At 38.7% G+C, this 72,089-nt stretch overlaps 1 protein-coding gene and 1 pseudogene across 3 annotated transcripts; one reads left to right on the forward strand and one right to left on the reverse strand.

The window, feature by feature from the left end:
• The first annotated feature begins 351 nt into the window (after positions 1-351).
• Positions 352-29,859, forward strand: ZNF217 (zinc finger protein 217). Of its 3 annotated transcripts, none has more exons than XM_036750654.1 (6): positions 352-850; positions 15,308-17,071; positions 20,212-20,337; positions 21,121-22,692; positions 26,281-26,409; positions 27,571-29,859. In XM_036750654.1, the coding sequence occupies exons 2-5, from the start codon at positions 15,673-15,675 to the stop codon at positions 26,388-26,390; spliced, it is 3,207 nt and encodes a 1,068-aa protein (XP_036606549.1). In that variant the 5' UTR covers positions 352-850; positions 15,308-15,672; the 3' UTR covers positions 26,391-26,409; positions 27,571-29,859. The 3 variants fall into 3 exon arrangements, with proteins under 3 accessions (XP_036606549.1, XP_036606548.1, XP_036606550.1); XM_036750653.1 differs by lacking the exon at positions 352-850 and adding an exon at positions 1,244-1,329; XM_036750655.1 differs by lacking the exon at positions 352-850 and adding an exon at positions 2,203-2,274.
• Positions 29,860-65,431: 35,572 nt separating this feature from the next.
• On the reverse strand, positions 65,432-65,857 carry LOC118845021 (annotated as a pseudogene).
• Between the last annotated feature and the right edge of the window lie 6,232 nt (positions 65,858-72,089).

Consider the following 72,089-nt stretch of genomic DNA (forward strand, 5'->3'; position numbering starts at 1 on the left):
AGAGAAAGGGTCAGGTCCCTTCCGAGTCTGCGCACTCCTCACTTTCCGTACCCCCTTCCCGCTTTCTCTGTTTCCCCCATCCCCCTCCCCCCCGCCCCTATTTCTACCTGTCACTTGAACTGCCGGGGCGCGCGCCGGGTCTTGTTGGCGCGCGCGCTCCGACTCCCTCCTCCCCCATCCCCCTTCCTGTCCTCTCCTCCCTTAGAAGGTACGAAGTCGAGGATGTGTGCGCTACGCAGTCCAAGCCAGCCCTCGGGGCTCTAGGGCGAGCGGGTGTGGAGGGAACGCGCGGGGGTGGAGGGGGTCGCGCGCTGCCCATCACGTGGTGGCTGTGGGCGGGGCAGATAAGGTGGGGAGGAGAAAAGGGAGGGGAGGGGGGACTCGGGGAGACTCGGAGGAGGAGGAGGGCCTTAAGGGAGACTGAGGGGGCGGAGCCTCGGCTAGCCCGTGCTGGTCCGGAGGAGGGGGAGAAGAGGCGGAGTATCGGGGTTTGGCGATCCAGAGCGAGGAGGGAGCGAGGAGGGAGCAACAGCTGCACCGTAACAATTTACAAACAATCCCCAACTGCAATGGAGAAGCCCGTTCTCCTCCTCCTCAGCAGCAGCCTCCACAGCAGCAGCAGCAGCTCCAGCAGCCTCAATAGCTCCTCCTCCTCCTCCACCACCTCGGTCTCCTCCTTCTCCTCCTCCTCCTGCCCCCGGCCCCCGAGCCCCGCTGCCCCCAGGCAGTAGTTTCGTGTGGAGGGATTAGGGGGCGCCCTTCTCCCTGCCCTGTGCACCCCTCTCACACTTGTCCCCAGGCGTCCCCCACCTCCTCCGCCCAGCCCACCTTCGCCCTCCTCCCGCTTGAGGTGAGACTACCCCAGAGGGGAGGACGGGAGGGGGGGAGGTGCGTGTGTGTGCAGGGGACCCCCACTCTTACCCCCCAGATTTCAGCCTCCCTCTTCTGGCCATCTGGGGAGGGGGCGTTGGAGTCCGGGGTTTCGAGATTGGGGTAAGGGTATTCCGCCTGCCCCCCTCCCGTCTTGTGAGAAGTTGCGTGTGTAATATGGGGGGGGTCTCTTGAGGAGGGGGGCTGTCAAGGGATGAGTCCGAGGCTGCCTAGGGGAGGAAGGTGGCACCGGGGGCAGGGCTCTCCATGAGGTGTTCGCACAAAAGGCAGAGAAACTCCCTGTCTTCCCTCCCCTCCCTCCCTCCTTCCTTCCTTCCCCTTCCACCTCCTCTCCGCCCCCCACCCCCTGGCTCCTCATTCAAACCCTCAACTCGTGTGGTGTCAGTTTAATCCTGGCCGCCGCTGAGGGAGGAAATGGCAGAGGGGCAGGAGCGGCAGGTAAAGGGGGGCCGGCCAGGAGGGGGAGGGGTGGGCAAGCTTCCTGAGGGGGGAGAGGTGGCCCGGAGGGGGGAGGAGAGGGAGAAGAGAAGAAATGGGGAAGAGAAGAAAACATTTCCTCTGAAGTTCGGTGTCTCTGATTTTTTTTTCCTCCCCCCCCACCCCCGCCATTGCCTTCTGGCCCTGGCATCCCCCCCACTCAGTTTCATCCCCACGCTCCCTCGGGTTGTACTTCTCGGGTCTCCCACCCAACCCCCCCCATTTGATAACATCTCTCCACTCTCCCCATTTTTTGTCCCTTTGGTGCCCCCAACCCCCCAGCTTCTAATAACCAGGAAAATAACACTGTCTAAATGAATGTGTGCATTAATGGTGTTTGGATAGCTATGTGTAAATACATTTTTACACACGCACTATTTTAAATATTCAAAATGGCTTTTGGGGGGGGTTAGTGAGGGGCAGTTAACATTTCTTTGTAAGGGAGATGCTGATCTAAGGAAGGGTTAGTTGTGTGGCTCGTGGGGGGGGGGAGCTATTAATGAAAAGTTTATCGATCCGTTGTCAGTTTTTTTTTCTTTTCTTTTTTGTTTCACTGGGGTGCTTTTATTTATTTTGATGAGGTAGTGGGGAGTGTGTTTTGGGAGTTCACCCACCTTCTGATCGTCTGTGTGGCAGCGTTTTAATTGTGGATGGGTAGGAAGTTAGGAAAGCAAAACAATAAGCCCTAACAAGGCGTTAGCAACAACAATAGAGAGCTCTTTAAACAAGGAAAAATGAAGTGCCCAACTGATTCCAGATACATCTCGGTCATCTTTTAATCTATAGAAAACCTCATTAGGTTATGTTTTCTCTTGCTGTTTGGGGTGCTTGTTTCTGAAGATACCGCAATCTTCCTGCGTGTACTTTAATGAGCCTCTGTATAATCTCGTCTGTGTGTGACTCCTTGTAAGTATTTGAATTGAAGTAATAGTTTTGAAGTGGTCTTCCAGTACATAGCTATGCGGGTTATTGATTTACTGATGAAAGGCGTTTTGAAAAGGTTTCGTTCACTGTATGTGTGTAAGCAGGTTTTTAAGGAATCGCATGCTTTCTTTTTAAATGACCTTGAAAGCTTAAAGAATAACTTTATAACCCCAGTTCTAGTGGAAAGAAGAGGCAAAACAAGCAGAGTGAGAGAGAGTAAGCTGAAAATAGAAATAGGAACCTAGGGGGTCGAAACAGTGAAATGTTAGCATAAAAGTGTACAAAAAGGGAAGTGTCTTTGAGGAGGTGAAGGGTAGATGGAATAACCTAACTTCAAGTAAAAGATAAAATAGACTTTATTTCATACTTTACTGAACCTTAAAATGCAAGTGTGATATGATCTGGTAGATTCAGAAGAGGAAAGCGTTTAACTACAAGTTGAATAGCAGGCAGTGACTTGCTGCCCAATGATTGCATACTGTTGTTTGTTAAAGGTTTAGTTTTGTGTTTATCAAAAGTAGTGATAGAGGGCTCGGACAATCCTCAGAAGTGTTTTCACCTCACTTTTGGGAAAGTTTCAACTTTGGGGAAATCTGGTATATAAGCCAAATAAATTCTCGAGTTTGAACCAATATTTTACGATTAGAGGGTAGGGCCAATGAAGTAGGGTAAACTGCATTCTTCCGCGGGTAGAAGGAGGGGTGAGGGTGGGGCTGGGGTTGGGAAAGCGGGGGAGTTTTTCCTAAAAGTTTAGTTACATGAGTAAGAAAGACCTGCCAAGTGTGATGTGCCAGTTCTTATTACTTTATCAATAGATTGTTTACCACAGTTCTAGCAACTAAAAAACACTTGAGGATAGTTATATTTAGACTCAATATTTTGACCTGCAGTTACATTGTAAAATTATAAGACTCAAAATTTGTCTTTTGGAAGTCAGCCTGTAAGGATTGAAGCTTTCCTTCTTAGTATGTATTAAATAAATGGCAATCATATTGGATTGACTGACTAGTTTGGGGTCATTAAATGGTTTCTTACATGTACTAAATCAGCTCATTTAATATATTCCTAGGTATTTTGGAATCATTAAACTGTATATAGCTATTTAAGAACCATAGATCTGATTTAGTTCAGGTTGATTCAATTATGTCTTCATCGCTTTTGAGTTGGTTGAATGACTTGACATGAGATTAAGCACAACAAAAGAAAAGGCAGGGTAACAACAGCTGCCTTCCAGTACTGGAACACTAGTGGTCTTTGCAAGAAGGCCCTTTACCTTTTCTTTTGTCTGGTGTCAAGTAGTAAGTTTAAATGTTCACATTATACTGTACTTTGTCATGTAAGACTATGCTATGTTGAGCTCATATATTAAGATATTATACTTTATAAAATATTTAAAACAAGTGAGCTGTTTATCATTTAAATTTTTTTAAGCTATATATATGAAAAGACAAGTGCACAGTAGTAATATCTGACTGCTTTTTAGTCAAAAAGTTAGACAAAGTCACCACTAGTTTGTACTTGCATAGTTAATGTGTACTAAGTACATTTAAGGTGTGTCCACCTCATGGCAGCTTAAGTTTTTTTTCTCTTCTTCAGAGTAGTCGTGCTTATTCTAGGTTCTGTTTTATTTAGTATTTAAGACAATTTTTTTGATTTGATTGTAATGGAAAAGTCTCTTCAAAGTCTTGAAGAAAGAAATTCACTGCCTTTTTATCAGGTACATGTGCTACTAGAGTTTCTAAAAGGCAATGACTTGCTTAAAATAAGTTCAGTTGTTGATAATAACATGCAAAAAACAAGTTCATTATTTATGTGAAATGACTGAAAAAACAAGTTTAATGGCCTTCTGTGTGTTTGGATTTTGAATATTGGTTTGAAGAGGAAGACAGTCTTTTGAAAAGAATTGCATGTCTATTTGCATGTAGGAGGAGGAAGTAAAAAAAAAAAAGACTGACTTTATAGGTAAAGTACATACTTTCCCCTTAGTTTCCAACTTCATTTAATCATCTTATCTTCATAACACCTTTCCTACCCTGAACCTTGCTTGTCTTTTAATATCTTTCAAGAAAGAATTTGAGAGCTTCTTGTATTTTCTGTAATTGCTTTTCACTTCTATTCAAAAAGGAGGCGGGGGGGGGGGGGGGGGGGGGAAGCATCCAGAAATTCTGTTTAGAAGAATAGTTTTTTTTCTTTTTCAAGAAATCTATTTAGATACACTTATACTTTTTCAGTTATTAAGGGGATGGGGAGGGCAAAAGAGAGGTGGAGGGAGGGGGTTATTAGTTTAATAGACTCGTAGTCCCTTTAGCACATAGTATTCCATATTTGCCTCCCTGGATATCTTAAGTTTGATTTTCCTTTTTAAAAAGTAGGCCTGTTAAATAATTGAGGATTATAGTAATCTATCAAATCTTTTAATAGAATTTCTTCATTTTCAGATATATGCTTCCTCCTCTCTTTAAAACAAAAGAAATCAACAACAACAAATCCTTTCTGCATTGAAAAGGATATTTATTATAAAGTGATATAGTGACTCAGCAGGGCTGCTCTTACTCAGCCTTGAAGCTGTATTAATTCTAAGATGCTTGATTAGAACATCAGGGGAGCTTATAAAATGAACTATTTTTTCCACTTTATAAAATTGTTATCTATAAATTGTAAAAAAAATTGGTTGAAAATGAACTTTTGAACAATTTTGATGGTACTTGAATCTTTAAAACAATTCGGGGGGGGGGGAAGGAATCTACTTATCTGGCTTGCTTCCTAAAGCAGATAATTTTATGTTCTGAGTAAAGCTTCTAACATTGTTTCTCCTTATTCACATTTCTGGTATTTAAACTTCCTAGTTAAAGTTGTCACACCCACTTGAATGATAGATGCCAGGGCACACTCTAAATTGTGATTTTTTTTTTAAGAGTTTTTAGGCATAGCTTGATTAAATGTGTTAATACCAACTATTTAGCATATTCCTGCCTTCCAGTTTAAGGTTAATCCTTTAACGGTATATTTTACAAGTAGACTGGAAAGATGGTGAGACAAGGTGAAGAGTACTAAATTTATTTTTGGAACTAGATAGTAAGCACCTTGTTGAGGGTTGGAAAAAAGTTACTTTAATTTGCCTTTTCCCCAATTTTTAACAAGGCACTTTTCTTTTAGTAACTTAAGTCCTGCTTAAGCTTTCTTTACCATTTCATCAAGTGAATATGGGAACTGGATGTAGGCAAGCAGTTATTTAAACCTATGGTGATTTCAATCATAGGAAAATATGAACTGACTTATCTTAGTTTTCAAATTACTGTAAGATAGCCTTCTCCCTTCCTCATTCCCTCTCCTCCCCTCAGAAAAAAAAAAGCCCCAAATCTGGAAAGTGAAGTTTGTTTTTTTTGTTCTGAAAACAAAATATTTTTATACTTTTAGCACAACTAGAGCTAGTGAACACGTGGCTACTAATGGCAGTTAATTTACACGTCTTTGCTTATCTCAAAAGACAATCTTTAGTAACTAGGGTAAATGTAAATTGCCATATAGCTGGAATTTTTACATTTTGCCTATGGCAGCAAACATGTATTGCACATAAAAATGACATTTTCTGAATTTAGGCATGGGACAGTAAAATATTTGTATGTTATACGATTCTATTTGGATTATATGTGAGACTTCAGTGTTAGAACTGATTAATGAAATAAAAATACAAACTTGTAACAGTTGAATAATTTTGAGAATTTTTCCCATCTTAGTGAAAACATCTTTTTAATGGGCAACTTAATCTGGTTATGCAGGGGAAAGAAACTTAAAAATCAGACTTCTGGAGTATATAGAAAATTTATTTTAAAGAAGTTTTAAAAAAAGCCATTCTTTCATTTCATAAAGCCACCAATCCATCATGAACAGGTTGACTTCCTCTGCAGTAGCACTGAATTGTTACTAAGTAGGGGAAGTCCCATGTATCCAGTTACCATCAGAAGTTTCTCTGCTTAGCACTATTAGGGTGTTCATCAGATAACTTCATATTAGGTAACTTTTATTAGCTTAATATTCAAAACATTCCCATTACTTCCTTCCAAGGGGAATAAGAAAAAATAAAGGTTCCTGGAAATTTTGGTCCAACAGTTTGGTCATTTTATGATAAAGTGGTGCAATAAGACTACTGTTACTTAGAGTTAAGCCATACAAAGAAGTAGACATTTTTGTTTAATTTATTTTCCTTATTTTTCTTTATGTCTTTGGAGGCAAATCTATATATATTTCTGAGTGGTAATGTAGAGGCAGATGTCTAGATTAATGTATTGGCATTCACATTCATTGGTTCTCCATTTTGCTTTTTATTTTTTTTAAGGGGTGTCTTACAGATACAAATGTTGGAGAGAGAACCCATATCAGTGTTTCTATTTATTCAATTATTCACTAATAATTACTAATAATGATACACTTGATTCTACTTAATATAACCACCCCATATTACAGTTTCACTTCAAGGAAAACAGACTAGTCTAAAATTAATTGTGGCAACTAAGGGTTGGGTGACTTATGCCATTTATATAATTGATGTATAAATGTGCATAGGAGTGTTTCTACATATTTGAAAGAACTTTTAAAACCAGATTTCTATGCTTTCTGGTTTAAATACATGTTATTTTTGAAATTCTGATACAATACATTTTTAATTCCCATTTGAGGCTACTTGGGTGATTGATACTAAATTTTTCTAAATTTCTATGAGCAAAATTTCAGTTCTAGTTAGTAGACATAGTAATGATTTTGATGAATGGGAGAGTGGTGATATTTTGTAATCTGGATATTTTTCTAAATAGTTCACTTTCAGTATTGTATACTAACCTTACACAAAATGCTAATCGTTACCTTCAATCATTCACATGAAAGGTGACTCATTTATTTCTTGTTTTTCAAAATGAGCTAGTTAGTTGAAAAGGGGTCAGGAAACTTAGTTTTCATATTATTGCTTACTCTCCCACCAAGTGGAGGAACTTTTGGGACTAACAAGACAAAATGAAATAATCTACCTTTGTGGTGTTGATGGGTATGTCTAAATATTAAATAAAGCTGAAATACTTGTTTAAATCAGTTCTGTTGCAGTCATCATATTGTTTCCTGAAAAGGAATAGAGCCAGCCATCTTATGAAAATGTGAGGTTCATGAGTGGCAGTTTATAAAATTTTACATCTTGTGGTTTGCTTATCATATGTATTTTAATTTTGGTGGAGAGAGAAGAAATAAGTGTAGGTAGAACCACTGCACCATGTTAAAGCAACTCTTAGGCTTTACTTCACTTTAATCCCATCCAGCCTTCTTAATTCTTAGAGTAAACAGGTTAAATAATGGAATAAAGGTTATTCCCAGAAATGGTTATTTTCTTTGTTTCTAAATATGCTTGACTTTTCAGTAACTTTTATAGTTTCTTTTTTGCTTAGAGATTTGTGTTTTGAAGGAGAGTTTAAAATAGTAATTCCTTCCAAATTAAGAAATTTGCAATGTAGTTATAGGAAGTAAAATTAATGTTTAAAAATGATTCAGTTAAGGTCAGATGTAAGTTGACAGTGAACTTCATTTACAGTCTAGATATGTAACAATTCTGACAGCTTCTAATCTTATCGCTAAATTTCGTTAGCATGATGACAGTAAAAGAATACTTTATATCACCAAATAACTTTTTATAACCAACTTATTTGCATGTAATTTCAAGAAAACATGCATGTTTTCTGTAGAATCTCACTAGTTCTCCATTAGATCTGGTAGAATAAATTATAATTTGAACTTCTGCATTCTCTTCTTTTAATCTTAAGTATTTTGCTTTAGCTGGGTACATTGGGAATGTGAGTTTGCCCATTTGGCCCATGGGTTATGACCTTGGTGGTTTCCTTGAAATAGTGATGAATGATTTAAAGTTACAAGTTTACTGATTGCCACTGTAGATTATGTGGGTGTTTCTCCACTCATCAGATTGAAAAACTAGGGACAGCATATTCTAATGTCATTCAAAGTAGGGGACTACATTGGAGAATCTTCAAACTTCATAACTAGAACTTGTAGGTATTTTTACACTCTGAGGCTGAAAATGAGATGGGCTGACTGACAATTTGTTCAAATTCTAAGGTCTTTAAGTCTAATCTGAAATGTATGCGAAAGGAAGAAGTTTGATAAGTTTGATATATAAAGTCTCTAATGTCCTAAGTGGTAATATTGAGTCTTAACCTAATTTTGGTACATAAAAGTTTTGAGTTGGTTTTGTGATTTTTTTTTTCTTTTGACATGCATTTTTAGCCAGTGCTTTTAACAATACAGGTTGTATTTTCTTATTTCTAACAGGAGACCAAATTTGGGACATTGTTTATGGATAGCAATTTTAAAAATACATCTTAAAGTTTAAAAAAAATGAGCATGTTTAATACAAATGATCTCTGGAATAAAATTGCAGCGGTAATCACATGAGAAAAAAGTACGTTTGGAAAAAGTTTATTTTTAAAACAAACTTGTAGAAAGATAATATTCTTAAACATTCTTCTGAAAAAAAACTTGTTTTTATTAATTATGCTCTATATCAAGATAGCTAAACAAATTCTCTGCATCATGGAAACTGAAGATAGCCTTGTAACTGGTTCTTGAATTTAAAGTTTGGTAATTTTCATAGAAGTTTTATTCTTTGAATTGGAGCAAATTGGAACATGTTTCAAATGTAAGGAATTTAATTGTCTAGTGCTACTTTTAATTAAAAGTAGATGGAATGCAATAGGAAGTGTTCTTTAGGTTAAAAAATGAGCAAATCTTAGACATATCCTTGTCATTTTTGAAAATCAACCTCTTTGAGCCTATTCACAAGGCTTCTTAAAAGAAGTCAATTTTAGTCTTAATTGTATAAAAGATTTTCATTTATTTAAGGACAAAGTACAGTAAGGGAAAGAGCACTCACTGGCTTTGGAGTTAGAGGACTAGGTTTCATACCCTACCTCTGACACTACTTTTGTGACTTTGGGCAAGTCACTTCATGTTCTTGGGCCTTAGCTTTCTCTACTTCCAGCTCTAGAAATTCTGGATTCCCGGATCTAGATTCTATGAACTTGAAAATAATGGTATTCCAGATAGCAATTTGTATTAAAGTCAAAGATGAGAATTTGTCATGATCCATTTGTTTTCTGATGAAAAGGGACAGATGAGGTTTGCTTCCAAATATATAGAAAATATTTTTAAAATTATATTTAATAGTTCATAAATCAACAACTCTGGTACATTTTGAATAATGGAAGCTAATATGTATACAGGGTGGTCCCAAAAGTCTTAGTCAAGATTTACACTAAGATTTTTGGGACACTCTTTTATAGTGTTTTTGCAGCAGCATTTTACATACTCTCATCAGTGTCACCACAGCCTGGTAAGATAGGTATTAGAAGTGGTGGTATCCCGTTTTACAGATTAAAGAATTTAAGGCCCAGAGAAATTAAACAAATTGCCCAAACACCTCATAACTAGCAGTTGGCAGAGGTGATTGGAACCCAAGGTTCCCTGATAGCAGTTGCATGACTCCTTCCATTTCCCCATGTTCTACTCACCTTTTTTTTTTCCATCCTTTTCATTACATCTGTTTAGCTGTACTTCAGAAATACAGCAGGTGTCAGCAATGTGGCAATCAGATTAATTTGTTATACTAAGACCTGCCCAAATTGTGCTTTTCATCAAACATTGTGCAATCTTGCATTTGTTGGTTTTAAGATCTACAGATTCAGAATTACTGGTTGTTATATTTAGTAATGCCCCAGTTTATAAAGAATTAATCTAAAAGAAGCAAATATATTTTTGAAATACTTTTTATTAATATAAGATTTCAAAGAGTATATTGTAATGAGTACAAAATTTTGTCTCCTTTTGTTTATGTTAGGATTATTTAAGTACACTATTATGTGTCACAGTACGCAGTTATATTGGTTAACCACATACCTTAGGTGTCATAAGGTATAAAGGCTGAAGGTCATATGTCTTCGTTTACTTGAACCTTATTTAGAATCTTGTATAATTGGGGAAGTTTTTTCTTACGTTCATTTTATTACTTCAGTAAACATTCATTAAGCACCTACTATGTGCAAGGAACTATGGTGATAGTTTTACTTGTCTGTAATCCTAAACTCTAACGTACAGAATATTTTACCTTGTGTTTTCCTTTCTCCCGATTATTTAATTATCCAGAAGGGTCATTTGGTTTATCATGAAAGACTTGTGCAATTTAAGTTATATATTACACATGTGGAAAATCTAATGAATCCGGAAAGAGGTGATTTGGGAACATGTCACCATTTAGTAGACCATTAGTTGTATTTACTTAGAATTTGCATATTATTTTTTAAGCCATTAAGCTTTTTTCTTGAAGCTCTGATATATTTGTATTGTTAAAGGTATTTATTGGTCTGTTTGGCACACATCAGTGGTATGGAATTTAAAGTATACAACAATTTTACAATTCAAAGACTTGACCTAGTATATATGTATAATTATACTGACTAGAAGTGTGTGTGTGTGTGTGTGTGTGTGTGTATTTGTGTATTTCATGAGATTGGGAGAAAGAAGAGTTGTCCTTATGAATTGGATAGAGGGCTGATGGTAAACTATTTTATAGCAGCTTTAGAGTATGATTTACTTTTTATTATACTCTAGGAATAGCAAGTGTCATCTGGCAGCCGCAAATAGCAAAGTAGAGAAATACTGATGTGTTTTAACCTATTGAAATTTGATTTTAGGTCTATAAACTTTAAAATTCTGCCACCAATATAAAAACAAGGCCAAAATATCAGCAAAATAGATGAGTCTGACCATTGACTAACACTGCCGTCCCCACTCCCTTCCAAAAAGAGGCTTATGTAAAAGAAAAAAATATATAGGTACATATAAGGGCTCAGAAGTACCATTCAAGGATTTTTTCCACCTTGTTTATAGGTTTTAGGTTGGCCTTTTCTTAGTGTTTGTGGAGGGGGGCGGGGTGTGGAACATTGGAAGAGCATTGATTACAGCAATTACAGTTATCTAGATGGTATGAAATTAACAGAGGTGACCAGTTTATTTAGAATTTTATAGTATGTTAAAGGTGACTTTAAAGATCATTCTGTGCAACTCTCTCTCCTCTCTCTCCTCCCCTTTATTTTTCAGATGAGCGAAATGAGGCCCAGAGGATAGAAGTTACTCTTGCCCAAGATCATATTACTAGTTAATTAAGGAGTTTGGGTTGGGGGAGCTTGCAACTCAGGTCCCACAGTCCAATGTTCTTCTTTTTATAGCCTCTCCTCCCCCTCCCCCAATTTATGATGTGGGACAACCAAGATTTTTATAAAGCAAGGCATTTTCTACCTGTTCAAGGTCTGACATCTGAATACTCTTTCAACTACTTTTATGTAAGTGATATTATAATAACACGTTTTGGAAAATACTCCTTATGGCTTGAGTATGCCCAAATTACACTTGGGGATAGGGACCATATTTGTGATTTCATTAGTATAGAGAAGTCCTGGCTGAAGAGATTTCTTGCCAATGCAGGCCCCTTAGTCCAGAGCAGAGGTAACAAACACTCAGGGATACAACATCCCTTGTAATCCTGAATCAAATTAAAATGTAATTGGGAGACAGTTAACAAAATAAAAATACAGTAGGACATAGATAAATGTTTTTATGTGGTTTTATGAATCGTTATGCAGCCAGGGATTCTCATGTATGATTTAGTGGCTCCTGTTTCTATCTGGGTTCAATACAACTGACCTAGAGCACTGAGAGATTGTCTTGTTCAGGGTTTTAAACCTATTATGTGTCAGCGGTTGAACTTGAACCCAAGTCTTGTGGTCCTTCTAGCCCTCTATCCATTACACCAAATTGCCTCTTGTAAACAGAAATACCCATGTCGTAATAATTGTCCTTTTAAAAGGGATTGTATCTGAAGTATGGTCTGTCAACTCTTTAAGTAATTGTTAGGATGGAAAGAGCAATGGGCTAGGACCCTCAAGATCTTGGGTTCAAGTTCTAGTTCTGCTAATACTATAGATAAATCACTTAATCCTTCCAGTTTCTCTGTCTTTAAATTAGGTAGTAATACTTGTACACCTTACCTCTTTCAAGGTTATTGTGGGTATAGCTCACTGTAAACCTTAAGATACTACATAATTAATGATTTGTTTAGGGTTTGCTCTAGGGAACTACATCAACATGGGATTTTCAGATTTAAGGAACATCAGAAAATGTCTGCTCCAAACTGAGGCATATGATACGACTTTCCAAGGGTCGTGACAAAGCAAGAACTAGAACCCAGGTGTCTTGTATATTAAGTATTGAATATTATGAGCACAGATGCCCTGTATATTAAGTACTGGATACTAATATACATACAAAGTATTCTCCATTATACTGGGACCTTCCACCATATATCACATGCTTATTTTGGGGATTACTACAAAGTAAAATTTGAGGCATTGAGATAGGCATTTTAAGTTTAGTTAAGCATTTAAGGGTTGTAGAGTGCACTGGTCAAGGCACTAGGGCAATAAAGAATAAACATGACATAATTCTTGCTGTCTAGGAGTTTACAGTTTAGTAACTTGTTAAGGTACTTATTACAACATTACAAGTTAGCTTGTGATGAATGTGAAAGAGAGGTCAAACATGGGTAAGAGATTGGGGAGGAGAGGGATCACTTCGAGCTGAGAAAAGTTAGGATGTATTTCCTCATGGAGGTTACATTGGACCTGGAACTTGAAGAAGGAGGATTCACCAGACGGGATTTGAGGAGGGCTTCTATTGCATGAAGTGTGGGGAGTATTGGGCTTCTGCTACATTGTGTGGAAAGGCAAATTCTGTGAAATAAGTCTGGAGAGGTAGATGAGAGTCACACTGTGAAGGACCTTAAATGCCAGGATAAAAGCTTCATATTTTGTCTTGTGTGTAGGCCATGGAGAGCTGCTAAAGGTCTTTGTGTAAGGGGAATGACTGGATTAGATTTACTCTCTAGGACTAATACTTTTGTTATGTGAAGGATGAATTGGAGAGGGGGAAAGATTGGAAGCAGGGAAGTGAGAGTTGAAGAGGGACTTCTGAGTCACAATGGGGGAAATAGAAAGGTCTGGACATAACTGCTAAAGGAGAGTTGAAAAGACTTAGCAACTGTTGTATGTGAGGAGGAGGGAAGAATAAACTGATTCTATGGTTTTCTGCTTGGATGAATAAGAAAATAGTGATGCTTTAGTTTGAGAAGGGGAAGATAGACTGGACACACTTAGATGGGAAAGGGGTAGGTTTAGTTTAGGGCATTAGACATTCGGGTGAAGGTGTCAGGCACTTGAGAATATGGGAATATAGATCAGGAGTTAAAAATGCAGATTGGGAGTTAGTTGTATAATAAAATCATGGGAGTCTACCAGAGGGTCTAGAGGAAGGGGCAAGAAGACCAGTCCAAGTAGAGAGGGGAGGGGAGGGGAGAAAAGAGGAAGGGAAGTAGAAAAGGAATGAATGGAGTAATCTGTGGAGGAGAAAGAGATTCAAGATAGAATCAAAATCAAAGGAAGAAAGAGGGGTGTGGTCCTCAGTGTCAAGGAGAGATATAGGCTAACAGAATTACTGCTTGAAAAACAAAAACAATGTGCACTACTTTACTAAAATGCTAACATCTGAGTGGACTCTTGGTTTAGAAGTCATAGAAGAAAGTAGAGTAGACTAGGAGCCAGACAGGAAAGCTTTTCTTGTGGAATGGCTGTTCTAGTAATCTAAAAAATTTGGAGAGAATTTTAAAAGTTTTAATGTCTATAATAAATGTACAGATTTAATCAATTAGAATCGAATTTATGCAGTGACAATTAGCTTAAGACAAAAGTTTGAGATCCAAGGGCAGTAATACCTTTAAAAATAACTATTTCCCCTAGCTGGTGCGTAATACAAATTGAAGGGGAGGTATAGCTTTTTTAACTAGTAGAGGAGAATGGAACAAAATTTGGTATTATATGAATTACCATATGCCATTTTATTTTAAACATAATTTTACAAAGTAACTTATCTGTAGTTTAGCTAAAGAATCTGACACTTCTTCAACAAGAAAAGTTAGTTGTCATTTTCCAAAAGTGGTATGTCACTCTAGTTGCTGCTTATCTCTGACAAATTGTTCAGTGCCTAAAACTTGGAGTATTACAGTAAAGTTACCTAGTAACATCAGAATCAACCATAGGTTCCAACTCAGTTTTTCCCCTTCACTTGAGTGGAACCTTTGAGAAAAGGTGATTTTTATATGGAAACAGATAGATATTATTGATGTTTGGTATTGATCAGCCACTCTACTCTACAGGCAATTAGCTGTTTACTGTGTGGTAGGTATAGGGCTAGGGTAAGTTTTGGGTCTAGATTTCCTCCACTCTGCTGCACCTCAAGAGTGGCTGGGAGGGGACAGGGTGACAGTAGGAGTGGGCTCCATCTCTTATCACAATGCTGAACACAGGGATTCCTGGGCAAGGTCTGGATCTGGATCTCATCCATAAAGTATAGTAAAACTAAGCATCTGAATTTCTAGATGGCTTTATAGGACATTATTAAGGATTAAGGTAAACATTATGGTCCAGTTTTATATTGAGAAGTATACTTTTCTTGATTTGAACACTGAGCGGTTCAAAACACCTATCTGATTTTCCTTCGCTTTTATCTAAAGCAGTATGTGCAAACATTTTAATATGTTGCATCATATAAAAGTAATTTATTAGAATCTAGATTTAATAACTTCCTTATAATGAAAGTCTATGAAAGGCTGTAGTCAGAAAGATAGTACTAAATGTTTGAATAAAAAGAATTATGAATCCACTAACATTTCACTTATGCATGTATGTATGACCATATATTATGTCTTGCTAATGTGTTAGGGAGGGAAGACCAAATGGAAAAACCCTTTCTCACAGGACAGAATGTGTAAGCTTCTATAGTAGTTTTGAGTTTTCTATCTGCTTTTAAAAAATGATTTACCCTCAATTAATGTTTCTGTTTGTTTTCTTCTTAATAGGTATTAGAAATCCTTTATCAGTCTTGCTGGGATTGACTCCTTCCTGCTCAACTGGATCATTCAAATTACATGAAGACATAAAGAGAACTAATTTTCATGCTGATTTGATACAAAGCAAGTTTGAAACAGTCTTAGCAATCTTTATACCTTGTTTATGGAGATAACTTGACTTCACCTACATCAGTGATTCCTTTGGCTTATAAAAATAAGCATAAAATTGATTGTGGACATTTGTAACATTTGCCATAATATTGACACCTAGTTTAGGTTATACATCGTAAAAGTGTCCTTATTATAACCTCAGAAATTCTCTGAGGGAATCTTGACATTATTCTTCTTAAATAAAACTTAAAAGTGGCAGAAACATGCCAACTCAGCCTCTCTTAGCCTACATTGATGGGCCAGATGTTATAGCCAGTACAGTTGATTCCCGTATGGAAATTAATGATGCATCAATATCAATAAAAGGGACCAACACAATTTCTTACAAAAACCTTCAGGATAAATTTTTGATACAAGCAGAAGGATGTATGCCTTTGGACTGTATGTTTTGTGAACAGACTTTTAAACATCCAGAAGATCTTAGTAAACATGTCTTAATGCAACATCGACCCACACTTTGTGAACCAGCAGTTCTCCGTGTTGAAGCAGAGTATCTTAGTCCTCTTGACAAAAGTCAAGTGAGAACAGAGTCTCTGAAAGAGAATGGCAAAGAAAATGAAGAATTTAGCTGTGAAGTCTGTGGGCAAACATTTGGTGGAGCCTTTGATGTTGAGACCCACATGAAAAAACATAAGGACTCTTTCACTTACTGGTGTAGTGTATGTGGAAGAAGATTCAAAGAACCTTGGTTCCTTAAAAATCATATGAGAACACATACTGGCAAACCTGGGTCCAGAAACAAACTACAGCAAGGCTTAGATAGTCCAATGACAATAAATGAGGTTGTACAGGAACAAGTAGCTGAAATTATCACATCGCCTTACAAAATCTGCATGGTTTGTGGCTTCCTATTTCCAAATAAAGAAAGCCTAATTGAGCACAGTAAAGTACACACCAAAGAGTCTGTTTCTACTAGTGAAACACAAACTGTTGACTCTAGTGAAGGAGGAATGTCATCTCAGAGGAAAGAATTTCTTCAATTTCTAAACTTGAGACCAAACCCAACACCTGAAAAAAGTAAGAAACCTGCAAAATGGATAGCTGAGTTAGATCCATTTAATACATATCAAGCATGGCAGTTGGCTACCAAAGGCAAAGTTGCTATTGGCCGTGGAGAAGTGAAAGAACCAGGACAAGAAGGAAGTACAGACAATGATGATTCATGTTCAGATAAAGAAGAACTTGGAGAGATTTGGAATGCCAATAAAAGCCATGCTGAAAGTACTGGGAAGTCCAAAACAAATAAAAACAATTGTGCAGGAATTGGTCTTTCACAGGACAAAGAAAAGATTAAACACACTAGTGGTGAAGTGCCTTCAATGGATGTGGATCCCAAATCAACACATAATAAAGAGAAGCCAACACATTGCTCTGAGTGTGGCAAGGTTTTTAGAACATACCATCAGCTAGTCCTTCATTCAAGAGTTCATAAAAGAGAAAGGAGAACTGATGCTGAATCTCCAACTTCTATTGAGGGAAGGCAACACAGAACATATTCTCCAGATTTAGCCACAGCTCTAGATGAAAATGGAACAATGGATCGGGTGGAAGGTGGTTCTGAAGATGGATCAGAAGATGGACTTTCTGAAGTGCTTCATTTAGGTAAGTGGTAGTTTTTAATATTTCCCCACTCAAAATTATTTTTTTATTACCTTCGTGTTTTTGAGAATTAACAGAATACTATAGCATAATGAAAAATATACTGGAGACCTCTCTCTTAGCTGCTCGTCACTTGGCCTTCTGAGGCCTAAATTCATTTGCAAAATGAACCATTTAGAATGAATGTGTTTAATTCCTTCCAGCTCTGAAATTGTTTTTCTTATTTTGTTGGTATACATAAAGGATTAAAAGCATAGGTATGATCAGTGTCAAGTGGGGATGGTGCTGTTAACTTGCATTTTCCAGAATTTGTGATTTTTGTCTTTTTAAAAGAAATTATCTTTATTTGGTTCTTTAACAGATTATACACACTCCTAATTCCACCCACCTGTCCAACAAATATGTGTGACAGTTATCACAATGAGAATTGACAAAAATGACAGTACAAATATAGCACTTTTGTTGGAAAAACAACTTAAGCACTAGCACCATCTTTTGTGTATGAGAAGAAATATGGTAGATATTTGGGAACTAATGTTCATCAAAAATTAATGAATTAATCCAAATTTTTGTCCGATTGTCTCAGAGCTCAAAAGGGTATTTCTTAAAACTTTGTGTAATACCTTGTAAACAAAACTATAAACAGCACAGAATTACTTTTCCAGTAAACACTTGGTAATTGAATAGCCCCCAAATAAGGACAGAAGCCTCACTTAAGTTAAACCAGCCCAGACATTAATATAGCAATAATTGTGATGTTAGGATTTAGAATTGTAAAGGGCTTTAAAGATTACTTAGCCCAACTCCCTCATTTTCCAGATCAGAAAACTGGTTTAGTGACTTGCACAAGTTCTATACATACTAAGTAGTAAAGCCTGGGATTTTTGAGTTCAGGTGTTCTGAATTTAGAAACAATGACACTGTACTACAATGTCATTAACATTCTGAGTTTTGAGTATTATATAGAAATATAATGGGAATGAATTTGCAAGAAAAAACGTTACTCTTTTCTAAATCAATGCTCAGTTCTGTAATTTGTAGTAGCTTGTTGTAGCTTAGAGGATGACATCAATTGTTTAGATACTGTTTTGGGTCTCTTATGCTACACATCTGAAAAATAGTACTTAAAACGATAATAACCTTAAGCTAGTTCTAGTTCTGCTTAATTGGCTTGCTTAATAACCTGTGGTAAGGCATAATATCCTTGAACCTCAGTTTCTCCAATTGTAAAGTAAGATCAATGATACTCGAAATTTTGGCTACTAAATAGTATACATGAAATGGTATAAAGTATGTGAGTTCTTAAAAATCAAAACATTATAAACTATTTTTTTTGAAAAATCCTAGTAACCAATGTTATATTTTTAAAAATATATAGCATATTCAATATTATTTTGAAACTTGTATAATTTATTAGAGGTTGCAATGTATAGAAAGTAAATCCTGGCTCGAAATGAGAAATTGCGAAGGTTAACTAGACAACTTCATGTGACCCCAGTAGAATTAGTAAATTAGTAAATTTCAAATTAAAGGGTTTATTCTTAATTATATTTGTGTACATATCATTTCATTTTCCAAGAAAAGTCTTGTGATACTAAGTGGTGCTTTCAATTAAGAGTCTTAACTGTAATACCAATCTGTGATTCACATGGTCTTTTCTAAAACCCAAAGCATATTATAATCTTAATATGATACCTCCGTAAGGTCATTAATCTTGAGCTGGAAGGGACCGACTCCTTCGTTTGACAAGTTAGGAAATTGAGACCTAGAGAGTTTAGAGATGATGGGTTCAGGGTCACATAGAATGAAAGGAAGTCAAACCAGAAGGAATGAAATCAAACTGGTTTTCTGACTCTAAATCAAGGGTCTTTCCATTACATACCAAAAGATTTTTGAGTGATATTTAGCCTAATTCCCTCACTGTTATTTTAAACATAAAATATTTTGGAGCTATGTTGTATGTTATATATGTATATATGATGTTAGATATTAAGAATCTTCTAAGTCAGGTATGTAGCAAAGATAGGCCATCAAAGAAATAAATTTTCTTCAGGCAAAATGGGCAGTGTAACTTGAAGTTGGATTTTGTTACAGTGGTTTAATCTTAAGGAATTGTTCCATCATTGTGTAATAGTAGTAGAATGTTGTATCAGTTGTGATTTGAAAAAAACAAAAAGGGTAAGAATTGCTTAGAGTCCAGGAATTCTTATAGGGAGGGAAAAAAACTTTGGTGTTGAACTGGAGTTGATCCAGCCTCGAGAGCCTGGTTTTTGTAATTGATGACATTTTTTTTTGTATAGAGTACCCGCAAATATATGTGATAAATAGTACTGTTTAAGAAGTACTTCCCTGAAGGAGAAAAATAAGCTAGAATAGTTTTCTGCTGACTACTATTTCAGTCAGTTTAAGATACTGAAAAGAAGTCGATAAACTATTTGATTCAGTTTGGAGAGCAGCATTTGGTTTAGTGAGGGATATTTTCTGCAGATCAGTGCTTATTAGTTGATCAGTGTTTTAAAATTTTTATTTTAATATTGCCTATCTTGCTTAACACAGTTTTTCCTTCTTGCTAAAGTTTAAGTTGTACCTACTACCCTCTAGTGGTAACTTATTGGTTGGTCTTAAATAAGAAATGGATTTCTTCTGTGGCTGGGAGAGCAAGGATTGGTAACTTACTGGCATGATTTTCTAAATTCGTCATTCTGAGTGAGGAAGCAGTTCTCTTTTCCAGCCACAAAGTGTTTTCTACAATCTGTTTGCCAGATCACATTTCTGCTTCAGTTACTGATACTTGGAGAAGGGAAGACTATATATTTTAAAATCCATTAGCTATCACGTACTTATAAAAGCATAAGGAACGATGTTTTGGTTTTTTTCAGGTGTATACTGTTATCACACTTACCAATAAGTGCACATGCACACATACATACATACACACCCACTATGTTGTCCTGTAATAAAATGTCAAAATAATGTTTAGAAGGTTTTGTTTTTTTTAATACTATATTGTCACTAATGGAAGAATTGTTTTTAATGAAAATTACTAGTAACAGCTAGAATAGTTATTTGTAATTTAATTTATCAAGATTATCATTCATATGCCTCAGCTATTTCCTTAACTAATATAAGTATTTTTGTTTAAGATAAAAATGAAGATGGCTTGGAAAGAGGAAAAATTAAACATCTTGCTTCATCCAGAGAGTGTAGCTATTGTGGAAAGTATTTCCGTTCAAATTATTACCTCAATATTCATCTCAGAACTCATACAGGTAACTTATAGAATTCTCTTTCATAGATATCCAGTCAATTATCACTTTTGGTAAAAACAGCCTGTTTTGATCTAGTTCTCTTACCACTTTTGCCATAATTTCTGTTTGACTCCTCTGGTCTCTAAGAATAAACAGCTTAATTTTACATTGCATTTGGTGGGTCACTAATTGTTCTTTTTAGTATGATTACATGAATTAACTACATTCCATTATATATTTTGAAATTCTTTTGCAAATTCATTACATCTGTATCCCAACTCTTATCCTCATTAATGCTCTCTAACATCTTTAGCCTCACACTTTTTAATGTTTCTTTTTGTGGCTCTTAGATTAATATGAAATGAAGAGTAGTCTTCCACCCTATTTCCAAATTGCCACTTTGCCCTAGATTAAGCTAGTATTCAGTTTCAGTTGCTTAACTAAAATGTTACATTTTTAATATACTAGATAATTCACATTGGAGGTAAACGGCAAATATACCCATACTTCTTTGACTGTCCTCTTTCTGACATTGTTTCTTTTTGAAGGTTTTATGCATGATCTCAACTACTCAGTGTAGTTGACATAAAAACAAAACAGGGTAGGAAAAACTTGGTCTCCTGGGGCATATCTGGTCAACTTAACAAAATTCTTATTGAATAGGAAAAACAATTACTTCGTCTTTTTTTGAACCAGCAACTCTTGGTTTAAAATATACAGTTTATTTCAAAATGTACTTTAAAGGTTTTAAAAATTGTTTTTCAAATTTTTTTATTATACTGATATTTTAAAATACTTTTTCAGGTGAAAAACCATACAAATGTGAATTTTGTGAATATGCTGCAGCTCAGAAAACCTCTCTGAGGTATCATTTAGAGAGACATCACAAGGACAAGCAAATTGATATTACCACTGAAGTAAAGAATGATGGCAAAAGCTCACTACTGAGTCGGGAAACTGAAGATATGCTATTAACAACTGATGGTGCTCAAACCAAAAATTTGAAAAGGTTTTTTGATGGTGCCAAAGATACTAAAGGCTGTACACCTGCAAAACAACATAAAGAAATGCCTTCTGCCTTTCAAAATGTTTTGGGAAGTGTACATTCAACCATAAACAAGGATACTCAGGATTCCAGTAAAAATACAGTTGATGACAGTGCTGATAAAATGAACAAAAGTGTAGTCACTCCGTACTTGGACAAATTAAAAAAGAAATCACTAATTGAACCTCAGGCAAACAACCCTGCTTGTAAAACAGAGAAGGATGGTCTTTCTGGCAGAGGAGATGCTACTATCCATGAAAGTGCAGTAAATAACATAGATGAAATAAAAGAGAGTACTCCTAACTGCAAACATAAACCAAACATGGACTTTGAGGAAAAGCCTTTGAATTTATCCATTGGGTCTACCCAAGAATGTGCAGCTGTTTCTATCAGCAGAGGTTTATTAGCAACAAGCACCTGCCCATTTTGTACGTATAGAACATTTTATCCAGAAGTTCTAGTGATGCATCAGAGATTAATGCACAAATACAATCCTGACATTCATAAAAATGGTAGAAATAAATCTTCAGTCAAAAGTAGGCGTACTGGATGCCCACCAGCTTTACTTGGAAAAGATGTGCCTCCCTTACCTACCAATCCACATAAATCTAAGATTTCTCTAGTAACTCAGTCAAAGTCATTGCAGCCAGAGAAAGCTAAGCAGTGCCCACCCTTGCCGAGCAAAGTTCCGCTTTCTTCAGGAGTAGACTCTAGCACTTTAGCCCCAAGTAACCTGAAGTCTCACAGGCCACAGCAGAATATTGGAGCTCAAGCAGGTGTGATTAGACAGCAGCCGGAGGTGCGTTCTAAAACCAATGCTTCTCCAGTCCCTGACAGAATGAAAAGACCAGAGACAAAATTAAAACCTCTGAGCATATCTCCTCAACCTGGCATGGTAGGCAGTACTGTCAATGGTTCCTTTGACTATCCTCTCAAAAGTGACTCTCCATGGTCTAGTAATCAAGGAAGAGAATATTTTTGCAGTCGAAATATAGGCAATGTCAATGTGGAATTTGGCGAACCATCTTCAAAAAGAATGAAATCTAATGTAGTTACTCTTGAACTTGATTCTGCAACAGCAGCCAATTACAGAAGAGAATATGATATAAACAGATACCGTGTTGCAAACAGAATTGCAAATCTATTACCTCAGGATTGTCCATGTCCACCTGCATCAGTGTTGCCAACCAAGCAAGGGCTCCTGAATTCAAATGAAGTTGATTCTCCGAATGTACTGACTGTCCTAAAGTCATATGAGCCATATGGACCTGGACCACTTTATAGTTCTTGTGGATCTAGTGGTAGTCAAGCATCAAGCTCTGCAATAGAAGGTATTGTCTGTAGAATGGTGAATTCTGTCATCTCCCCATCACCTTTCCTATTACTATAGAGGGCAACTTCATCCTCCCAGCATCACTGGATCTAAGTGTACATTATGGTGGTGGGTGGAAGGTATAAGAACAGTGGGAAAATGGTGGGGGGGAGGGAAGGGGGAAGAACAGGCTATGAAAGGCTTTGAATGTCAAACAGAATATTTTATATTTGATCTTGGATGTTATAGGGAGCAGTGGCATTTATTGAGTGGGGGAGGAGATTGTGACACTTTAGGAAGGTCAATTTGACTACTGAATAGAGAAAGGACTGGAATAGGGAGAGATCTGCAGCAGATACAGCAACCAGTAGCTTGTTGCAGTAGTGTCAGGCTGGTAGGAATGTCAGAGGAGAGATGTTACTGATGTTATGAAGATACAGTCCGTAGGCTTTGGCAACAGATTGGATGTGGGAGGGTGAGGTATGTGAGAGAGTGAATATTTGAGGATGGCAATCTAGGTTATGAGTCTGATCAATTAGGAGAATGGTGGTGAGGAAAGGGGAAGATTTTGTGGGAAAGAGAATGAGTTCAGTTTTGATCATAAACCTGAGGTTTCAAGGAACCCCAAAGATCATCTAGTCAGACATCCCTATTTTACAAATGAGAGAACTGAGGCACAGAAAGGGAAAGTGACTTTGTCGATAGTTATCCATTTAGTGACAGAATCAGGATTCGATCCCAAGTCCTGATTTATGTTCAGCACTATTTCATGTACTAAGCTGGACTCATGACATTTAGCACATACTGCCTCACACAGAGTAGGTATTTACATACTTCTCTGTTTATATCCTCTACTAAAGTGGAGTCCTTATGTGTAGAACTTTGTATTCTGAACAGTACCTTGCATGCAGTTATTAATGATAATTATTTAGTGCTGAAACAAATACATGTGTTCTTGTAGATTATATTGAAATTTCCCTAGTGGTAGGGGGGTTTTTGTTTTAGTGAAATTGTTTTCATAGCCACTATTGATTGCCCCATTGGAGCATTCTGAAGAGACTCCTGAATATGCTCCTGTAGCATTTTAAAAGTAAGATCAGGATATCATGGGGTCATGTTCCACTTGGTAAACTTGATCAAATCACAGTGGCTTCTGCTATCGCATATAAACCCTACTGGTCTGTACTGCCTTGAAGAGACAGACTCACTTTGTGTTAGTTTCAAGTTAAGGATCTTTTGCAGTGACAGCACTCTATCAAGTCCAACCTGACACCAATTGATGTGGTGGAGGTAGCAAATTAAGAGCAATAACACCATCCCCCCACCCCTCAGGCTCTCAGCCTAGGAGTCATCCTGTATTCCTCACTCTCTCACCTTCCCTTTTTTACCCCAATATCTAAGCTATTGCCAAGGCATGTCGATTACACTCACCTTTGCCACATCTCCTGAATATGCCCTCTCTTCTCTCCTCTGACACTGATACCACTAGTGCAGGCCCTCATCACCTTATACCTTAATTCTTGCAGTAGCCAGCTGGTGAATTGACCTGCTTCAAGTCTCTCTTCACTCCCATCCCTCCTCTGTTCAGCTAGCAGTGAGATTTACCTAAAAACAGAGGTCTGACCACATCACTCCCCTGCTAAATAAATCCCCGTGGCTCCTCATTGCCACTAGCATCAGATACTAAAGTGCCTTGTTTGGCATTCCAAGTCCTTCATAGCCTAGTGTGGTCCCTGTTTATTCCCCTCCAACCCCCATGCCCTTTCTAGTCTTCCTACACCTTACTTTAGGACATGCACTCTTTGATCCAGTGACACTGGTCTCTTGGCTGTTCCACTGACAAATCATTCAATCTTTTGGCTCTGGGGCATTCTCTTTGGTTATCTCTTATGCCTGTAATATTCTCCCTTCTCTACTCTCACTACTGACCTCCCTGGCTTCCTTCTAGTCCCAGTTAAAATCTTAGCTTCTGCAGGAAGCCTTCCTTGATCCATCTTAATTCCAGTGTCTTCCCTATGTTAATTATTTCTTACTTACCTTGTATATGGCTTGCTTTGTGTATATTTGTTTGCATTTTGTCTTGCCCATTAGATTGTAAACTCCTTGAGGTCAGGGATTGGTTTGTTTTTTGGTTTTTTTTTTTTGCCTCTCTTGTATCCCCAGTACTTAGCACTGTTAGGCAAAGAGTAGATGCTTAATAAATATTAATTGATTGATAATTGAAAAAAAGCCTGTCTACCTTCAACCTGGTTTAGCCCATCTGCCAAGAAGGCTTTACCAGGGTGTGGCCTCTCTGCATAATATAGCTTCTTGGAGCCATAGGTGAGAGCTGGGTGAAGGTGGACACCAAAGGTGGATGAGTAGCCCTCAAAAGGGCTCAGCAAGCCTTCGTATCAGGGGTGCTAGTCCTCAGTGAACACTCCATGCACCCCAACACTCACACCTACAGAAGTAAGGATAATAGGATGAAGAGAGGAAACTAATAGTTGGTTTTGCATTAGTAGATTCTGTTTGGAGGAGGTTGAAACTATTGACAATGAGATGTTTGAGCTGACCTATTTTCTTTCCTTGTCCCTCATACTGGAAGAGAGTTAACTATTCTAATTAATATTAGCGCCCCCTACGTGGCTTAGTGGATAGAACACTGGGCCTGTAGTCAGGAAGATCTGAGTTCAAATGTGGTCTCAGACACTTAATAGCTATGTGAACTTGGGCAAGTCACTTAAACCTCTGTTTGCCTTAATCCACTGGAGAAAAAATGGCAAACCACAAAATGCCAAGAAAACCCCATGGACAGTATAGTCTACCGGGTCACAAAGAATCAGACATGAATGAACAACAACAAATTATTCCATTCTACACATTAGGTCGGAGGGGTTGTATCATGAAATACAACCTAATGTTCCATCATTCTTTTTCATTCTGGCTATTTGACTAACAGGAACTACTGATTGTTGAAGTTAGATGCTGTTCCATATTTTAAAAATCATGTTCTGAAGGTCCTTTGTTATTTTTGTAGTTGTGTTTTCTGTATCTTATAAGTTCCTTTTTCAGTTTCTTACACACCATTGAATTAGTGTATGTTGCATATTTTTAAAACTTTTAAATTTTATTTTTGTTCAACTTATGCTGATAGTAACTTGGACCTAGAGGACCTTATTAGCTTTATCTTTTTTTTTTTAAACCTAAGGAAAAATGAATTTTTTGAAAGAAAAGTTCATTGACGTTAGATGTTCTAAAAATGCTTGTATTTTGTGTTTTGAGACTACTCTTTGAATTCAACAGATGAGTAGCATATCCAATATTAAGGATGCGGACTTATAATCAATAGCTCGTACTTTTTAAATGCTTTGAAAATTTTGAAGTGCTTTACTCCTATCTACCTTGTGAGATCTGTAATTCAGCAAGCCCTTGAGATACTCAGTATTAGAGCTTGAAACGTAGGTCTCCTAAGAGTCTTCAACTGTACTGCTATTGCAAGTATATGGAACTGACTGATCAGCATTATTTTGAAATAGTCACAAAGTCTGTTAACGTAAGTATAAGAGAACAAACCTACTTAAGTTTAATTCTAAATGCCTTTTCAAATCTGTTTCTCCTCACTTAGGAAAAAGGCCCATGTCTTACCAACAGTTATCTAACAGCATGCTGCAAAAAAGAAACTATGAGAATCTTATTACTAATACACATTATCGACCAAATGACAAGAAAACTTGATTTTTTGGGGGGAAAAAAGGTAAGCATATGTTTTAGTTACATGTACTTTGATTTCTCTATAAAATTCAATGTGATGAAACCCATTTGTAATTATTTTATACTAAATCTAGTTTGTTTAGTTAAATAATGCTAATTTTTAAATTAAATAATTGGATTTTAAGAAACAAAGTTAAGAAATTAGGTCAGGCCTCTCAAGGTCCCTGCATGCGCTGAACAAGGTAGACTGCCAAGAGCCTTCCTTCAACTTCATCAGCTCTTTACTTATTTCTTTAAATTAAAACAAATTATAAATATCGTGTAAGTAGAATGTAAATTTTTTTAAAAATCATGTAAAATATGAGAGTTAATTTTGTTCTTCCTAGATTGCATGTGTTATATTAATCAGATAATGAATGTTGCTTGTAAAGTAGTCCAAGAGCAACCTTCAAGTGGTGTTTTAACAAGGCAGAGGATATGATACTTACTTTGGGCTTCTTAAGGATTCTTTTAACAATGAGGGTGAATGACTGAAGGGGGCTATGTGGAGAGCAGCACTGTAACATGACTTGTTACACAGATGTAGCTAAAGCAGTTCAAATTACATTTTATGAAACATACTCTATAGTCAGTCTGATGTGATTATCCTATGAGGCAAATGATTAGCTTTGTTCTTCTGTGTCAGAACAGTATTCTGCTGTATCCAGCTTGCTATTTAGCCCTGTTTGCAACTCTAGAAAGAGTTTTAGAAATACTAGGTTTTAGAAGTATTCAGCCTCCATTCTTTGAAGAAAGATTATATACCATGTTCGAGTTTTTACTTTAATGTCACTCTTTCAGTTAAATATTTAACCTCGGTCCATCCTATAAATTTTGTATATTCATGCTCGTGCCTTCAAAGTGCAGTATGGGGGTAACTGCATGTTTCTCTTGGCCAGCCAGTACTGTTGACCTTAAGTGCTTAGTCTTTCTTAACCACTTAAGTAACTAACTTGCAAGTCTGCAACAAACTATTTCAGTACCTATAATTCCACTTCTACTTTACAAATTTCTAATTACATCTTTCATTACTCACTTGTAAGAACCTGGGCTTAGATTGCCATTAAAAATTTTTTGACTACTTTTCTTGGTCTTGTTCAGTTTTAGATTTTCCTTACCACTATTATGTAATTCCATTAATCAGTTTTCTTTTTGTACTCCCCAGGTCTTTAAAAGACACAAGTACATATTCTCTGTGGAATTACCTTCAGCTCATCCTTTGAGAAAATGAATGGTGAAAGCTACTGAAATAAGCTGTGATTGTACTGTGTATATATAAAGAACACTACAGTTTTATAATGTTGGTTCTGTTTAAAATTTGTACCAAATAGCAATAAAAATTGTAGTTGGAAAAGTTGGGTTGTAAAAGTGGAGAATGTATATCTCTATTTTGACCTTGAATAATATTTTTTTTAGAATTGACCAAATATTAAGTAGTTTTTTGAATACTTGAGCGCTGCTGAAAAGTAAGTGGGGGAGGGAGGGAGTATATAATGCTTGCACCTCAGGTAAAATTTTGTAAATATGTTTTGGAAAACTTGTTTAGATACTGTGGTTCTCTCTCTCCCCCACCTCCCCCCAAACCCTCCTTGCTCCTTCAAACTTGCTCAACATTTTGAGCAGTTTCTGATCTTGTGCTTTTTCAGTTAGGATAGGTTTTATTTTACAACAAATTCCCAATGATCTGTATGATATCAAATCCTAGGCAATCTAACATTGTTGTCTGTATGCAAATTGATGTGAATACACCTGACTGAAGTATTGACCCTCTCTACCAGTTTGTGCTGCATATTATAATAAGATCACTTCTGAATTTTCAGTTCGTTTTTATTGCAAATTATTTCAGCATGTTAGCTGAGAGAGATATATTACTTGTTACTAGCTGTTTCATGGTTTGTAAATTGTCCTGGAACCACCAGACTACTTTATTTGGTGACTTTTTTTTTTATTGATGGGGTGTGGTGGTTATGTGGGATTTTTAAGTATGTCTCTACTGAGAACCATTTGCTCTGAGCAGACAAATCTTTGCTAATAGTGAACAAAGTAATATGTGGAATTTATTTAAATTTGTTTTCTATCAAACTAAAATCATTTTTTTAAAAATTTGACATGTCATATATTTACTCAAACTGGTAAAGTTTGAGTGCAAGATTATAAATATCTTACAATATGGGGAAGCAATTTTAAAATAAAAGACTTTTGGTATATCTTATGTTTGTATTTAGAGATCTCTTGGTGTTTCTGGAATCTTAGTTAACTGAAGACACATTCAAGTTAATTGTAGACACATTGATTCTGAATAAGAAATTGCCCACTGTGCAGAGGGGGTGGAAAAGGGATTATCTGTTTGTTGTTTCCCTTCCTCCATCACAACCCTAGCCCCATCCTTTTTTATGTGTGTGTTTGTTTTGAAATGACAAGGTTTTTCTCTATGCTCATTCAACTTCGGTTTTAAAAGGAGGGCAGCCACCAGCCAGCAGAACTGATTTATAGGATATTTTTAACTTTTGCTCATAGTTACCTCTACTTGTAGCTGATAGCTGAAGATTTATCACTTCAGCATATACATGGCTTTGGCTTCCATGTTGTATTTTAGTAAGAAACTGTTTCAAATATTTTTGCACTGTTAGGTTTTTTTACCCTGCCCTTCTCTTCCACATAGAAAGTGTAAATGTCCTATAGTGGCAAAACCTAGAAATACTCTTGTTTTCATTATGCAACATAAGACATCCTTGATGTATGTCTTAACTCCTGTGTTAAAGGGGACCTAATTGAGATCTGTCAACTGGCATTGTAATGAAGTGCTGTGTATCAGGAAATTGTACACTATTTACCTTTTTTCCTGTTCATAAGCTGAGCCATATGTACATAATCTAGATTTTGTTTTCATAGTTTTGCACTTTTTTATAGCCTATTTTTCAAAATGAACACATTTGAAAGGTGGTTGGCCTAATATTTGCCTGATTTGCTAAGTCTTACAGAATGCATGCCATAAGGATATTCAAATCTTAAGGGGTTGTGTGACAGAGGGTTCAAATTTAAACTTCTAAAAAAAAAATTACCAAATCTATTTGAAAACAATCAATTCATGTTATGCTGCAGTTTTCAGGGGTTTTCAGATTTTTCCTTTTTAACCACATTTCTTGAATGCATAACAAATGTCAGTAATTCCACAGCCCTGTACTTCAAAGTACTCTTTTGCCCATCAGTATTAACTATTGGGATACTACTGGTTTTGTATTTTTTTTTCCTTTAAGATAACAGTGCATTTATATAGAGGTACAATTTGTTGGAATTTTGTTTATATTTATTTCATTCCAGTTTGATTTATTTTAATTGTTAAAACTTAAGTTTGTCAAGCAGTAGACATTACTCGTTTAATTTATGATATATTTCAGTTTAGTCAAGGTATGTTATTATATGTGGATGTAAATATAGATTTGGTGTTTTGCAATTTTGGCTTCTGGTCTTTATTCAGCACTATGTTGACTTCTAATTTTTTTCTGAACTTACACTTAAAAAATGCTACATCAGGACTAAGCTAAAGCTGCCTTTATGCTTGAATATATGATGGAAGAGAACACTTATTTATATACAAACTGAATAATTTGAAGATCTATTTTACCCAACTGGCAGATGACACATAATGGGAGAGATGGCTAACACTGAATGAGGTTGTGTTCCAGAAAGATATTGAGAGACTAGAATGATGGACTGAATTTAAATAAGATGCAATTTACATAGGCATATATGTAAAACTCTACACTTAAATCCTTTTTTTTTTTTAAACCTGCTCTAAATGGGGTGAAGTGCAGGTGTAGCTATATAGAAAGTTTGAAAAGGATCTGGAGATCTCAGTGGACTGTAAGCTCTATATGAGTTAATGTGACATGGCAGACAAAATAGCTGTGATGCTAGGTTACACCAAGAGACAGGGATGTAATGGAACATAACACTGACAGCACTCCGAGAAGGCAGAGACACAGATTCGAATCCTGTTTCTGACAGTTGTGTGATCATATTCAAATCACAGCACTAGGCTTGATTCCTCCTTTATAAGATGATTGCTTCTGTTGTCATGTTGTAAGAAACAAATACAATACATTGGAAAACAATGTTTAAGCCTTAAAGTGCTATGTAAAGGTTGACTGTTGAGATTATTGTGTTCAGAAAAAGGCAGGGATTCTTGACTCTTCCCTCTGTGACCAGATTTAGAACCCTATGTTCATTTGTGGGCATCTTATTTTAGGAAGGGCATTGCTAAGTTGGAGGGTGGCCCAAAGGTTGAAGGGCCTTGAGAGCAAGCCATAATGAGTAGTTGAACTGAAGGTGTTTTAGTCTGGGGAAAAGATGGATTAGATTTGTTCTGCTTAACATAGGCTTAGGAATTTAGAGCTAGAATGAATTTGAAATGTTATTTGGTCCAGCCTCCCCACTTTACAGATAAGGAAACAGATCAGGGAGGTTAGGTGACTTTGCCCGGATCGCCAAGCACCTACTGTGTGCCAAGCATTGTGCTAGGTGCTGGTATACAGCTTAGAAGATAATACAGAGACTTACAAGTGGCAGAGCTAAGATTTGAGCCTAGGTCTCGGACTCAAAAGGCAGTGTTCTTCCCACTGTACCACTCTACCCTCACTACTTTTTTTTTCCTGAAGTTATCAGGACTGGGAGCAAAGCATGGAAGTCGTGGAGGCAGATTTCTGTTTAATACAAGGGGAAAATCAACAATTATTGTCCAACTCTTCGTGACCCCATTTGGGTTTTATTTGCAAAGATAACTGGAGTGGTTTGCCATTTCCTTCTCCAACTCATTTTACAGATGAGGAAACTGAGGCAAACAAGGTTAAGTGATTTGCCCGGGGTCACGCAGCTAGCGTCTGAGGCTGGATTTGAACTCTGGTCTTCCTAATTCCAGGCCTGGTGTTCTATCCACTGCACCACTTAGCTGCTCCAAACCAACAATTAAAGCTGTCCAAAAGTGGAATTAGGATTAGCTTTGGGATACTGAGTTCCCTCTTGGTGGAGGTTTTCAAAGTGAGACTGGATAAACTCTTATTGGGTAATAATACTCTAGGCTTGTAGGTCTATTCAGAAAGTGCTTTTAAATCTGAAAAATTTAATAGAAATGTGAGCTTATTATGATGACATGAACAAAGAATGTTTTAGAAACATTAAACTGGCATTGGTAGATAGGATTAAAGGGGGTGAAAGCTGGTCTAATAATTGCATCTAGCTTCTTCATTTGGTGCAGGCTTAGATAAAGCACAATACTTGCTGTCTGGTGGGGAGAAGATAGGGTGGGGCTGAGGAAAAGAAGCAGGGTTGATGCCTGGGGGTGGGTGACATTATGGCATTTGATTTGCATTTTAAAGGATGAGTAGGAATCTAGTAGGTAAAAGGGAGGGAGGGAGGATATTCAAGAAATAGGAACCCTCCAGAATAGTCACCCTGGAGACAAAGCTCCAAGCCATGATAATCCCATCAAGGCCCCAACCTGGCTCCAGATTAGCTGAGGGAGAAGCCTCTGTGTTGAGCCCAGCATACAGAGGCACCAGTGGCCTCAGCAAAGCTGAGGGAGAAAGACCTTAGGCAAAACCCAGTCTCAGAATCCCTTAAAGCTTATGGTGGTAGCCCAGCACCCAGGAGGAAGGACCTCGGGTGAAGGGAGCCTATTAGGGAAACAGCCTAGTGACAAGAGGGAGCCCTTGAATCTCCATAAAGAAGGGCCCTACTCTGGCCCACTATACTCAGGACCGGGAAGGCCATCATTCAGTTTTGGGCTTGACCCAAGCATAGGCTCTACCTCTGAACAAATCATGGAAAAGTGACCACCGTGATGAAGAAAGGTGGGCCTGGGGCCAGAAGCAACTGCAGCTGTAGTTCTGTAGCTGCACCTACTCCACTGCCCCTGGGGCAGTGGCCGAACTGCAAACTCCTTTCACTCTGTCATCACAGCCCCTGTGTCCACTCCTCCCCGCCCCGCAGTTTTTCCCACTAACCTTCTCTGTTGTCTTTGGTGTTTGTGGGTTGAGAAGTCTGGTAACTGCCACAGCTCACTGATTCAGGATGCTAGGGCCTGTTCCACAGGCTCCTGGTCTGGTTGGTCTGGGCGCAGCCCACACTGGGCTCTGCTCTGCTCCGCTCTCAGGTCTGTGTGATAGACCTTACCCAGTAACCATCCAGGCTGTCCTGGGCTGGAGCCCTGCTTCCCTCTGCTATTTCGTGGGTTATGCAGTTTTAGTATTTGTTTAGAGCCATTTTTTATAGGTGTTTGGCGGGACCTGGTGGGGAGCTCATGCAAGTCCCTGCTTTCCAGCTGCCACCTTGGCTCTGCTCCCCTAAAAGTCCCTGGTAGGCTTAATAAGAGATCAAAGATAGAGGAAAAAGCCCTTTATGTACAACAAGTATTTATAGCAATTCCTTTTGAGGTGGCAAAAAGCTTAAAACAGGATGTCTTAACATATGAGGAATGGATGAGTAAGTTGTGGTGTATGTATGTGAGGGAATATTATGCTGTAAGAAGTAAGGAAATAGATGATTTCAAAAAGACATGAAAAAACTTGGATGAACTGATGGAAAGTGAAGTGAGCAGAACCAGAAGAACAATTTATAACTAATTTCAATATGATAAAGGACAACAATTTTGAGGAATTTTATAAACTGATGAAGAATGAAATGAGCAAAACAGAACAATTTATGTGACAACACTGGAAAGACAAACAACTTTGAAAGCTGTAAGAACTCTGTACTAACCATGATTTCAGAGGACATGTTGAAGCATACTGTTCATTACAGACAGGTGATGGGTTTAGGGTGAGGAACGAGACATATATGGATTATGTGGACTAAGTGAATTTTATATGAAGTTGTGAATAGTGTCTAGCAAAATGTAGGCCTACAAGGGGGAAAATAGATCTTTAATGGAATAGATTTCTATACATTCCGGATGAAAAGACCTTAATTAAATAGATATTTGGATATGAAAACACAAGCACCAAAAGAAACAAAACTACACATATTTGTGTAATTGGAATATATGAAGATGAATTACAAGTTAATATGGAGATAGGAAACTTGTCTTCTTAGAACTCTAAGGGTGACAGAAAAAAGTTAAAATGACAAAGGGTCTGTGGGTGATTTTGTTTTTATGGTCTTAGAAGACTAAAATAGGAATGAGACTACTGTGAAGGAAAAGAGGAAGGGGAGCAAAATTATTGTTGCAAAATAGAAGTGCATAGAATAAAGAGTATACATACACGTACATACATACATGTGTATATGTATATTTTGTGCGATGGTGGAAGGGGTGGGAATGGGTATCTTATGAGCCTCAATTTCATCTGATATGTATAAAGAAAAACTGAATACAATTATACTCAGAGATCTTGATATAGAAGTACGTCTCAGAGGGAAATAAGAGGGGATAAGGACAAAGATGGGGTAGAGAGGACTCTAGGAGGGAGGGAAGGATAGTCAGTAGGTCAGTCAATTAGCATTTATAATGGTTTACAATGTGTCAGACATTTTAGTAAGTGATAAGGATACAAAGAAAAGCAAAAAAAAGCTTCCTTCTCTAAAAGGACTTCCAGTCTCATGGATTTGTAAGGGAATAGTCACTAACAAAATCTTGATTGATAGAGCGAGCCACATAAAAGCTCAGAAGGAAAGGAAGGAAGCAAAAACTTGGGATTAGGGTTGGGGTAAGGAGAAGAAAAGTAAATAATAAGGAGTTAGTAAGCTATTTTACTTACAAGATCAAACAAACAAATGTCAGGCAAATTCCTTCTCTTCTACCACCTTATAAAGAGGGAGGTTAGAGGAAAGAAAAAAATACATGAGGACAAGTCGGAAGACAATACATAATTAACTTTCATAACTCGGAATGTGAACAGGATGAACTCACCCATGAAATGGAAGAGTATAGAATGTATTAGAAAACAGAATTCATCAATTTATGTTTTACAAGAAACACAGTTGAAATGCAGATTCACAGAGTTCATTTAACAGAATTAAAATGAGGTGCTGGGACAAAATCTTATGCTTCAGCTGAATTTTAAAAAGCAGAGTTAGCAATCATGATCTCAGATAAGACTATAGTAAATATAGAAAAGATAAAGAGATAAGCTGAGAAATTATGCTAAAAGGTACCACTAATCAATATCAATGGTTGGTATATATGCATATAATAGCATCTAAATGCTCAAAAAAGAAATAGTAAGTCTAGAATAGTGGGGAACCTCAATGTAACCTTTGCAGAGCCAGACAAATAAAATTAATGTGAAAAGTTTAGAATCTGAAAAGATCTTTAGAAAAATTAGAGAAAAATAAATATGTGGCTATTATTGAAGACAGAAAGGAATTTACCTACTTGTATTTTTTATACAAATTGACCACTCTGCCACCTAGCTCCCATAAGCACAATTTAGTTATTTATTTTTATATACATTTATAATCTATCCCTTCTATTGCCCCTTCCTCCCTCATATTGGGCAACAACAGCAAAAAATGAAAAATAAAATCTTCATCATAAATACGCAAAACTATGCATTGTAGTCCAGCAAAACAAATTCTCACATTGCTTCTGCCTGAAAATGCCATTCTGAATTTTAAGTTCATCATTCTTTGGCAAGAAATAAGTGGCATGTTTCATCTTTAGTATTCTGGATTTTTAATTTATGTTAAATTGATTAGATTGGAAATAATTCCAATTGCTTTCCAGAATAACATACTAACTCACAGCTCCAATAACAGTGCATTAACATGTTTTTTTCTGTAGTCTCTTCAGTGTTTCATCATTTTTCTTTCTTATCAATTTTGTCATATGATAGATATGAGGCGGTACTTGAATTGAGGGCAACTAGGTGGTACAGTGGATACAGTGCCAGGCCAGGGGTCAGGAAGATTAATCTTCCTGTTTTCAAATATGGCAGATGCTGGCTAATGACCTTGGGCAAGTCACTTAACCTTGTTTGCCTCAGTTTTCTCATCTGTAAAATGAGCTGGAGAACAAAATGGCAAACTACTCCAGTATTTTCACTAAGAAAACCCCAAATGGGGTCATAAAGAGTCAAACACAACTGAAAAGACTGAACAACAAACAACAAGAACTTCTAAGAATTAGAGGTGAGAAGGGAGAGTATTCCAGGTGTGAGAGATAGCCTCTTCAAAGGGGGATATAGGAGATGGAGAGTTGTTTGTGAAGAACAGCAAGAAGGCCTGTTGAGACCAAGAAAGGAAATAATGTGTAATAACGCTGGAAAGGTAAGTTAGAGCCAGCTATGACAGGTTTTAAATGCCAAACAGACTAGTTTGTTTTTGATCTTAGAGCTAAGAAGGAACCATTGGAGTTTACTGAGTAGGATAGTGACGTGGTTACTTCAAGCAATTCAATTTTATAACTGTATGGAGAATGCGTTAGAGGAGAGATAATGCAAGAAAACACATTAATAGTTAATAGCTCAGGCTAGAGTTTTTGAGGGCTTGAACTAGGATGATGGGAGTGTGGAGAAAGGGAGATTATGAAAAAAAGACAGAGGGACTATTGTTGGATGGAATTAAAATGATTTTACAAATGATGTGATGATGCTAGAAGAATAAAAATCGACAAGAAATGAGAGCTAGAGAGAAAAGAATTGGGGAGAGATACAGAAACTTACTCAGACAATAGACTCCTTGAAAATTAGAATGAACCAAATAGAAGTTGATGCCTCTGTGAGACAACAAAAAATATTTTAAAAAATAGTATGTAGGGTATCTCATACTACAAAATGACTTGGACAACAGATGAAGGAGTGATAATTTAAGAATCCTTGGTCTACCTGAAAACAGTGACCTAAAAGAGAGTCCAGACATCATCAAGAAATCATAAAAGAAGACCACCTAGATCTTTTAGAAACAGAGGGCAACTTGAAAATAGAAGGAATTCACTGGTGGCCTTCTGAAAGAAACCTCAAAATGAAAATTCCTAAGAAAATTGTAGTCAGAATTCAGAGCTTCCAGGTCAAAGAAAAAAAAAATACTGAGTAAAATCCTAAATAGGTCTTCATTGGAATAGAAGACTTCTAAGTTTTTTTTGATGAAAAAGACCAGAATTACATAGAAACTTTGAAATGTAAATGTATGTGAACTGATCCAGCCATTCTGGAGAACAATTTGGAATCATGCCCAAATGGCTATAAAAATGTATGTACCCTTTGACCCAGTAGTAACACTTTTCCCAAAGAGATCACACAAGTGGGAAAGAGACCCATATGTACAAAAACATATATAGCAGCTCTTTTTGTGGTGGCAAAGAATTTTAAATCAAGGGGATGCCCATCAATTGAGGAATGGCTAAACAAATTGTGGTATGTGAATGTAATGGAATACTATTGTGCTATAAGAAATGAGGAGCAGACAGACTTCATAATAACCTGGAAAGACGTATGTGATCTGATGCTGAGCAAAGGGAGCAGAGCCAGGAGAACATTATTCACGATTATGGACACACAGTATCTGTGATGATTAACTTTGATAGACTTGGCTCTTCTCAGCAATACAAGGTTCTAAGATACCTCCAAAAGACTTATGATGGAAAAAGCTATCCACATCCAGAGAAAGAGTTTTGGAGTCTGAATGCAGATTGAAGCAAACTATTTGCTCTTTTTTTTCCCCTTCTTTTTTGGTTTTGTTTCTTCTTTCTCATGATTCATTCCATTGGCTATAATTTTTCTTTACAACTTGACTATTGTGTAAATAAGTTTAATGCAAAGGTATATGTAGAACCTATATTGGATTACATGCCATCTTGGGGGCAGGGGGAGAGGGAGAAAATTTGGAACTCAAAAACTTGTGGAATCAAGTGTTGTAAACTAAAAATAAAAAATAAATTAATTTTTAAAAGAGGAAGAAATATAAACATAAAGTCAAGAGAATGAAACTATAAACATGAGTGAGTAAGGGACCAAATAGGGATAAACTGTTTACATTTTAGCATAGGCAGATGATACATGGGTCCCCTCCAGAACCCTATTATTAGGGGTCATAAAGGGAGTTTAGGCAGACAGAAGGACTGGGAGTGGTTTTGTTTTATTTTGATGATCATAAAAAGAAGAAAGGAAAAGGAAGAGAAAAGGAATATACCAGAGGGGAAATAGAAAAAAGTGGGGAGGAGGGAGAACAGATAAATGAATTGGACATGCAAAAAGCAAAAACAACAAACTAGAAAACAAATGAATTAAAAACTCCTAATTATGTACCAAAATAGAAATACTGAAAATCATAGAACAAATCAAAAGAACTTAAAGCAAAAAGAAAACACAACAACAATGAATTAATAAATAAAGCTAGGAGCAGGTTTAAAAAACAATGAAATAGATAAAGTATTAGCTATTAAAAAAAAAAAAGAAAACTAAATTTCCAGTATAAAATTTTTTTAAAATGAATTCAAAATCAATGAAGAAGAATCAAAAGTAATCATTAGAAACTATTTTGCCCAATCATATGCCAATAAAACTGTCAATCTGAAATAAATGAAAACCTTCAAAAATATGAATTGCTCATATAAAGAGAATAAGAAATAGAAATTTAAATAACCCAATCTCAGAAAAAGAAATTTAACAAGTCATAAATGAGCTCCCAAAGGGGAGGGGGAAAAAAACCACAAGCCAGTTGGATTTATAATGGTATTCTATCAAACATTTAAGGAATAATTGATTCCAGTTCTATAAAAGCTGTTTTAAGAAACAGGAAAAGAAGATGTTCTACAAATTCCTTCTATGCCACAAATATGATCTTGATACCTAAACCAGAGAGAGTCAAAACAGAAAAAGAAAACTACAGACCAATATTCCTAAAAAATATCTACACAAAAATTTTAAATAAAACATTAACAAGAAGATTACAGCAACATATCACAAAGATTATTTACTACTACCAGATTAGATTTATAAAAGGAATGTGTGACTAATTCAAAATTAGGAAATCTATAAACATGATTGACCATATTGATAACAAGGAAAACAAAAATATGGTTATGTTAATTGATGCTGAAAAAGCTTTTTAAAAGATAAACATTAAATTCTTAAAAAAAAAAACACACTAGAAAACACAGGAATAAATGGATCTTTCCTTCATATGATAAGTAGTTTTCTATTTAAAGCCAAGAGCCAGCATTATCTGTAATGGGGATAAACTAGAAGACTTTTTCAATATGATCATGAATTAAGTAAGGATCTTCATTAAGACCATTACCGCTCAAGATAGTCTAAAATGTTAGATACTGCAGGGGTGGGGGGGAGAGCCAAGATGGCGGAGTAAAAGCAGGGACTTGCTTGAGCTCTCCCCCAAATTAATGTAAAAATGACTCTAAACAAATTCTAGAGCTACAGAGCTCACACAATGACAGAGTGAAACAAGTCTCCAGCATAAAACTTGGAAGGTCAATAGGAATTTCTATTGCATGGTGCTAGGAGCAGAGCACAGCCCAGCATAGGCCATGCTGGCACAGACTGGGCCAGAGCAGACAGGGTGGAGCAGGCCTCAGAGAACTGAATCACTGGAAGCTGTGGCAGTTTCCAGAATTCTCAACCCCTAAACGCCAAAGACAACTTAACAGGTCAGTGGGAAAACTCTGTTGGACCTGGGTGAGAGAAGATTGTGGTATGGTCCCAGCCCTGGGGTGTCAGAGGTGGCTGCAGCAGTGGCAGCAGCAGCAGTGGCTGTTTCCAGAGCTCCAGGCCCACAGACAGTGGGGGAATCAAGTGGCTGATCAGAGCGGGAGTGCAGGGATCTCTTTGCTGGTGCTGAAGCAGGATTCTCTTGCTTTTTCCTGCTTGGATCTGGGTCACAGTCCTGGGTGGTAGTTCTGGGATGAGGAGGAGTGCTGGTGTGGAAGAGCCTGTGGTGGCTGTGGATAAGGAGTCCTCTTCACAGTTCCAAGGCAGAAAAGAGTGCTTGAGGTCACTCACAGACCAGAACACAGGCAAGGAGAGGAGTAAGCACCACTCCTTGGATCATACCACTTAAGAAGAACTGAAAACTTACAGGTGCCTAGAAGTTGCTCTGAAAACAGCTGCACAAAACCCCTGAAACTTGGGACAGAGTACTCTCCACTCCGGAAGCAGAGTCATACCATGACAAAGAGCTCAAAAGTCAAGTAATTGGTTGGGAAAATGAGCAGACTATAGAATCTTACTTTAGTGACAAAGATCAAAACATACAAACAGAAGAAGATAACAAAGTCAAAGATCCTGCATCAAAAACCTCCAAAAAAATATGAATTGGTCACAGGCCAGGAAGAGCTCAAAAAAGATTTTGAAAATCAAGTAAGAGAAGTAGAAGAAAAATTGGGAAAAGAAATGAGAGTGATATAAGAAAACAATGAGCTGCCCTAAATCTGACAATAAATTTAAGCAGTTACACCCACTACTACTAGTGTGTGGAGAGACCAGCATTGAAGTGAGGAAGACTTGAGTTCAAATTTGGTCTCCAATACTAACTGTGATTGGGTGGCAAGTCACTTAACCTCTGTTTGCCTCATCATGGGACTTCCATCTGTAAGGAAATAATGATAGCATCCCCCTCTTAAGAGTCGTTGTGAGGACCAAATGAGAGAATAACCGTAGAGCCCTCGTCATGATGCCTGGAACATGGTCGTCTGTCTTTGGGGATGATGTTGATGATTCCCACCTCTAATGTATATTGGGTGTGGGAACCAGGCTGTAAGTTGTGGAGCAGGTATAGACCTGTGTTGGTATCCCGAGTTTCTTAGGCCATTGAAATCATAGGTCTGGTCTTAAAAACAAAACAAACAAAACAAAACTGCCAGTACTACTGCTGCTATTGTCGCTACTATCACCAGCTCACATTTCTACAGCATTTTAAGATTTGCAAAGTGTTGTCCTAACAACAGCCCTGGGAGGGGCCAGTATTATCATTCCCATTTTACAGATGAGGACAACACTGTCCTGATTAACTTATTGTTATACAACTACTGGTATTTGGGATGGGATTTGTAAGCACCTAGGCAACAAGGGCTTTCTTTTTTCTAAACAATTTCTTCCTTTGTTCTCAGCAAAATGAGCTTCATGGATTCACCTCTGGTTACTGAAAATTTTCATGAAAGAAACATTTATTACTTAATGAGGCAGGTAGATGGTACAGTGGATAGAGTGCCAGGCCTGGAGTCAGGAAGACCTGAGTTCAAATTCAGCCTCAGATACTTACTAGCTGTGTGACCCTGGGCAAGTCACTTAATCCTCTTTGCCTCAGTTTCCTCTTCTGTAAAATGAGCTGGAGAAGGAAATGGCAAACCACTCCATTATCTTTGCCCAAAAAAATCCCAAATGGAGTCCTGAAGAGTTGGGCATGACTGAACAACAATAAATTTTACTTAATCCTCTTCCTTTCACGAGCTTAACTTTGGCAAGAAAAGTATAAAAATAGCTAGAATTAATAAATTTACCATTTGCTCTTTCTTTTTTTTGCTGGCTGTATCTTTAGTCATGACCTAGAAAAGCTTAAAATACAGTATTCAAGACATCATCTTTTAACTGTCACATTAATTACAAATGATCATTCCAGAAAATATAGGTACAACCTAGGAAAGTAAAATGTGTTCATATTCTATCTTTATTTCCAAATACTACAATATACCAAGAGGCTGGTGATTTCATTGGCGTGGAAACTCCCTCCAGCAAAGTGAATCACAAGCCTTTCATGTAACAGAACAGTGTTTCTTAAACTTTTTCTACTCATGATCCCTTCCCCCCGACCCCACACTCGAGAAATCTTTACATGACCCCAGGTATATAGGTATATGAAATAGATATACAAATCAGACATTTACTGATAATAAATCATAAAGAAATTTATTTTAAAACAATCCTTTGGTGTAGATGTAATTTTGTCATTTATCAAAGACGAAAGCAAATTTACATACTAATGAGATGGATGTGCTTGTTTATTTTTACATAAAGAATTAAATCTTAGTGGAATATTTGATACTGCAGGATGCAAGCATCTTCAACATTTTTCAAAGTTGATCGATATTTTGATTTTATAATTGTCAATGCTAAGAACACCACTTTGCATAAATACATAACACAAAATGGCAAAAGTATGTTTATGCATGAAATTGTTGGAAATTTTCTCCTAATCCCAAGCCAAAATTCACTTAGTGATTTTGTATGTACAGTAAAAACACTGTAATTCATAACATACAATAGTCTCGAATCAGAGCCTTGGTGTTTCTGGCAGTGTTCATGGGCATTGGTGCGGTATGACAACATGAGCAGTGCAAAGTGCACATGTTGTGTGTTCAGAACCAAGGCTGCAGTGAAGTTGCTGGATGCAACATGTGTTCAGAAACTTTTTACTATTGCCAAATTTTTCACAACCACCACATTCAGTTACACAACCCCACTGTGACCCACAGTTTAAGAAGCACTGCCTTAGAGCTTGGTTCTTCATGGTTTACTGCAGAGAGAGAGTGCATCCTACTTGGCAGCTAATTAGATATGAGTGGTAAGAGAGAGATGACTTTAAATTTTGAGTCTAGATGTCCAGATTACTGCAAGTCACAGAAATGGAGAAATTTGGGGCGGGGGGAGTCACAGTTTTGAGGGGAAGATGATAATTTGCATTGGTACATAATGAGTTTGGAGTGCTGACGGGCTATCCAGGTGGAGGTATTCAGCAGCAATAAATACAGGAGCAAAGCTCTGGATGAGGGTGGGGCAGAGATGTAGTTTGGGGAGTCATCAACATAGAGAATATAGTTGAAGCCACAGGAACACCAATAGTCAGAGGAGAGTGAAGAGGGAAATGAATAGCCCAAGGACTAAAGCTTAGGGGACACCTTCACTTAAGAGATGCAAGGAAGAAAGAAGAGGAACTAGCATAAGAGAGAAGGAATAGTCAAATAGAGAAAGAGAACTATGAAAAGGCAGTGTCGTGGAACCTAAGGAAAGAATGAATGTCTTTAAAAACTTAAAAGAAATTATGAACTAGAAAAATTGTAAACACATATGAACATTTCTATATGCAAAGAGAGACAGAAGTGGGATTGTACATCAAACACCGAACCCATGACAAAGAGCTTGTTCCTTTTAATCTACATTAAATTTAACATGGGAATAATGTTTATGTTGCCCTGTTTGTTTATGTCCCCCAGAGTGGGGGTATATGGAAGGAGGGGGTTGTCCCCAGTATCAGATGCTGCAGAGAGGTCAAGGAGGATGGGAACCAGAAAAGCCATCGGATTTGGCAATAGGAGGTAATTGCTATCATTGGTCAAAGCTGTTTCTTTAGAGTAGTGGAGATGGAAACCAGATTAGAAAGGCATAGGACAATGAGTGGATGGTGAGAGAGTAAATAGAGGTAGGCTGTATAGGCTACGCTTTCTAGAAATTTAGTAGTAAAAAGGAAGAGAGAGATAGAGTGAGGGTGTGGCAGGGTCCAAGGAAGGTTTACACTGTCTTAATGATAATTATGATTAATATAATTAATATAACCTAACATTAATATATAATATATAATAATGGATAATATTATAACATGTAAGATAATATGTATTATGATAGTAATATGATATACAATTATGACTAATATATATATAAGTATATTTTTTCAATAGACTCCTTTCAATTTCGATCAACCAACAAGTGTTTGAGCAGCTCCGCATCCAGCCTATGGTACATGCCATCAAAAATCTGGAAATGGATGAGATGAATGCTCTTAAGAAGCTTATAATCTAGCAAGGGAGGCAAGACTAACACAGGACAGTTTCTGCAGCATACAATTTAGCACTTCATATTAAGTCTTGAAGTGCCTATTGCATTCTGTAGGAGTTTTAGATGAAAGAGATATCAGTAAAGCTTGGAGCCATTAAGGGAGGCTTCCTGGAAGATATAGGACATGAGTCAGAAAGAGATAGGACATGAGTATGAGTATTGAAATATGTGTAAGATTGGAATAGACAAAGGAGGAGGACATTATCAGCAATGGGAGAGCATAAGTAAGAACTGGGAATCAGGAATGAGAAGGAAGGAAGGAAGCTGGCATGCTACACACTGGACTAAGTGCTTTACAAATACTATTTTACTCTCACAACAACCTTGGGCAATAGGTGCTGTTATTATCCTCATTTTACTAATGAAGAAACTGAGGCACAGAGAAGTTAAGTGACTTGCCCAGGGTAACACAGCCAGGAATTATCTGAGGCTAGATTTCAACTCCAGTTTTCCTGACTCCAGGTTCACTCATCTATTCGCTGTGCCTCTGAGAATGAAGAAAGGCCCGCTTCAAAGCCTGTCAGAAAAGTATAGACATGAAATAGTTGGGAAATAGGGAGCAGCTGAATATTTTTCAGCAGGGAACTTACATGATGAAAATTATTATAGGATCAAGAGCTGGAAGGGAACTTAGAGACTACCTTGTCCGATCTCCATGTTTTATAAATAAGGAAATTGAGGTCTAGTGAGGGGAAGTGACTTATTTAAGGTCCTACAGGCAGAAGAATATCAGGGCCAGGATTTGAATTTATTTCCTCTGACTCCAGATCCAATCAATTTTTCTTAAGTGACATGATGACCCAGCACTTGGAGAGATTAGCCAGGATACTGTTTAAGCAATTGTTCAGAAATGAATTTGTTCATCATCACTGGCTGGATTTAATTATGATCATATCATCAAACAAAGTGGCGGTTTGGGAGTTAGCTGGCTGATTTGATCAGGTACAATCAGGCAGATCAGCCCCTCCCTTGTCCTTGTTCTCCAGTAACTATTTTTTTTTTTACTTCACCTTTAGGCTTTATGTTTGGAATGAGATGACAATAAATCAGATACCTTCTCAAACTTCACTTAGTTTTGGAATAGAACTTTAGAGCTGGAGGGGACCTTAAAAATCTATTCATCTAAAACCATCACTTTTTACCTAAAGAAACTGAGGTTTGAAGGTGAGAAAGGGTGTGATCAAAGTTACTTTGCTTAGCTTCCTAATACACAGTTCTGATTTCAGTATTTCCCTGCTCAATAAACTTCAGTGGCTCCCTACTACCTTCAAGATCAAACCACAAATCCTTTTGCATTCAAAGCCCTTCCTAATCTACCCCTCCCCACCTCCACCTGTCCAATCTTCTTACACCTTGCCGCTGAACATGAGCTTTTCAGTCCAGTGACACTGGCCTCCTGGCTGTTCCCTGAACAAGACACTCCATCTTGGCATTTTCTCTGCTTGCCTTGCCTGGAATCTCCCTCACTTCCGCCTCCTGGCTTCCTTCGAATTCTAGTTAAAATCCCATCTTCTAGAGGAAGCCTTTTCCAACACCTTTTAATTCTAGTGCCTTTCCTTTTTATAGCTGTTTGTATACATTTGTTTTCTTGTTGTCTTCTCCATTTGATGGTGAGCTCCTTGAGAGCAAGGACTATCTTTTGCTTCTTTTAATATCCTCAGTGCTTAGACCAGTGTCTGGCAAATAGCAGGAGCTTAATAAATGTTTATTGACTAACATCCACACAACCTGGACATCTGCACCTCTCCCTCTCCACTTGTAACAGCACCCTCAGGCCATACCTTCAGAGACCATAGCCTGCTGCCAGAGGGAGTCTTAATTCAGTAAGCTTTGGAACTTCACTCTGGAGCTAAGCTATCTTATACTCCCCTTGCCCTTTGCCCCCTCCTGTTCTTGTTTGATAAGAATGAAATCAATACTACCATTGTTTTTGGAATTTTTGTTGTTTAGCCGTTTCAGCCATGTCTGGCTCTTCACGACCTCATGTAGTTGGGTTGTTTTTTTTTTTGGCAAAGATACTGGAGTGGTTTTCCATTTCCTTCTTCAACACATTTTACAGATGAGAAAATTGAGGCAAACTGACTTTAGTGACTTTCCCAGGGTCACACAGCTAGTAAGTGTCTGAGGCCAGATTGGAATTCAGGAAGATCAGTCTTCCTAACACCAGGCCTGGCACTCTATCCACTGTGCCACCTAGCTGCCCAATAATATGGTACCAACCTAAATATGAATTTTGGCTGCCTCTTGGTACTTAACATTCCAGCTTTTCCACATTTTTGTTAGGCTTTTATGCCCTAAAATATGGTCTGCTCTTGTAAAGGCAGCATGTACAGTGTAAGGGAATATATAAATGCATACATATACACACACACACACACACACATATATATATATATATACACATACATATATATATATATATACATTTATATATGCCATTCTGTTTTCATTCAGTAGTTGCCATAGATTTAAAAAAAATTCAATTCAGGTCTTTGCTTTTGGAAAGGGCATGCTAATTGACTGCCTTATGGATCAAGTCACCATTTCTGCGACCCTGGAGACCAAAATTCCAGTCTCTGGTCACCACTCCTCTTTGCTAATTGCTTCTTCTTCTTAGAATATAGGCTTCTTGAGGAAAGGAACTAACTCGCTTTTGAATTTCTACCCCCAGAGTTGGAGATATAGCAGAGAATAGATTAGCTTCACATCTCTTGTTGAAATCTTTCTTTCTTGAAGGGGCCACCCCTTCCATGAAGCTTTCCCTCGTCCTTCCCAACCAGAAATGATCCCTCCCTCTTTCCATCCTGACCCCTTCGATGCATTTAATCATATTCTTAGTTAAATACACTGTCTTTCTCCCAACTAGACTGTAAATACTTTGTGGGCAAAGATTGTGTCATTTTTCATCTTTGCATCCCCTGTGACTCATCCAGGTGGCCTGCACTTAATAAATGATTGTTCGATTGACTTTCATTTAATTTATGTGGTGGCTGTGGCAGTCTGTGCTGAGCTGGTATCCACAAAACACATATTTTATAAGCATTGATACTGCCTTTGAGAAACACTGAGGCATAATAGACGGAGTCCTGGCCATGAAGCTGTGGAAACCGGGTTCAGGTCTTGCCTCTGACATATCCTGGCTTTGTGACCATGGACAATTCTCCAAGACTGGAAGTGGGGGAGCAGATGCCAATTTGCATAAGTAATTTCCTCACCAAAAATTCTCCACACTACTGAAATCACAGGTCTAATACAAATCTTTTTTTTTTAAACCTTTTTTTTTCAACCTTACATTTCCAAATATTGTTGTGGTTCTGTCGTGTCAAAGTCTTTGTGACTCCATGGTCCATACCATCCAGGGGGTTTTCTTGGCAAAGATACTGGAGTGGTTTGCCATTTCCTTCTCTGGCTCATTTTATAAACTAGGAAACTGAGGCAAACAAGATTGAGCGACTTGCCCAGGGTCACACAGCTAGTAAGTGTCTGAGGCTGGATTTGAACTCAGGTCTTCCCCACTCTGGTCCCAGTGCTCTTTCTAAATATACTTCTACCCAAAATAATACACTTCTAAACCCTACTTTTCTAAATACACTCCCTTATAACAGAGAAAAACAAGCAAAAGTGAACAACTCAGTGACTGAGAGTGTATATAACATTCTGCATCTGTAGCACCCCACTTTTTTTTTTTTTTTGCCAAGAACAGGAAAGTATGTTTTGTCATTTGTCCATGGGGACATTGACTATTAGAAGAACCTGGGGAAGAGCTTCTAGCATGTTGGGTACATCCTTTATAATTTTTTTGAAAGAAATGGGTAAGCATCACCCTGAATAAAGGCATGGATAGCTTGATAATTTGCACGGATGTAGGGCTCGTTAATGCAATCACAGATTCTCGGAAGTGTCAATAAGTAGGTAGTTTTAGTTTACAAGCTTGTTGAGGGTAAGGATTACTTTTAATTTTAATTTTTGGTCTCTCTAGTGCTTAGCACAATTTCTGCTTTTAATAAATGTTTCTTTATTGATTGGATATTCAGGTGAAGTTGTTGCTAAGATAGCAAGAAATATGAACTAGGAGCTCTGTTGTTAATACCCAGGCCTCCAACTCCAAGTTTGAAAAAGAGTACCCCTCTCCCATAGGAGAAATACCCCTTTCTGATTTCTGTTGGCTCTTAACTACATGGGTTACTTGAGTAATAATTACAACTTTGTGAAAAGATGAGCTGAGAAGCGATGAAAAATGATATTATTAAATGTTAACAACTAATGTACATGTGGTGATTGAAATGAACATCGTTTTCCTTATCTGTAAAATGGGGAGTCTAATGCTAGTGCTACCTTCCTGGGGGGTGGGTGGGTTATTGTGACATACAAGTGAAGACTGAAATCACTCTGAGCAGTCCACTCCTTGAGGCCTTCCTGATCCTCTCTGGGTTGCCTACTGACCTCCCTGGCTTCCTTTAAGTCCTAACTAAAATACCATCTTTCACTGGAAGCCCTCTCCAACTTCTCTTAATTCTAGTGCTTTCCCTTTGTTAATTATTTCCTATTTATTCCGTGTACAGCTTGATTTGTTTGCAGGTCATCTCCCCAGTAGATCGTGAGCTTCTTGAGGGTAGGAACCATCTTTTGCCTCTTTTTTGCACAGTGCCTGGTGTATAGTAGACATTTAATAAATGTTTGTTGATTGATTCACCCTTAATTCTTTGGCCTTTTCTCTGTTGATTATCCCTAGTCTATCTTGTTTGTACATAGTTGTTTCATGTTGTCTTCCCCATTAGACCGTGGGCTCCTTGAGAACAAAGACTGTCTTTTGCCTTTGCTTGTGTCTCCAGTGCTTAGCGCAGGGTCTGACACATAGTAGGCACTTAATAAATGTGTAGCGACCTACTGGGACAAAAAGGATACATAGATACGGCCTAGTGTGGCCAGGAGCTTTGAAAATGGGCTAACTTGGTATTTAGAAAGAAGAGTGATCCTCAAGAAAAAAATGATTTCTTAGTGTGATAACAGTTACAAGTTGTATCTTCCTTTTCAAACTTTTTATTATGAACTCGACAGTCATCAACAAAACTACATTTCCACGTGACAGAAAAAGAAGATTTCGCGTGAAACTGAATACACAGCCAATTCAATATGGTGGCACCAAACCCTGCCCTTCTTGTCTGCCTCTTGAACTTCTTCTGGTCTCTTCTGTGTACTTAAAAAATGTTTTTTATTGATGCTCTTTTCTTTCTTTTTGTTTTTTGGGCATCCTTATTGACATCTCTCCTTCCATACCTTCCTTAATGGCCCCTTTCCCAAGGCTCCTGCAAGGCCATCACCCTCTTCTGAACTACTATGAGCCTGTTTAGATTCAGAGCTAGGAGCTCAAGATCTCTTCCAGCTCCGATATTCCACGTTCTTTCTTTCAGGGTCCTTTCACATTCTGAGATGCTACTTTCACCATCTAGAGCAGGGGTGAGGAACGTGGGGCCTCAAGGCCAAATGTGGCCCTCTAGGTTTTCAAGTGCAGCCCTTCGAATCCAAATCCTTGAGGCCACATCGGAGATTGCAGGTTACCCTGGGCTAGCCTAATTTCCTTCCGGTTTTAATATTCAGTATTCTGATTCCTAGGTCCCTTCAGATTCTGATATTCTGCCTTTCAAGGCCTCTTCCCATTCTAGTATTCTATAAGACAACTAAACTATAAGGATAGTAATGATGAGAATAGCTGGTGTTTACAAGCATATTTTTATGAAGGTGCTTTAAGATTTGCCAAGTACTTTACATAGATGGTTTAGTTTGAGTCGCACAACAGTTCTTTGTGGGAGATCCTATGGGTATTAAGCTCTCCATTTTACCAATATAGAAATAGGTTTTGATTTAAATTAAATCTATTTAATCTATTTAAATTTAAACTATGGTCAAACATAATAAATGTCTAAGAAAGGATTTGAACCCATGTTTTCCTGACTTCCAGGTCCAGTACCCTATCCACCATACCACACTGCCTCCTGGAAAAGCACCCTTAGAGAGTCTGGAGTGACATCTTTTGGATAAACAGTGTTAAAGTCCCAGAAGTTTAACTTTAAGGGTATGTTTTTTTTCCCCCAAAAAAACTTAGTTCCTAGAGAATTTGCTAAAGACTAGTACTGCTCAACAAAGGCATGGGTTATGAGTTTTTTTTTTGTGTGAGAATAAGCTCTATGTAGCTGGGAAATATTGAAGCAGACATCAGATTGATGAGCAACCTATCAGTAATGGGGAAGAAGGGATCTGTGAATTCAGCAGGTGGTTGTACCAGAAGACCTCTAGGGTTTCTTCCTCAGTGCTAAAATGCTTTGTACTATCTGTTTCAAAAATAGAACATTTGCTTAATCAAAGAAAATGTTATTTTTGCCTAAAATTGAAAACAGGAGAATGCTAAACAAATGAAACATTCAAGAGCAGAAGTATAAATGTCTGAGACTCAAATTTAGGTCCAGGAAGTGGTGACTTTTATTGTGAACCTTAGGTTCCCCATCTATAAAATGAGTCAGGACCTCTAACATCCCTTTCAGCTCTGACATTATAGGCTCTATATTCTAAGGTGCTTTTAGTTTAACATTCTATCATTACATGAAATAGAGCAAAATTTTAAAAGTTAGGATGGGTGGATGGGTGAGCGAGTGGAGTGATAAAGCTTCCCCTGGCTAGGCAGCAATAAGCAAAAGAGATAGGCAGCTAGATGATGCAGTGGATAGAGTGCTAGGCCTGGAGTCGGGAAGACCTCCTGAGTTCAAATCCGGCCTCAGACACTTACTAGCTGTGTGACCTTGGGCAGGTTTTTTAACGCTGTTTGCCTCAGTTTGCTCATCTGTAAAATGAGCTGGAGAAGGAAAGGGCAAAACACTCCTGTGTCTTTGTCAAGAAAACCCCAAAATGGGGTCACGAAGAGTTGTACGCAACTGAAAACAAACGAACAATCACCACAACAAAATGCAAATGAGACATTTGGTAATGTTTCTGTGACTTCTGTGACTTCTACCGCTCTGAAACAAGTAGAAACCTGATGTACACGCCGCACTTTGTTTTGCCTATTAAAAGGAAGATGGTCATTGTAACTTTACCAACCTTTTCATGGTTGGGCTAACTAGGAGAAAATAATTTTCCAGGTGTTGGTAGATACAAACATTTCCCATTAGGTGGCAGTGTTCGCTTAGGATAACAACTTGGAGAATCCAGGGAAACAAAGAAGGAGCTTCGTAGAGAATCTTAAGAATAAGCGAGAGACGGTGTTTCTAGGCCAAGTTGACTCGGCAGAACCTCAACAACTGTAAAACTGTTGGTAAACAAACATAAAACAGAAACAGGCAATGCCTGCAGAAAGCACAGTGAGGATCTGACCTCTTTTAACTTGGGGGAAACGCAAGTTTCCATGCACAAACACGAGTCTCTGTGGGCAAAACAGACATGGGGACAGAGTCTAATGGCACACTAACAGAGTCTTTGATTGAATCTCCTATGCGTATTTATTTTTAAAGATGGATTACAGATGCACACTGCAAAAGTATAAAGAAACATTCAACCTCTGGCTAAACTCTTCTTTTTCTTCTTGGTAAACAGGAGCCTTGCAACTATCAAACCTACGACTGACTAAAAAAAAAAAAAGGTTGAAGCAGACGTGGCTGGATTTTGGAGTCAGAAGACTTGTGTTCCAATTCTGGCTTTGCTACCTACTCCCTGTGTAACCTGGGGCACACTATTTGACCTTTATGAAGTTCAGTTTCCACCTTTAATGAGTGACTGATTTATAAAACAAAGGGGTTAAATTAGGTGCCCTGTAAAATTACTTCCTAGATTTATGAGCTCAGTTTTGTTAGTGGGAAGGTGCTGCTGGGAAAATCTTTTCTGAATCTGAATCTGAATCTAGTGCAGTACTTGGCACATAGTAGGAAATTAAGAAAGGTTTAATGACTGATTTTTAAAAAAATTATTTATTTATTTTTAGTTTTCAACGTTCACTTCTATAAGATTTTGAGCTCTAAATTTTCTCCCTTTCTTTCTCCTCCCCCCTCCCCAAGACAGCATGCAATCTGATATAGGCTATACATGTACAATCACATTAAACACAGTTCTACATTAGTCGTGTTGTAAGGAGACTTAGAACCAAAAGGAAAAAAACATGAGAAAGAAGAAACAAAAAAAAGGAGAAAGTAGTATGCTTTCATCTGCATTCAGACTCCATAGTTTTTTCTCTGGATGTGGATAGCATTCTCTATCATGAGTCTTTTGGAATTATTAATGACTGATTCTTAATGTCACATAGGTAGGCTAAAAGGAAAGCTTAGTTGTAAGTTTCCCAAATTCACAGGCCAGCAAGCTTTTCTGGGTACTTAAAACACAAATTTTAAAAAAACCCACTGTCAGTAACCACTAGTTCCACAAATGCCACTTGATAGCCCTGTAAGACATGGGCAAATCACTTTGGATGTTTGAGCCTCATCTTCCTCATTTGTAAAAGGAAGGATTTGGATGAAGGTTCCTTCCAGCTTTGCCAACTACCGACTCTCAATGTGAAGAAGATTGAAGACTGGGAATTAACATAGCAGGATCTGAATGGCATGAACATGGCTTTTTAGATGTGTCAGAAGGCAGATTGGATAGAAGACATGACCTTAGTTCATGGAAGAAAGCAATCAAAGAATCTGTAAACATGCAGGTTAGGAAAGAAACTTTAGAAATGCAAGCAGGGTAAGATCAGAATAATGGGTATCATTTCTGTCCTAAGTATGTAAGGTAGGAAAATTTTAAATGGTTTCAGTAGGATTATTTGCTAATTTTGATTAAAGATTCATCATGATGAAATGAAAATAAAACATACCACTGTGGACTCGGAACAGGAAGATATTGGGCCTCCCCCTTACTAGCTCTACTACTTTGAGGAAATAATTCAAGTTTCTAAACTTCAGTTTCAATACCTTCAATCGGATTGAGAAATTTATTAATTTCTCACCCAGATGTTTCAAGGATTAAATAAGCTAATATGTATAGCCATTAATAAAGTTAAAATAATGCTCTTCCTTTAATGGAACAAGACAGTATTGTGTGTTGGTTCAGAATTCTCCAGAGCGAGAGAAGACAACCTGGGCCATTGTAAAATACATTGTGTGCACTGTTCTCCCTAGACATGAAAGTGAGAGTGAGTAGGCACTGCAGAACATGTTTAGTCCATCTTATTGGTCAGGTGACCTGGAAGCTTTTACTAAATATAAAAATGAAATTGTTATTTAAAATACTAAAATAAAATTTGTGGTTGTTGTTCATTTGTTTCAGTCATGTCTGACTCTTTGTGACCCCATCTGGCTTTTTTTTGGCAAAGATCCTGGAGAGGTTTGCCTTTTCCTTGCCCAGCTCATTTTGTAGATGAGGAAACTGAGGCAAACAGCGTTAAGTGACTTCTCCAAGGTCACCCAGCTAGTAAGTGTCAGGGTGGATTTGAACTCAGGTCTCCTTGAATCCAGACCTGGTGCTCTAAAATAAAATAGATGTTGCCTAAAAGAGGGCCAAACAGGGCCGGGTCAGAAATTGAGGAGGTCAAAGCTTCCAAAGTGATCTCTAGCATAGGATCACCTATAGTAGCCTCTTAATTTCAGTCCTGGTCCATGAGTTAGGGAGAGTCAGTCTTCAAAACCAAACCAAACCAAACCAGTGGATGAGGAATCCACTATCTGTAGCAGCAACCCAGTTTGCTCTTGGGTAGCTCGAATTGCTGTGAAGTTTTTTCTTCCATCCTTCCAAATGTGTCTCTTTGCACTTCTCTCTACATATTGCTCCTACATCTGCCTCTGCCAGTCTTCATACACTATGATTCCTAATCGCTATCTCTTGGTTGCTTTTCTCTGGATATTCTCCGGCTCGTCATGTCTCCCTAAAATGTGACACCCAGTACTAAACACAACTGTGATCCAATCGGGCAGAGGCGAGTGAGGCTGTCATCTGTTGCATCTCTGTCCCAGCAATCACACAGTTCCCCGGGGTAAATAACCAAATCGTCTTCTGCCCCTTAAACACAAAAACAATAGAATTTTTTGAAAAAATAAAATGGTTGTCTTTCGTTTTTACATCACAGTCATTTCTGGAGATTCTCCTTTCCTTCGCATCTCTCCATCCCCCTCCCTCTTCGGTAACAATGAAAAAGTTAAGCCAAAGCTGATCAACACAATGATTATCACAGGTGTAGACAACATTCCACACCCACAGTACTTCACTCCTCTATGAAAGGAGAATGATTTCAACTTTTCTCCAGGGCCAAGACTGGTCATTTTAAGGTGTTTTTTTTTTTTTTAAATAAAGAATCTCTACTTCCTCTTGGAGAAGAGGCAGAAGTAACTAGCAGTTGGCCAATGTCCCCTGAGGGGAGTTGAAACAAAGTCAGAACTCACAGGACCAGTGCTGTTAATGAGCCATGAGGCAGACAATGCTTTGCCATCAGACTTTACCTGAGCATTAGATCATAATGTACTAATGACATTATCTTGAAATTATCTCAGTCAGGTCAACCTTACATGAGAGTTCACCTGTATTTAGGGCCATATCAGCAAACTGCTTTAGTGTGAGTTCTTCCAGTGGAATGAAAAATGCCCATGGGTATCAGAGACAGAGAAGGAAAAAGAAAAATTAAAAAGCCTGGGAGAGAGAGCAGGGAAACATGGAAGGAGGTGAGGTCAAGAGTTGCCTTGGGTAGCCCCTCAATGATACCAAAGCTGTGGGTGGCCGATGCCTGTCCTGGGGCCTTCTGGGTGGGATGGATGTTTTCAGCGAAATGGTACACTTTGAAATGGTAAGAAGTTTCTCACCATTGCAGGAAACCACTAGGGTTTGACTTTGTTAATGTAATTTTTCACTAGCCAATCTTTAACTTTGGACTTAATTTTATCCTCATGAAGATAGAGTATTTTTTTGTTTTGTTTAAATTACAAGTGCCTTGATTTTCATGATGTTCCCAGTGTTTGACGGGCTTAGGAGGCCTCTGGTCGGTGATGTCTCAGTGAGACCTGGTTGTTTAAACAGGGATTTGAGTTATGAAGGTCTCTCTTTCTCTTTATCTTGATATAGAAATGTTTTGATTTTGCTGAAGGTAGACAGCTTTCAAAGTTTAACTGAAAAACCCCATATATATCCTCAGACACAGTGATAGTATTTTCAGTAGAGTCGACTGGGAAGAAATTAATGAGAGAGAAAGAATATATACCCCAACTCACAAGGTTTAATGTAAATACAAGTCAAATCCTGAAACAAGCACTACAAATACAGTTAAAATGCTTAATACAACAAAAAGATGGCCACGTCACTGTACTTGTTTCAGAAAATATTTAACCCAGCAAAATTGGGCTTCATTTGAATAGGATTTGGTTTGTGTACTCTGGTTCTTCCTTGCCTCCCTTCTGACTTTTCTTACCTTTCTACTGACAGAGTAGGATATTTGGGAAGCCCAGATTTATGGTTTGCCTTTGGAAAAATCATTATTTTTCCCCCTAAATCTTCTCCTGCTCCTAACTTGCCTGTTTCTGTTGGGGGCACCACAGACAGTCTCCCCTAGGTTCGCTACCTTGGAAATAACCTCAACTCTTTACCCTTCCTCACTCCTACTTCCAAAGAGGTGCCAAATCTTCCTGATTCTACCTCCACACCATCTCACATGTATGTCCTCTCCATTCATTTAGCCACCACTCTACTTCAGGCTCTCTTTCTTAGGCTAAACTAATTACCTTGTAATTGGTCACCTTTCTTCCTGATGAGATCTGGAAACCATGTGTCTTTAGCCATACTCAAGATCCCAAAATACTGACATGCTGAGTCCTGCTGAATGAATTCAACTCAAGCCTTCTCAGCCAAAGAAAAACAAAGTTTATTAAAAGTTCGCCATATTGGGTTGTCTTAAGAAATCTCACCATTTGTGATGATTTGGGCCTAGTGATAATGAAAGGATTATGGCCTCAGGCAAATGCTTCATCTAGTGGGAAAATTCAAGGAGAGTTCAAGGGGGCTCCCACAGTCTAAACCCCATCATTCCCATCTATCACTCATGCAATCCAATCTCCACGCAACTGCCAAAATCATTTCCCCAAAGCACAGATCTGATCACACCACTCCCCTGGTCAGGTATTTTCAAAGGCTCCTTAATGCCTCTGTTATTCTCCATTCTCTTCACACACACCCCTGCCTTGGCCAGCAGCCTCTATTTTCCAGTCAGGAAGAAAAGTAATTCATTAATTCATTCAACAACATCTAACTACCTTCTATGTGCAAAGCACTACGCTAGGTGTAGGGGTGGAGGAGAGGACTGACATAAAGACAGGATAAAACGCAGTCCCTGTCCTCAATGAGCTTATATGCTAATGGGGGAGGTGAGAGGTGGTAATACAACCTATATATATATAGGCATATAGTTGTAAGTCAGTTTGAGGAGGGAGAGATGGAGAACAGATAAGTTTTCCTATGAGATATGACACCAGAGATGAGCCTTCAAGGAAGCAAAGATCCTAAGAGGAAGAAATGAGAAGGAAGTGCATTCCTATCATGGGAAGCAGTAGCCTATTCAAAGGCATGGTGATGGGAGATGAAGTTCTGAGCTCAGGGAATGGCAAATAAATCCAGTTTGGTTGACACATGTAGTGTGTAAAAGAGAGTACTATAAAACAAGCCTGGAAAAGTGGACTGGAGTTAGATTGTGAAAAGCTTTAACTATCATATTGAAAAGCTTATATTTTGTACTAGAGGTTATAGGGACCCTTTGAAAATTCCTGAGGAGGGGAGTGGCATGATCAGATCTGTGTTTTGGGGAGATAATTTTGGCAGTTTTGTGGTGAATGGATTACAGGAGTGATAGAGGGGAAGAAAGGTGATTGTATTAGACCAGGAAAGAGGCTATGAGAGCCTGAAGTAGCATGGTGGCTGAGTGAATAGAGAGGACGAGATACATGTGAGATGGTGTTGAAGTAGAATCAGGAAGACTTGGCACCTGTTTGCCAAGTGGGAGTGAGGAAGAGTAAAGGGTTGAGGATATTTCCAAGGTAGTGAACCTAGGGGAGACTGTCAGTGGTGCCTCCAACAGGAACAGGCAGGTTAGGAGGAAGAGAAGATTTAGGGGGAAAGATAATGAGTTCCATTTTGGACATGTTGAGTTTGAGGTGTCCAGCAGGCAGCTAGTGATGGGGGACTTTGGTTCAGGAAAGAGATAAAGGCTCTGACCAACCTATTCTCACTAAAGTGTTAGGGGCATTTCATAGGGAAGAGTACAGAAATGGGGGCCAGAAGACCAGGATGCTCATATTAGCTTCTGATGGGGACTCCCCTTGAACTCTCCTTGAATATTCCCACTTGATAAGGTGTTTACCTGAGGCCATAAGCCTTTCGTTATTGCTAGGTCCAAATCTCCGTTACTCTTAACCTAGCCTAGCCCTTCATTGTCTGGCTACTTCCTACTCTTGATCCTATGAAAATATCTATGACCAAATCTGTTACTCTAGTTACTCTGTTAATCTAGTTACTCTGTTAAACTAGCCTAGCCTTCCATTGTCTGATTATCTCCAGATTGCCTGGAGCTATTTCCCACCCTTAATACCTTTCCTAGAATCTGACCTCTAGTCACCCCATTCCCATTAAAATTCTCCTTAGACTCCTCCTCAAGACCCTCCCTAAACCCCTCCTCCCATCACCCCAGAACCACCCCTAGATCCCTCCCACAGTCTTTCTGTATATGAGATCCATCTTACCTTCATGAAGGTGCTCAGGTTCAATCTAGCTGAGATTCAATCTGGCCTGCTTGTTAATATAAGTGTCACAAAATGGCGAGATTTCTGAAGACTCTACCCAATATATTGAATCTTTACTAAACTTTGTTTTTCTCTTTGGCTGTAAGAAGGCTTGGGTCAAATTCATTCAAGCAGGACCTGATGTGTCAGTATTTTGGGGTCCCTAGCACCCCTAAACCCCAAACCTCAACATATGGTTCCCTGACCTCATCACTTCCACCACTCCATGTGTGACTCAGCCAAGTCATTTCCACCCACTGAGTTTTAGTTTTTCTCTAAGGATTCCTGAGTCCCCCCCAGAACAATTCACATTTTAAAAGAGAAAGCTGGAGAGGAGTTTCTTAAGATAAAGGATTATAAATGTGGAATTTCAGATAGCAGAGGTAGAGAGATTTGAAGACTGCCCCCTAAGGCAAGGTGTGGCTGTCTTCCAGACTGCATGGCTGCCTATTTCTCCTTCCAGCCTTGCTAATGTTCTAAATACCACTTTACTATGAAAGACTTACGATTTTATATGTACTAATTCTCCCTCTACCTATACAAACTGCAATCCTCCAAGCCTTTGGAGATGTTCTGGAGATGAGTTGCTGTGGTGAAAAACCTTCACTTCTTGGTGGCCAAGCAGGGAGAAGTCTCTTTGTGTTTAGCTAGGCCTATAATGAAAACCCTTCCAGTTTTTGTAGGACCTGAAAGACTGATTGCCAAACTGAAGGTCTACAGAGCTGTGGTGCTGAGCTCATTGTGGTATGCCTGTGAAACCTGGACAGTCTACCAGCACCATGCCAGGAAACTGAATTACTTCCATTTGAATTGTCTTAGGAAGCTGCTGAAGATCACTTGGCAGGATAAGGTACCAGACACTGAGGTCTTACTCAAACTAAACTTCCAAGCATTCAAACTGCTTCAGAGAGCTCAACTCTGATAGGCTGGCCATGTTGTTCAAATGCAAAATGTACCCTTGCTGAAAAAGACTATTTTATGGAGAACTCACACAGGGCAAGCATTCACATGGAGGTCAGAAGAAGCGATCCAAGGACACTCTCAAGCTCTCTCTCAAGAACTTTGGAACTGATTGTGTGACATGGGAGACATTGGCACAGGACCACTCAGCATGGCGTGCCATACCAGAGAAGGTACTGTGCTCTATGAGCAAAGCGGAATTGAAATAGCTCAAAGGAAACACAGGATGCGCAAGTTTGGAGTATCCACTCCAAATGTTCACATGGACTCTTTGTGTCCTACTTGTGGTAAAGCATTCTGAGCTTGTATTGGCCTGATCAGCCACCCCTGGGCACATTGAATCTTGACTGAAACACAGTGATGTCATTTTGGTCTTCTTTGAGAATGAAGGACAACAACCAACCAAAGACCTAAAAGAGCACATACTCTTCAGTCACAGCTTTTGAGAATTCAGCCACAGGAATCTCCACTCCTCTATTCTCAATTTGGACACAGGGGGAGGAGTACGTGGGAAGCTAGAAGGGTAGGCATTTTTCTTCTCTACCTTCCCCTACCCTTTTTAATTTTAGAGGAGACTATATGTCAGCATTTATTCTGTATATACTTATAAATGAGAAAGGCAAAATGGTATAGTGGATAGCTGGCCTCAAAACCAGGAAGACAGGTTCCAGTTCCCTCTGTGACACCTACTGGTTGTCTGACCCTGCCTGAACAAGTCGTTTTACCTCCCAGTATTCTAGGTAACTCTCTAAATTGCGGATAAGTGACAACCTGCATTGGCAGGGGCAATTTTTACACTTCTGAGTTCAGGATGGCTGTCCTCTATCTGCACACTTCCTGCTGTCACTTTGTAGGCAGCCTCCTCAGTTAAGACCTCTCCCTTGTCTATGCTAGTTCCTTGAGCCTTCAGTCTCTTGCTTGTTGTGCCATGTTTCCTGAGGAAAGGCCAAGCCAGCTATCCTCCATCTGTCCCAAAGCAGCCACTTCCATCTATACCAGCACAAGGCTATCTACCTTCTACTGTCAGCCCAGTCTCCTAAATGGGATACATAGAATCTCCAGTGTATAAAGAAGAGCGACCTTCCCTTCAACTCTCATCTTCCATTAAGCCCATTCTTTGCAATAGGGTAGTGGTAGCTTATGCTCAGTGATGAGCATTCTCACATTTATTATGCTCTTTACATGCCAGTGTCTCTGACTTGTGTAGATCATCATCTGAACCACATCCCACATCTCCTACCACCTGCCAAAGTTTCCACCTAACTTTACCCAGCTGCTTCTCTATGCTGTCTGGAATGCCTGTTCCATAGACAGCATACTTCCCTTCATTCTAAATCTTTTCCTCTCCTACTCCTTCATATTTACCAGCTATTACTGAAAACTTCCCCCTCAACTCCTCAATTACTGGCTCCCTGGCCACCCTTTTCATTACCCATTGCACCTTCACCTGTCCTTGACTCACTGTTTGACACTGGAGATTTGGAATACTCCTTGCTCTCTGCTGCCCCTTCCAGGTTCTCCCCCATCTTCATCACTCACTAACTTCTTCTCCTCTGAGGTCCATGCTATACATGTCTACCACCCAATCAAAATTATGGTAGCTATTGTCTAGGGACCTCCAGGTCACTTGCCTTCCTTCCTCTATGAGTTCAATACATAGCTCACAATTTTTTCTCCACCCTAACTCCCATTCTCACACTGGGGATTTTCAATGTACATATTGATTTTTGTTGTTGTTCCTCCAATTAATTAATTTATTTTAAATTTAAATTTGTTTATTTTTAGTTTTCAACATTCACTTCCATAAGTTTTAATTTTCTCCACCTCCCTCCCCTTCCCCCTTCCCAACAGTGTGCAATCAGATATAGGCTCTACATAGACATTCTTATTAAACATATTTTCACATTAGTCTTGTTGTATTGAAGAACTAGAATGAAAGGAAGTAAGCACTAGAAAAACAAAACAAAACAAAGAAAGAAAGCAAATGGTATGCTTCAATCTGCATTCAGACTCCGTATTTCTTTTTCTGGTTGTGGATGGCATTTTCCATCATGAGGCTTGGAGTTGTCTTAGGTCCTTGCATTGCTGAGAAGAGCTAAGTCTATCAAAGTCAGTCATCGCACAATGTGACTGTTACTGTGTACAGTGTTATCCTGGTTCTGCTCACTTCACTCAGATTCAGTTCATATAAATCTTTCCAGGTTTTGCTGAAGTCTGTCTGCTCATCATATCTTATAGCACAATAGTACTCCATTACATTCATATACCACAACTTGTTCAGCCATTCCCCAATTGATGGGCATCCCCTCAATTTCTAGTTCTTGGCCACCACAAAAAGAGCTGCTATAAATATTTTTGTACATGTGGGTCCTTTTCCCATTTGTATGAATCTTTAGGATACAGACTGAGAAATGGTATTACTAGGTCAGAGGGTATGCATATTTTTATAGTCCTTTGGGTATAGTCCAGAATGGTTGGATCAGTTCACAATTCTACCAACAATGAATTAGTGTTCCAATTTTCCCACATCTCCAGCATTTATGGTTTTCCTGTTTTGTCATGTTAGCCAATCTGATCAGTGTGATGCATTTCTCTAATCAATAGTGATTTAGAGATTTTTTTCATATGACTATAGATAGCTTTAATTTCTTCCTCTGAAAACTGCCTGTTCATATCCTATCAATTGGGGATAATCAATTAATTTTTAAAAATTCATGAAAATTTGGGGGGGGTTCCAAATTTTCTCCCTTCCTCCTTCCCTCCCCTCACCCATTGAGAAGGCAAGCAATCTCAGTTATATGTGTGAAGACATGCAAAATATATTTCCATATTAGCCACGTTGCCAAAAATAAAAAAACCCGAACCAACAACAACAGCCCCAAACCTGCACAACAATAAAAAGCAAAGAACAGAAAGAGCATGAATAAAGTGTGCTTTAATCTGCACTCAGAGATCAGTATTCTCTCTGGAGGTGAATAGCATTTTTCATCATGAGTTCTTTTAAATTGTCTTGGATCATTGTCTTGATAAGAGCAGCTAAGTCTTACACAGTTAATCACCATTAGAATATTGCTGTTACTGTGTACATTTTCCTGGTTCTGCTTATTTTACTTTGCATCCTTTCATATGTCTTCCCAGGTTTTTCTGAAACCATCTTCTTATTACATACTGATTTTTCCTCAAATACCCTAATCATTAAGTCCCTCACCCTTCAAGGCAGGGACTGTCTTTTACCATTTTTTTTTTTTGTATCTTCAGCACTTAGTACAGCGCCCAGCACACAATTGGCATTTAATAAATGTTTATTGATTAATTAATTATATTAGTGAGACCACAGGTCCAGAGATCTATCCTTTCATTTACAGAATCTGGGAGTCCATATATAAACTCCTACTTTTACTGGCAAGTTAGGTCCCAAAGTAATTCTCCATCTTTCCCTCACGGTTTTAAGGGTGTCTCTAAAGGACTGGATTTTTTTAATCTGTTGTTGTGTGTTTTCCCCAATATCAATCACCAATCACAGTTAGTATCTCTGTTAAATCATTAATTCATTCAGTGATTAGTGCTCCAGTACCATGTAACCAATTGATATTAATTAACTTTTATGAAGGCATGTTCACTGAAAAGATATATAGCAAGAACCATAATCCAGAGGTGTTTCTCCCAATATTCAGGGATACACACTCCCATACCACTTTGACCCCTGGAGAAACTGAGCTCAAACTTTAAGTGCTTTCTTATCCTAAATTCTTAAGTCTTGATACTTGTCAAATACAGGGTTATTATGTTTATTTGCTGCCGTAAATTCTATGTCTACTCTGTTCCATTGATCCACCTTTCTATTTCTTAGCCAGTACCAGATAGCTTTGATAGTTACTGCCTTATAATATAGTTTGACAAATTTCTTTCCAAAAGAGGAGGAAGAGGAGGCTGTTGCCATTTGGTCACTCTTCCCAGCTGAAGTTTTACAGTAGTATTGGCCTTCTCATTGGAACAGAGCTTGACAGGGAAGAGAGAGTTGAGTCACTGGGGAATTTTTTTTTTTAACATTCTCATTTCCTACCCAGAAGCCAATCAAAAGCCACCATATTATAAATGAATAGGCAACAGTCTTGGAATAATTACCCGTGCTCTGATGTGGTGAATCAGGTCCTTGCATTCTTCATTGATCAGTCACTCACAAAAATAGGTTCACCACATGTTTATGCTCCCAGGACTGAGTCCTTATTAGCCAATCCCTTCCACCTCCTTGTTATTCTTATAAATATAACTGTTGTCTCCCCTGATACATTGTAAGCTCCTTGGGGGTAGGGACTGTTTATTCTTTGTCTACATAACCCCAGCACTCAGTGGAGTTCCATGGCACATAGTGCTTAATAACTACTTTTTAATTGATTGGCTGATTGACAGCAGAGTCGAGCACATCAGCATTTCTTCCCCGTAGGCTTCAGGAAAACACCAAGCAAGGCTGAAGGACTCACAACAGTGATACTCTGAGTCATATGTACAAAACATGGCCACCTGGGCTGAAATGGAAGTGGTGAGTACCCCAAAGGCTGCTAAGTTCCTTATAAACCAGGGTAGATGAGGTATTCTGTAAATGAATAGCCCTCCCAAATGTGGCCTGAATGCCTCCACTTCACGCTCCTCCAATGGCGACTCCACTGCCCATCTCTACCGGCTCCTGCAGTGATGTCTGAATCACCACGGAGTTGATTCAGGCTGATGGCATGGGACAGGGCATATGCATCTTTGACTTCTCTTCTAATTTCATTTGAATAAATAATGCCCTTGTCTCCCCAGTGCCCAGCATGCTTCATGGATTCCAGTAGGTGCTTCATAGGTACTTGTCGACTGATTGATCTTATGGAACTGATCAGGTAAGGAAGATAAGGTTAGGAGAGTAGCACATTGGTTTCAGAGGGAGAGGGTTGGATTCAAGTAGGTTTTACAGAAGTGTTTCATAGACACATTGTCTAATATTGACCAAAAGGACTACGGTTAATTGAGCAAACTCTGCTTTAGCATTGATCTCTCTACACTTCAGGAGCTTTACCTTCTCCTGCCATAGATAATAGAGATATGAAGGCCCTAGAGCAATGGTAGAGGCCTAAATTGTATGCATGGCTGGCACTGTCTCGTTTCATTTTTGTCTCTGTATTCCACAATACCTGGAACATAATAAGTGTTTAATAAATTCTTATCCATTGGTTGATCATGGAGGAAAAATCAGTGAACTGGAATCAAAGACTTAAAGAAACAGCCTCCTCAATGCTCTTGCAGCCTCGCCCCAGTTCCACCTAAAGTTTGACTTTTTCTTCTTTGCCCATGATCTGTTCTTTCTATAGCCACTACCAGACCATTCCTAAACTAGGAGAATCTGAAGGAAAATTTGGATCCCTAAAGATGTGGACTGGTGCCAGTTGTAAAGAGACAAAAGAGATTGCCAATGCCCAGTAGAAGATGAGTAAGGTCCAGCCTCATAAGGGTCTGGGCTGGGGTCTGACTTGGAGGGCTGGCCCTCTTTCTTTCTGGGCTTGGTCCTGGGAGCATGAGCATTTGCCTTGCTGTGGTTTCTTTACATAAGATATTTGGGTTTTAATATTGCTAGCTTAATGCCTCTGAGATCCTGGGAGTCATTACACCTCTCTGGGCCTTGATTTTCTAGTCTATAATATGAGAGTAGTAATAATATATGCATTACCAACTCAAAAGGTTTTTATAAGATTAAAGTATGCTTATTTTATTATGTCCAGCATCTGTGATTTTGTTATTCTTGGTATTCTCTCCTCCACGGAAGGCCACAATTCCTTTATGCCCTCAGAGATGGGCTTTATGAGTTTCCATAGCCAAAAGAATTCACCACCTGGCAGTCAAACATCAAGGGATGAGCTTTTCTGAATTTAGATAAGCTCTTTCATAAATGATAGACATATTAGTTTACTGCCAGGCTCCAGGGTTACAACTAAGGTGGTGTAACCAGGGTTCTGCCTCCCAGGTCATGTTGGATGGGTGAACACTTCCGCTCAGTGGCAGCCTTCTGACCTGCTGTTTCTTGCTCCCAGGGTCCTCCATGCTAAATCCGTTGCTTGATCCAGGGCCACAACTACCAGGGTTCCATCATGGTGGCACCTCTCTTTTACAGATCCACTGCCCCATGTCCTGTCCTCTTATCTTATCCCCCCTTCCCAGGGTTAGGAGAGACCAAAGGCCAATCATTTTCTGTGCTACAGGACAGCAGATTAGACTTACTGGGGGTCAGGTTACTGTCTTTCTCAATACAACTACACTCCACTGGAACAGACTGTTCTGGGGGCCCCTGCCATTCTTTTCATGGAAGATGCCCACAATTTTCCTTTCCTTCCCACCCTCCTCATCATGGCATAATGTCCCTGGGCTTCTAACTCCATGGGTACTTATATCCCAAAGTGTACCTCTTCCAACTGAACATGCCCTCGGTGCCAGGATATGGGTTTGTCATGTTCCAACTCGATACCTTTTCTTTTGGTAGGACTTCCAAGAATCCATATCACTTCCACCCTGCTGTAGTATCCACGTCCCTTACACCATAATAAGACACAGAGAAAGAGTGAATGGAATGTGTTCTAAGTATCTTAGAAAGGAAAGAAAGAAAAGAGCAAATGTATCTTTTAAGAATTATCCTTTTCTCTTGCCTTCCATTCACATATAAATATGTTTGAGCAGATGCAGGAACCTTGGCCTCACACACTGACAACGGGTGATTTGAGTTGCTTCTGTTTTTGTTGAGAGCATGCTGAGGGCCAGGCTTTTATGGCACAAAATTAGTCACTGTGTTTGATAAATGACTGTTTAATGCTGGCAGTGAAGCTGGTTAATAATCGAGCCATAACAATCATCATAATTAGAGATGGAATAGATGTATGAGGTCACTGAGTCTGCTTTGCTCTGGCCGCAACTCCTCTCCCCTCCCCTGCCTTTCCTGGGCCAGCATGGGATTATTCCTACTAACATGCTTTCTATGGCTTGGCCCACTGTCAGAAGAAATAGCCCAAGCAATGAATGGGAAAGAAAGACAAGCATTTTCTGGGAACATTGTCTAGGATCCATCTGTGTTGGTCCTTCATTCTGACTGATTTTGCAGCTCTTCCATACTTTCAAGGAGTCTTCAGAAATCTCCAACTCTTAGCTTGTAGGCAGAGCTATATTTTTTTTCCTTTTGGGGATCTGGGGAGTGGCTAAATGTACTTTAGTTATCTTGTGTTCAGCCACGGTAACACTTTCTTCTGACGTTGTTGGAGAAAACAAGATACCCATCACTCATAACACAGGCAATATGTCCCCTATCTCCCCTTTTAAATAGCTTATTAATACAGTACTTATTTGTCTTCACTCTGTCAAACCCTGAGCCCATGGCTTTCCCCAGGGTTGTCCTGGTAAGATGGAGGGGGAGGTATCCACAGGCTGGAAGAGACATGGAAGGACCAGGAGGACGAGGAGGAACATTCAGAAACGTTGGGGGATAGAAATGGCTCCATCACATGGAGAAGAGGATGAGGAAGGCCACCATCAGGCAAAAGAGCCCCATGGCCTCAGACAGGGCAAAGCCCAGGATGGCGTAGGAAAAGAGCTGTTGCTTCAGAGAAGTGTTCCTGGCATAACCAATGATGAGACTTTCAAACACAGTCCCAATCCCAGCTCCAGAGTCGGCCACCCCCACAGTGGCAGCCCCAGCCCCAAAGAACTTGGCTGCTGCGTCAATGTCCTTTGAGACAGAGCTAGCTTGGAATCCACATCTGGGGACAAGTGAGGTCAAGGGACCGGATGCTGCCAAAATGCTAACGTTTTCATCTGTGGAACCTCTGGCCGTTTTAGCACCAGTGCAGATAACAGTCTATTCAGCAGCTGAGAGCTGCTCTTCACAAGGGGCAGGGGTAGAGATGAACTTGGCGCAGGCGTACATTCTCAGGGGGTGAGGGGCAAAGCTGAAGAGCAGAGGAGAGAGAGATGGGGAGTGGCTCCCCTACCCTTTTTGCCAAAGACAAATGCTCTATATCCCCATTTCATGCCCAGAAACAGCGTCACCACCACCTTTCCCCCAATTATCTGCTGTCCATTCTCTTTCCTCCTACAAACTCAGTGTTTTCACATTACATTTAATCCCGATGAGACCTTCATGTAGAAGATCATTAGACAGGTCCAGGGCAGTTATCATCGGATTGGCAACACGGTGCAATGCAAAGAGCATTGGGTTTAGAGTCAGGAAATGCCTAGATTGGACACTTACCACTTAGCAAATAAATCGGTTAACTTCTCTGAACCTCAGGGTTTAAATCCCTGAAATGGTTATAATGATAACAAACCTCACAGGACTGCTTTGAGAATCAAATGAAATAAGATCCCTAAAGTGCTTTGCAAACTTTATATAGCTGTGGAGAGGCAGCAGAGAGGGTGTTGGACTCGGAATCAAAAACATCTGAGTTCAAATCTTGCCTCAGACATTAACTAGCTGTGTGACTCTGGGTAAGTCACTTGATGTCTCTCAGTTTTAGTTTCTTAATTTGTAAAATGGGAACAATAATTGCACCTTCAGTTAGGATTCTTGTAAGAATCAAATGAGATACCACGTGTAAATCACTTTGCAGACCCTAAGGTGCTGCATAAAACGCTAGCTGTTATTATCATATAAAGTACTTTGCAGACCTAAAACCTATAGAAATGTCAGATTATTTCGCACAAATTAATTGTATGTTTACAGATTATAGATAGTCTAAAAGAAACCCATGTGATTCCTAACACCTCGTGCTCCCTTTTATGTCATTATGCCATCATCATCGTAGAAATGGAAGGGTTATAATAGATGGTTGTTAAGCCTTTACTCACCAGCCTTCAGGGTCTTTTCATTTTTTAACATTCCTTAAAAATTTTTTTTGAGTTCCAAATTCTCTCTTTCCCTCCAATCCCTGCCCCACCCATCAAGAAGGCAAGAAATAAGTTATCACTTATATATATGTGTATATCATATATGTATATGTATATATACGTATATATGTATGTGTGTGTGTGTGTGTGTGTGTGTGTGTGTGTGTGTGTGTGTGTGTATGGAGTTATACAAAACATAGCAGGGCTTTTTCAGCCATTAGCCCAACAAGTTGAAGAAGCAGAAATGGGCCACCTAGCAATAACAGTCATGTTGTATATTTCAGTGTTCCATGGTTGCCAGGACCAAAAATTTCATCACCAAGTGTCTAGACTATCAGTATTGAATTTTTCCATACTTAACCAGTCTGGTCTTCAGCAAAGACACAATCTGTTGTAGGAACCATAATCAAAACCTTCTCAGCATTGTCAAAACTACTTGAGCTTTTCCTCCTTTGGCATAACCTAAGAAGCCAGTGTTGCCTCTATGCTCAATGAGGCATTGGAATGCAGAATGGTCCAGCAGAAAGAGCACTGGGTCTGGAATCTGAGGACTTAGGTTTAAATCCTGTTTCTGACAACTATTTCTGACTATTACCTTGGGTAAGTTACTTAACCTCCATAGGTTTCTGTTTCTCTCATATTCTCTCATATGAAGGTTTGGATTTATGTGGCTTCTGAAGTCCCTTCAGCTCTAAGTCTGTGACTGAAAGGAAAGGAATTATGGAGAATCAATGTAAAAGATAGCATTGAAGAGATGGATGAATGAAAAAGAAAATGAACTGGTCACATAGTGAGATGAAGGAAATGGACAGCCCATGTATTCCGTTGGTATCCTTTCTTCATAGCAAGAGAAGGGAAGGAAGGTCTTGGCGCCTTGTGTAGGTGAATTGCCCATAGGTAAACCCTAGTTGTGAACTTATGAGAGGACACAGGTAAGAGTCGCACAGTTTGGACAAATATGGCTAGATTCTGATCTGTATTTCTGGAGGGATAAGCAGCTTTCTTTAGTATTTTTGGATTTATTGAATTGAATAGGATTATTCTTGTACAAAACTGTGAAGCCAGCTATGTAGAAGTTCTTCTCCCTGGCACAACTCTTTTATGTGAGACAATTTTCCCCATTCTTCCTCTCCTGTCCCTCTTCTCCTAGTGCAGTCCTCTTTCTCATCTTTCCATTTTTTTTTGAGATCATTCAAAGTAACTGACTCATATCTATATACTCTGTCTATGTAGATTTCTTCCAACTGCCCTAATAATAATAAAATTCTTAGGAGTTACATGTATTGTCTTCTGAAATAGGACAGTAACCAGTTTAACCATATTAACCGTATGCTTTCTCATTCATATTTACCTTCTTATGCTTCTCATGAATCTTGTGTTTAAATGTCAAATTTTCTATTCAGCCCTGGTCTTTTCATTAGGAATGCTTAAAAACCCTCTATTTCATTAAATATCCATTTTCCCAACTGTAGTATTATACTCAGTCTTGCTGGATAGGTTATTCTTTTTTTAAAAATTTATTTAATTTATTTAATATTTTTAGTTTTCAGCATTGATTTCCACAAGATTCTGAATTACAAATTTTCTCCCCATTTCTACCCTCCCCGCCACTTCAAGATGGCATATATTCTGCTTGCCCTGTTCCCCAGTCAGCCCTTCCTTCTGTCACCTCACTCCCTCCCCCCACCCCCGGCCCCATCCCCTTTTCCCTTACTTTCTTGTAGGGCAAGATAAATTTCTATGCCCCATTGCCTGTATATCTTATTTCCTAGTTGCATGCAAAAACTTTTTTTTTAAACATCTGTTTTTAAAATTTTGAGTTCCAAATTCTCTCCCCTCTCCCCTCCCCAGGCCACATTTGTATCACTATGTAAAACCCTTCCACAATACTCATGTTATGAAAGACTAACTATGTTTTGCTCCTTCCTATCCTGTCCCCCTTTATTCAATTTTCTCCATTGACCCTGTCCCTTTTTGAAAGTGTTTGCTTTTGATTACCTCCTCCCCCATCTGCCCTCCCTTCTATTGTCACCCCTTTTTTATCTCCTTCCTCCTTCTTTCCTGTGAGGTAAGATACCCAATTGAGTGTGTATGTTATTCCCTCCTCAAGTCAAATCAGATGAGAGCAAGATTCACTCATTCCACCTCACTTGCCCCCTCTTCCCTTCCAACAGAACTGCTTTTTCTTGGCACTTTTATGTGAGATAATTTACCCCATTCTATTTCTCCTTTTCTCCCTCTTTCAATATATTCCTCTCTCATCCCTTAATTTGATTTTATTTTTTAGATATCATCCCTTCATATTCAACTCACCCTGTGCCCTCTGTCTATATATATATATGTGTGTGTGTGTGTGTGTGTCTATATATATACATATATATTATATATGTGTGTGTATATTCCCTTCAGCTACCCTAATACTGAGGTGTCATGAATTATACACATCATCTTTCCATGTAGGAATGTAAACAAAACAGTTCAACTTTAGTAGGTCCCTTATGATTTCTCTTTCTTGTTTAGCAGCTACCACTATAAAGGAGTAGAGGACTTGGAATATGATATTCCAGAAGGCAGAGGAGCTAGCATTACAACTAAAAATAACCTATTCAGGGGGCGGAGCCAAGATGGTGGCTGGAAAGCAGGGACTTGCTTAAGCTCCCCTCCCCAGGTCCCTCCAAACACCTATGAAAAATGGCTCTGACCAAATTCTAGAGCTGCAGAACCCACAAAATAGCAAAGGGAAGCAGGGCCCCAGCCCAGGACAGCCTGGATGGTTGCTGGGAAGGGTCTATTGCACAGAGCTGGGAGCAGAGCCCAGCATGGGCCACGCCAGGACCAACCAGACCGGGAGTCAGGCAGAATAGGCATAGCGCCCTGAATCAGTGAGCTGTGGCAGTTACCAGACTTCTCAACCCACAAACACCAAAGACGACAGAGAAGGTTAGTGGGAAAAGCTTCTGGGACAGAGTGAAAGGAGTTTGTGTTCAGCTACTGCCCCAGGGGTGGTGGAAGTGGTGCAGCTCTGAGGTTGCTTCCAGAGCTACAGTTGCGGTTGCCTCCGGCCCCAGGCCCACCTGGTGGGAGTAATTAAGTGATGGATTAGAGCAGGAGTACCAAGCTTGCTTTGCCCTGCCTGGATCTGGGCCGCAATCATGGCTGGCAGTTCTTGGGGGAGAAGGAGCGCTGGTGGGGCAGAGCTTGCTGTGTAGAAATAGCTCTGAAAATAGCAGTGCAGCCCTTTGGGACAAAGTACTCTCTACTCTACAAGTAGTCGTATCCCAACAAAAACCTCAAGGGTCAAGTAGTTGGCTGGGAACATGAACAGGCAGTGAAAATGGCCTCAGATTTAGACTCAGATTTTGGAGTCTTTCTTTGGTGACAAAGAAGACCAAAACATACAGCCGGAAGAAGTCAACAAAGTCAAAAAGCCTACATCAAAAGCCTCCAAGAAAAATATGAATTGGTCTCAGGCCATGGAAGAGTTCAAAAAGGATTTGGAAAAGCAAGTAAGAGAAGTAGAGGAAAAATTGGGAAGAGAAATGAGAGCGATACGAGAAAACCATGAAAAGCAAGTCAATGACTTGCTAAACGAGACCCAAAAAAATACTGAAGAAAATAACCCCTTAAAAATAGACTAACTCAAATGGAAAAGAGCTCCAAAAAGCCAATGAAGAGAAGAATGCCTTGAAAGGCAGAATTAGCCAAATGGAAAAGGAGATCCAAAAGACCACTGAAGAAAATACTACCTTAAAAATTAGATTGGAGCAAGTGGAAGCTAGTGACTTTATGAGAAATCAAGATATTATAAAACAGGACTAAAAGAATGAAAAAATGGAAGACAATTAAAAATATCTCATTGGAAAAACCACTGACCTGGAAAATAGATCCAGGAGACATAATTTAAAAATTATTGGACTACCTGAAAGCCATGATCAGAAAAAAAAAAAAAGCCTAGATATCATCTTTCAAGTAATTATCAAGGAGAACTTCCCTGATATTCTAGAACCAGAGGGTAAAATAGAAATTGAAAGAATCCACAGATTGCCTTCTGAAAAAGATCCCAAAAAGAAGACTCCTAGGAACATTGTTGCCAAACTCCACAGGTCCCAGATCAAGGAGAAAATATTGCAAGCAGCCAGAAAGAAACAATTTGAGTATTGTGGAAACACAATCAGGATAATACAAGATCTAGCAGCTCCTACATTAAGCGATTGAAGGGCTTGGAATATGATATTCCAGAGGTCAATGGAGCTAGGATTAAAACCAAGAATTACCTACTCAGCAAAACTGAGTATCCTGCTCCAAGGCAAAATATGGATTTTCAATAAAATAGAGGACTTTCAAGTTTTCTCAGGGAAAAGACCAGAGCTGAATAGAAAATTTGACTTTCAAACACAAGAATCAAGAGAAGCATGAAAAGGTAAACAAGAAAGAGAAATCACAAGGGACTTACTAAAGTTGAACTGTTTTGTTTCCAACATGGAAAGATGATGTGTATAATTCATGAGACCTCAGTATTAGGGTAGCTGAAGGGAATATACACACACACATATATAATATATATGTATATATATATATATATATATATATATATACACACACACACATATAAACAGAGGGCACAGGGTGAGTTGAATATGAAGGGATGATATCTAAAAAATCAAATCAAATTAAGGGATGAGAGAGGAATATATTGAGAGAGGGAGAAAGGGAGAGATAGAATGGGATAAATTATCTCACATAAAAGTGCCAAGAAAAAGCAGTTCTGTTGGGAGGGAAGAAGGGGCAGGTGAGGGGGAATGAGTGAATCTTGTTCTCATCTGATTTGACTTGAGGAGGGAATAACATACACACTCAGTTGGGTAGCTTACCCCACAGGAAGGAAGGAGGAAGGAGATAAAAAAGAGGGGATGATAGAAGGGAGGGCAGATGGGGGAGGAGGTAATCAAGAGCAAACACTTTCAAAAAGGGACAGAGTCAATGGAGAAAATTGAATAAAGGGGGACAGGATAGGAAGGAGCAGAACATAGTTAGTCTTTCATAACATGAGCATTGTGGAAGGGTTTTACATAATGATACAAATGTGGCCTGGGGAGGGAAGAGGAGAGAGAATTTGGAACTCAAAGTTTAAAAGCAGATATTCAAAAAAAAAAAAAAGGGGTTTTTTGCATGCAACTGGGAAGTAAGATATGTAGGCAACGAGGCATAGAACTCTAACCTGCCCTACAGGAAAGTAAGGGAAAAGGGGATGGGGGGCAGTGAGGTGACAGAAC

The sequence above is a fragment of the Trichosurus vulpecula genome, chromosome 3 (assembly GCF_011100635.1).
Source record: "Trichosurus vulpecula isolate mTriVul1 chromosome 3, mTriVul1.pri, whole genome shotgun sequence".
Classification (NCBI taxonomy): Eukaryota; Metazoa; Chordata; class Mammalia; order Diprotodontia; family Phalangeridae; genus Trichosurus; species Trichosurus vulpecula.

Excerpts from the sequence above, each read along its gene's own strand:
- ZNF217 (XM_036750654.1), top strand. The coding sequence starts at position 15,673 with ATGCCAACTCAGCCTCTCTTAGCCTACATTGATGGGCCAGATGTTATA. Across the intron at positions 17,072-20,211 it reads TTCTGAAGTGCTTCATTTAG|ATAAAAATGAAGATGGCTTG; the intron begins GTAAGTGGTAGT and ends TTTTTGTTTAAG. Across the intron at positions 22,693-26,280 it reads ATCAAGCTCTGCAATAGAAG|GAAAAAGGCCCATGTCTTAC; the intron begins GTATTGTCTGTA and ends CTCCTCACTTAG.